Below are 72,089 nucleotides of genomic sequence, written 5' to 3' on the forward strand. Positions count from 1 at the left end.
TTAATGCTGATTATAATGCACATTGTTCTTGTCTGGATCATGCGTTTATTTTTTCAGTTCAATTTGAGACGACTTTTTCCCGCTCGTCACGATTCGTGGTTTGCGAATGTACATGTGAGAATATTTGCCAATTAAGGAGTTAACGAGTTGACTTAAGTTTCCTTTAGACCAATGTCAATATACCGAATTGAGCCTACAGCTAATGTATGATTTGTCCAAATCAAGTCGCGTAATGTGGAACATTGATTTTATTCCATCAGCAGACAAATGAGCGCAAAAACAAACAGTGCTAACAGCCCTCGCTATCTCCAGTAACATGGTAAACACGAATTCACCCGAGTAAATACACACGCTTTTATTCTGCTAAATTACTCGCCATAAACGAAGCTAAAGATTTTTTGTCAGCTCTCACTGAGTTTTCCAAGAGGTGCATGGACTTAATAAATGTCTGTCTATAACGGCAAGTGCAGTGGTTTTTGCATTATATGTCACATAGGAGAAAGGAAGAATTTAAATTTCTCTTAATGGGCAGTTTACCAAGATATTGTTTGTCTTTTTGTGGGTACTTGTTCAATCAGTAGCGTATAGAAAAGCGATATCCAATATACCTTGTTGTGTTTTAAAGACTGTGAAAATTTTGTGATGCAAGATACAGGTCTTTGATACGTATGATTCAGGCCAGTAAGCACCTATAAACAATAAAGATATTGCACAAAGGTAGACAAACAACAGAAAAGTTGCATCTTCAAAACATAGAGACCGTCCTGCTTTGATACGCCTATATTGCTGAATTATTTCCCATGAGTCATGTATACTTTAGCATATACGGTAACTTCATAGCGGAAAGTCTGCCAGAAACCTGCAGAAGGTCATGGGTTTTTCCATCATTTAAACGTTCTGAACAGTATATTTGGCTTGTATGTTTTGAAAGGTAATGCTTGCCATTCTCAGAAATAGTTGAAAAAGATTAACTTTGTGGTTAGAGAAGACCTAATGGGACCTACAGATACAATCCACGGGACATCGCCATTACCTGACAACACTCGTGACGTATACAGGCTGCAGCTGTACCAGCACAATCTGGCTTGTAGTCTTTAGAGTGAAAGATGCAGAACATTATGAAATTAATCAATGTTTAAGTACATTGTGATGTCAGTTTGCGAATGGATAGCCCAGTTTAAGTGAACCATGGATAAGAAGAGCAGCGGTTATGTATGACATTTTTCAGATTGGTAAGGAAGGGAAGTCACGTGACTAGACTGACATCTTACGTCTTTCCTAAACGGACCGGAGACTGTTCACATAACCATTGTGTTCTGTAGGCGACTTGATTAGCACTCCACGCCTGGTCTCCATTTGGGTGAGTAATGATCATTACACGCTATTTGTTACCTAAAGGGAAGGTTGTATTGCAAGGCATGTTTGTACCATTAGTACGACGAGGCTATACGTAAGCGAGCTTTGGCAGTCTGTCAGTGTAGCAACCACTGACGAATGAACATTAAATGTTCTTGATTATGTATTATAACGTCGATTGATGCTAAAGGACGGTTAATTCCCGTTCGGTCATGAACCTGTAATGTTAATCAGTAATCCTTTATTGTGGTAAATAAATCTCTAGTGCAGAAGCTATATTTAATGCTAAACCAAAGATACGAGCGGCATCTTCATCTTTCACCTGATTTCCAGAAGGAGAACTTCTTATCCATGCAGTCTTTCAAATCTTTAACTGAGGTGAAACGGCAATCCGTTCATGGCACAACTAAGGCGCGTTTATTTCAGACTGTAAATATAGAATGTAAATACAGCTAAACTCAGCTTGGTACATGGATGCATGACTCTCATTTTCGATGAAAATTCCAAAAATTGCAATTAATTCCCAATTAAATGGTGGACAATAATATAAAATCATAATAAATGGAAGGCCAGCGTTTCAATAAGAGTTCATCGGGGATGAAATTGTATCACGTGGAGCTATTTTCCGACCGTGTGTTTTAATGGTACCTTGTTTTCCAGACATTGCCCTTCTTGGAAGGTGTCATTTAGATGGAACATTACTGTTTTTGGTATGAGGGAAAGACAAAGTTTGCAGACTTATTTAAACTAACGGGATACCTATTTTTTATATATATTTGCAAATGAATATCCTTGTAAACATGTATGTTTGCATCTCTACTGGTTACTTGGGCACAGCATCAACGTTCAGAAGAGACATCAAAAGCACATATAAGCCCAGCCGCCGTATAAGTGAAATATTCTTGAGTACGGCGTAAAATATCAATGAAATAAATAAATCTAAAGTATACATAAAGTGCAATTTGTGGAATTGTTTATGACAGCTCTCAATCGGCACCTTGGCTGTGCTTTTATTTGTCCATTAACCGGGAGATTGGAAGATATGCGTGGACACAGATATTCGTATACCAGCCGTCAACCAAACTCGACGGTCCGGGCCAATAATCGCAAGGCCATTTCCCAAAAAGACTTTCAACACAAATTACCAAAGAACTAAGAATTTACATAAAATACAAATTTAGGACGGAATCGAGCAGAGAGAAGCAGTGAACGGTTTTCAATGATGTTGGAAAGGCGCATGGTATATTCTTGGCGAAATTGTGTACCATGTTAGAATATAAGTTGTTGACATTAAAATATGTATCTCGCTTGCGCTGATTGCAGCTATTCATATATCCAACGTGGCGATCTAATTTAACACAATGCATATAATGCCCCTATAGCCCTTTGTTAAAAGCCTCTGTTGACAGAGGCAAAAACAAGGATATTTTGATACCTCTGAGTGTGTCCAAGAAGCCCAAATTATGTTGAAACTGACATGTTTAAAACAAAATTACTTGCAAAAGTTGTTCGGTAAGTTCAAATGAATATTTGCTACCTATTAAGGCATTCATTTCTCATAATTTGAATATCTTGACATATTTTAGCCCATATTTAAAAGCTATATTTGAGTCTTCCTGAGTTTTGTCTTATTTATTTTTTAAGTGTTGTTGAAACGCTGTAAATGCCGATTTTTTAAGCTATGTGCAACCGCGGTCATTCTTTCAAAGTGCTCGGGGTAAACTATAAATATCTACAAACTGCTAAAATTTCCCACCCGAGGCGCAAAGACGGCAGAAACACTCCCGCAAATAATGAGAGCTGGGATATATAAAAATTCCCTGTAGGCCTGTACGGCATAGGCTTTGTATGAAGACTTTAAAACTGGCTACATCGGCCCATCAGTTCTTTGTTGTATGTAGGCTCATGGGCTTGAAATGGACTTGAATCAATATGTCTAACATTGACAGCTGCATGAAAAGATTAAAAAAAAATAACTAGTAATTATTCCGCTCAACGTGAAGCCGTTTTAATTTGACTCTTTACATGACTAGGCCTACATGTGCTATAGGAACGGATGTCAATCGATTTGATATATTTACTTGATTGTTGTTTTATGCCATATTCAAGAATATTTTATTTATACGATGGAGACCACCATATTGATGTGAGAAAACTGAGTGGAGGCAGGGGAAAACACATGATCCCACTTATAGCCGGAGAGGAAGCCAGTATGAGCTGGACTTGAAGTAAGTGGACCGCATTGGTGAGAAACCGCCTTGGCCACGGGACGCCCCCGATGAGCTCCTTGTGAAACTAACCTTAGGTCTGTAGACTTTCCTGTTATTTCCGGGCAGATTTCTGTAGGAATGAATGAATGATTAGGGCTTAACGACCGATTGGCAATTTTTCAGTCATATAGTCGGCGATGATAATCTCATTGAAAGATTCACGGTATGTAACATTGTACATACTATTCAAAGTCAGTTTGGTTAAGAAATCCCCAAAGTACAGATGCTTTAAAGTGAAAGACAGCACTTGACTAATATTTATGTCCATTGATAGAGTACCATTCAAAGTATCTTAAACAGTCATGAAATTTTTTTTTTTTTAGATTTAGTTCAATCCAGTAAAAGTTTAATGAAACTTTGTCCGGACACAACCTCACCACGCCTCCATTATCGAGAGTTAGGTGACGTCACGTTTACTCTAGCTCTCTAACGCCGAAAGTATCTTTCGTACAACAGTCTAATCAGTAGCTTATGCTGATAAAAGCTGTGGACTTCGGGGATGAAGGCCCAAGTCATAAATATAGTTTTCTCCGAAATTGAACATACTAGAAAAAATTTCTTTCACTATTTGAACTGTTGATACAGCAGGCCTACTAAATTTATATCATTTACAAGGAACTCCAGCGAAATTGCCTACCTGCAGATGCACGGCGGGGGTATTTCTGGTTCAGGTCGTGGCCTCTAGAGTGGTTGTGCCTGTGATTTTGACTCCTATTACATTTGTACAAGATTACAATAGGACTATTGTATAACTTGATTCATACTCAGTTCTGAAACAAATACAAATAAATCTGAGCACCACTGAGGCTGATCTAAGCATTCGACTGACTTTGGATTTTATGCTGAAGTTTTGTATTGGTGGTTTCTAAGATTAAAAAAAAAAGCATATCTTGTATGGGAGAGAAACGAAAGAACAAAATATAAATTTTTCAGTTGTAATAACTTCTAGAAAAGTTATATCATAAGATTTAATTAATTTTAAGCGTTGTCCAGTAAGATCTTCTCATTCGCATAAACCTCCAGCATCCCTAATGAATTTTGCACCGACTCTGATATTTGTTATTTAGAAACTGCTGGCTAAACAGTAAAATAAACGACAAAAGATGTACTTGGGGAGATGATCGCGGTTTGGGCGGAGACGGTATGCTACTGTCTGATATAATTTGTGATATCATCGTTGAATATTACACGGTTTGTATTAACTGATTTTACGTCTGTGGTGGTCCGTAAATGATACAAACCTGCCCCATAACACTTTGTGAAATGTGCCTTCGGCTGAACGCAACTAAATTGTTGTAAATGATCTCAAAATGATGTCTTATGCAGTGGTTCTGTGTTATCATATGTCATTTCATGGAGTGAATGGGCAAAAGCTTGACTATTTTGTTTATGTTTTAAACATGTAAATATGTTTTAGCCACGTGCTGTCTTGTCATTTAAATAGCTTCTTACTTTACAAAATCTGCCGAAGAAGGAAAAACAGGCATTTCTGACTTTATTCGGTGTTAGAAATTGTCGTTTGACTGAATTGTGATAGGATTTTAAAAGATGGAAAGAAAACTTGATTCATCAACTGATCAATCTCTTATAGAACTGGACGACAGTATATCTTCTTACAATATGATTACCCAAAGACACATCTACATGTATGTACTTTAGGCAGCCTTAGATTGAGATCTAAGAGCTGGGCAAATACTGTTTTCTTTCTGAGATGCTCTTAGTAATGCCCACCGGTAATGTAAACATTAACTACGTCTGGAAGGAGGGAAATATCTCCTTCTGTTCACTCTATACCAGGCAGACAGCATTTGACTGGGGTTATTCGATCAAAAGCTACCACAGCTCAGCCTGTACGGCCACAAACCTTTGCCGTATAATTCCTTCTGATTTAACGGAAATGGGGCTTTGGTATTGTTATTCCCATAGGTAATGTTGGCAGGTATCCGCATAAAGGACCTGGTGTGGTAATCGGTCCCAGTGAAAGAAACTGTTCACCTCTAGCAGCGAAACTGACTGTAGCTGTCAATGCCATTAAGGCTACTTCTTATTTTCAGTTCTATTTTATTCTTCTGTACCTGTTAAAAGGCTAGCATGCGACTTCTAAAGCTCCAAACATGCACTGAGGCCATGTATCATAAAATCGAAAACTGCAGCCGACCCCAGTGACACTGAAAGATTTTTTTTACATTAGACACTGTAGAATTATGAAAATCACTGCACCACAAATGTAACTTGTTAAAAACCTCTTGAGCAAGCAGTTATGAACCAATCAATTAAATAAATGTATAACAAACTAACTCTCAGCCTCATACGTCCGCTACACATAACATGTTAATGTTAATGATAGCCTCGTGCTCACAACCAGGATTCATGTATGATTTAGCTATAGAGGTCAAATGTTACATAATATCATATCTTAACCGTTCTAATTCAAGATCACGATCAAGATCATTACTCACACAAAAGAATGTTTCCAAGGACAAAAAAAAATGGATTGCCACGAAGATTCGAACTTTTCCTACTGGTGCAACCTCTTCTCTTCGTTAGTCTACTGTACTTATGGAGGACTCTGGAAGATTAACGGAGAAATACATATTTTAAACTTGCCAAAATATGATTTTTCATATGAAGACAAACATTAACCAAAAGAAACTTTGCTAAGACGTAGAAATGAAAGTTTCAGTAAAGATATTTTTCTGGTTAACGTTGATCTTCATAATGTAAATTAAAACCACAGCGTCTCGTTTGAACGAAAGTTTGTCGTTTTTGATCGAAAGTGCATTTTTAGTGGGTTATTACTAAGCAACCATCTCTTTTATGGCCATATTTGATTTATTGATTGATTGATTGATTGGTGTTTTACGCCGTACTCGAGAATATTTCACTTATACGACGGCGGCCGGCATTATGGTTGGTGGAAACCGGGCAGAGCCCTAGGGAAACCCACGACCATCCGCAGGTTGCTGACAAAGACCTTCCCACGTACGGCCGGAGAGGAAGCCAGCATGAGTTGAACTTGAACACACAGCGACCGCATTGGTGAGAGACTGTTTGGTCATTACGCTGCGCTAGCGTGGCTATATTTGACCAATATTTATGCTTCTGATTTTGAAGTTTACAGAATTGTGCTGGGATTTTGAAATTTGCACCTACTAATCGTACTTTTCTCGGGCTGATTCTTCGATATTTCGTAGCGGGTCCTGTGTTGTCTACAGGATCAATGAGACAAATTATACTTAATGCTCATTAATGTGCAACAGAACGGAGGAGGGTCGATTTATTGGCATGGCATGAGTAACAGACCGGAGGAGGGTCGATTTATTGGCATGGCATAAGTAACAGAACGGAGGAGGGTCGATTTATTGCCACGGCGGAAAACTCTTGACTGCTTTTCTTTACATGTCTCCGTTCTTGATTTCGTATAAACTTTCTTAGTTCTATGGCAGTTGTGTTTTTCCGTTTTCCTTTTTAATTTTGGTGAAGGAGAGGGGAGATTGGCCATACGATTGACTTGGAGCGTGCATTGTGGTTTTCATTGGAAGGTATACAAATATTACGATGTCATCACGCTAAGAGTTTTAGATTTTCTTTATTTGAGTTTTAACTGAGCATACATGGGGGACATAAATAAAACTGAATATCTTTATATTTTTCATTAGCCTACTTCGTGTCTCAAAATATTGTAATTGTGGGTCTTCTCCCTCCGTTTTATAAAGCCCATTTTTAATGAGACGTCTAAGTAATAGAAAGCAAGACACTGGTGTAACAGCAATTCTGCATCAAACCTACAAGCAGCACCTTCACCTTTTACTTAGTTTCCGGAGGAGAATTTCTCTTCATAACCACTTCATAATCTGTCTTGTCTTTCTCTGTACTGAAGGAGAAACAGCAAACCGTAAACAACAAACCGCACAGCACAGCGAAAACACAAATGATTGTAATAAATTCGCAGTTAAATCGTGGATAATAGTACTAGATCATAGTCAGTTGGCACCAACTATTTTTGATAAGAGTTTTATGGACGAAATCGTCACCCGTGGAAACAAATCTCGATTCTATGTTTTATGGCTTCAAACTGTTCAGACATTGTTATGCTGGAATGGTGTCAAGTAGGTAGAACTTAACCGCATTTGCTTGAGGTTACTGTGACAAAAAGATTTAACAATTCGACCCTAAATCATAGTGTCACTCTTTTCCTCAAACTAATTAATTAGGGTCGGAATTGGAAATAAATGCAGGTGACTGTATACTTCATCTAAATTTTAGCATTTTGAAAGTGACACACTTAACTGGATACTGACTTCATCTCAGAAAAGAAATGTTTAGGCATCACAAGTATGATTTTAAGGATTTTATGCGCTTCAGAAAATGCCTTTTAACATACCGATACCGAACTTAAATCGGTATCTTCCATAAGAATATCACACGAGTTGTTCCCAAAATATATGTTCCGGTATTTAATTTGATTATGTAATTAACACTGGAAGAGGTAAATGAAAGTCTTGGAAGCATAAAATAAATTAAAATCAATGGCAATTTTTACTAATCAAACAACTTGATATTTTATTTCACTAACAACTAACAGTAAACTATAGAGAAAGTGTATTAAAATTTTCTTTTCGACCGCCTACGCATCTGTTTCGTTACAAGAGCCCTCGGGTCATTTCGAATGCTTACGAAAACTACCGAAATGTAGGTCTACTCACGGCAAAGGCCATGTCACGTGATGGTTGTTTACATGCGGGTCCTTCTGAACGGCGCCATTTTCAGTTTACTAGCAGTGCTAACCGCTACCCGCTTCAAAGCTCGAGGTTCGTCCCCGCACCATTCAATTTAGGTTAGGCGCCGCTACAACTGCGCTCACCGTGAAGCAGAAACACTGGGGAAGCCCGCCACATAATCATATTTTCCTCACATTGCCGCTATACCTCACTAGGAACGAAATACCGGGAACTCGCCTACATGAACAGATCGCCGGCCACTATATTGTTACTAACATAACTCAACTTGCGTTGACTGTAGAGGATCCACCAACTCCAAAATCGACAAGGTACGCGTCTACTATCACAAGGAATTTGGCGATTCGTGAATTGTGATGATGACAACATGGTGGCTGGTGACGTCTTCAGGTGGGCGGGTGGGAGGTATTTCGTTCCTAGTGAGGTATAGCGGTGATGGGAGGAAAATATGATTAGATGACGGGCTTCCTCAATGTTTCTGCTTAACGTGGAGCGATGTTGGAGCAACGCCTGGCCTAAATTTAAAGGTGCAGGGGACGAACTTCGTGCTTTGAACCGTGTAGCATTTGCGACGATGATACATACGTGGTATCGTGCTATTCACGTGCTCTCCATATGATAAGATTCCTAAAGACGTTATCGTGCCACTTAAATGGATTTGTTCAGCCTTTCTGTTGAAACGTGCATCATCAGGACTTAAGGTCGAAGGAAAGCAGGTGGGCGATTTGTGTCGCACAAACTGAACATGCCGGTATACGTGTTAGTAGGTGAGTATCTGCAATATATTTAATAGTTTGACGTGAGAGTTGTGAGATCAGCACTGTCCATTGTTTGCAGTTGACTCTCTCCTCAGAAGCTCATCGTGACAAGCACTTTTCAATGAACTGACGTCATTCTTTGCCACATGATGCAGGCTACAACCCTAAACAATGAAAACTGCATGCTGAGGCTGTAGCTGTTTTGATTTATTTATTATTTATTTGATTGGTGTTTTACGCCGTACTCAAGAATATTTCACTTATAAGAAGGCGGCCAGCATTATGGTGGGTGGAAACCTGGCAGAGCCCGGGGGAAACCCACGGCTATCCGCAGGTTGCTGACAGACCTTCCCACGTACGGCCGGAGAGGAAGCCAACATGAGCTGGACTTGAACTCACGGCGATCGCATTGGCGAGAGACTCCTAGGTCATTACGCTGTGCTAGCGCGCTAACCAACTGAGCCACAGAGGCCCCTTAGCTGGCTTGAATTTCTGCATACAGCTAGGACTATCCAGTGTCTAGCATCACGCTAAAATGGTTTACTGTGTACGCGGTCTAAATTTATTGCAAAGTGGATTAAACAGAAATGATTATGGGGGCAGATCGAAACAGTAAAAGCAAATTAATTGGCAGAATTTTTAATAAATCAGCTACATAGCTGACAGATCAAAATCTCAGATGTTAGTGCTCGTCTGTCCTATGCTTGTTATGATCGATTGTCAGAAATGTTCTGACTTCCCCTGATAAATAATAAACATATATGAGAATTAAGATATTGAGTGACAATAGTCCCTGGCAAACATGTCAGGGCGTACATTTGTGACAAAAGCCTAGTCGAAATTAAATACCAACAGTCTGCATATGTTGAATGGTGCACTTACGACGTAACTAACAGTTCATTTTACTTTATATTCACATTCTGTAACCATAAATCTGAGTTAAACTTTGTCAAATGTCCTCTTTTTCGGTGCACGGACCTCCTGTCACAGCTGGAAAGTCGGGGATACGAAAGCGAGGCTCACGTACCTTGCCTCGTTGAAATGAGCCGCCGTATTTGGCCTCAATGGAAAAAAATGTTTTGCTTTTCACCGAACGCAAGTACCTCTATGTCGGATCTAACTACACAAAAACGGCCCTTTTTGAAGTAAGTAACTTTATGCGAAAGTGTCTAAAGGTAGAGAAAATTATTTTTCTTACCGAGGTCGGGCCTGTATGTCATAACCTAGGAGTGATTTCAGAATAAATCGTGAATAAGATGAGATCAGATTGACGTTGTTGTTGCGGCGATGTTTTTTTTTTAGAGAAATAAACTATAATTTGGTATGGGTTTGAGAGTGTTTACCTGGCTGAAAGGTATTACATATCCAGCGACAACATAGAAAAAGATCACGTGGCTAAGTACAGGCAGAGCCTTTGGCACCTGGCCTCAGATGCAGGTGGGGCTAGACCAGGTAGGTTGGATAAAGAAACATGTACATTTTAATGTACAGATGCTAGTGTTATGGGTTTCCACCCTGTGATGGCCACTTTTCTCTCTCCATAGTTCTTTTCTTTCTCCGCAGTTCTTGTATTACGCATATGCTAAAATAAAACATTTTTTGTGCATTTGAAAACACTGAATCAGGCTAGGATATGGCTAAATTAAGGTGCATCATGGCACCGCTGAAATTATGTTTTATGTGGCACTGACTATTTATTTCAAGAACTATTAAACTATGAAATCTTTATTTTTAAGGAGCCTATGTGCTTGTATTTTAAACCGATAATGCCACTTTTGTCCGCTACATATACAAGATTTGAACTCAGATGAATGGTAGCCAAAGCACTGGTGTATCTGTGTTCGGAATAAGAGATTATATCGAATATCGAGTGCAGTGGTAAGCATACACTTTGGCAATCATAAAGCGTAAACTTGTTGCTTTGATGAGTGGTGAAACTCTTGCTGAATTATATGTTTCATATATTATCATACAGATACATGAATTGCAGCTGTTTTCTGGAATTGATACTGATAGCCAGTGGTCTGTATCTATTCAGCTTGTTCAGAGGGTACATGAATGTGACAGTATACATAAAATGAACCTCCATGAGACTTGATCTCGCACAATTGCATCCCAGTTTACTTTGAAAGTTACTTTGTGTATATTTCCCAGGAGTAAAACATACATCGACAATTCGGCATCACGGACACTACTGTCAACCCCTCCGCCCTGAGACGGCAGCTGGGGATCAACCAACATCAGCGTGCCGTGCCAACTGCAGCTTGTCACTAATCGGGCTGTCATCGTTCGATTGGGCAATTCCTCGTAACTGTGGATTCTATGTTTATGTGGACAGACTCGCCTTTGGAAGCCCGAATATTCCATCCGTATTTGGATGCAATAAGAGACTATATATGTTTGTAATTTTTTGTATTCTTTCCTTGTATTATTTGGTTATTTTGATAAACTATATGCATTGAACTTATTCAAGCGTCCTCGTGTTTCTTTGTTTAATCTATTGCTGATCTGAGAATTGAACAAGCCAGTTATTTCTCATCTTTACTCTCTGATAGTGGTATCAGTACACGTGGAATACATTTATATTGATCTTTTTTGAAGAAAAATTGGCACCCTTCTTTGACAGAAAAATTGAAGAATCGATGAAATGAAGTAAACTGAGGAGCCTTGGGTAGTTGATGAGTTAAAAGCACACTCAACCAGGAAATTTGGTATGGTTGGCTCAGGATTCAAAGATGAGAGACAGAGTAAGTTTAAGAGAAGGAACTGGAGGAACACTGACAAAAAGGTATTCCAAAAAGTGTATGGAAACTATTACTAACATTCTTAACCACGGCATGAGAACACAAAATCTTAACACCTCTGCTCACTTTTTATTTTGGGGATATAGAAATCTGGTTGTCTATCTACATTTTGCTGTTTTGTCGTTAGAACCCAGCCGAGAGCTTCCACTCCCATTGTCATTTTGTAAACATATTCACAGTGATCACTTTTGCATTTTAAAAACAACCATGCTGGTTAAACTTACCATAAAAGTGAAAACACGTTAACAAAAGTCATGATTTATTAAAATTACATGTAATTTAGAATATTTGTGTTTTGTGCAAATGGTCAGTTCCATAATCTTCCAGGAAACCATATACAGAGATTAGAAGAGAAAGTACAATTAGTTGTTAGTTCTTCCAAAAATTATTAATATCAGATGACGTGCTATAACAATATCTTGCTTACATGTTACTGTGTATTAAGGCATTATTGCTCTTAAACCAAACAAAACAATTATTTGACATATGCGGAAAACAGGTTCAGAAGCAAAATAACTTCTTTTAACTGCCGAAAACGTGTAAACAGAAAACAATAGGTATGATGTAAAATAATCAGTTCCTACACAAATTTAAATAAATGCCCTTTTTGTTCTTCCAGACCACAGTACCACTGGTGTAGTATCTGGATTGAGGTATATACCATCAAACCACTGAGAAGTTATCACTGACATATCGCTACATAATCGACCTCCGTTCTTTAAGTTAAACATTAGAAACACCAGTCCATTCTTCAGGTGTTTGGAACAGCCACAGAGGCAAACAATTGTGCTACATGGTGAAGGTTGGAATTTGCGACTGTGTGTGTGCCTAAAGTGTCATGTTGACTGTTCTATCTCCGGGATGTTGAATATATTTTCTGCTTTTTTCAACAGCTTTAGGGTTTCTTCAGATTTGGAACTGGATTTATTCTCCAATTAATCAAATGGGCATTCTATGAAGCATTTATATATATATATATATGCTGATACATATATATATATATATATATATATATATATATATATATATATATATATATATATATATATATATATATATATATATATGCTGATACTCTCTCCAGTTTACTTCACATGACAAAAACACTGAAGAGTCCCTCAGTATGACCTGTAGCACCAATGAAATAAATGCATACAAACTGATGTATATTTAATGTATCATGGAACATAGGTGAGTGTGATTAGCATATGCAAATCTAATTTATTATACAAGTTCTGTCGCTTGTCGAACATTCATGAAAACTCCATTAATTCTGGCACTCAACCAGTCGACAACGTATCAGCCTAAAATTACAATTATCGAAGATGACGCCGTTTATTTTATCTGTGGTGCTCTTAGAAGTATCTACCGATAATAATATAAATATTAACCACGTTCGGACAGAAACATTTCCCACCGGTCTCTTTACACCAGTCAGACAGAAAATGAATGGGGTTATCCCCTTTAAAACATGCTCAATTTAGCCTTGACGTCCACAAAACTATGTGGTTTAACTCGGTCTGATTTAGTAGCAGTTAAATATGACGTTAGTATCGCCATACCAGTAGGCGTTGTTAGCTGATATCCGCCTTAACGTTTTGTCTACCAAATGAATGGGACAAAACTACCTGCTGTCTACTATACCTACTACAATCAGAAATGGAATGGATGAAGGGTCTATTGGCAGTACCAGCCGACACGGTGTATACAAGATTAGTTAAGTAATGAATTAAACAGACGTTGAGTATATTGCTCATGGCCTTTGTCCAAAGTAAATTTGGAAGATTCCATGAGAGCGCCATTGTACATATAAACCATTTGCTTGATCGGATTTGGGAACATCCCACTAATGATCCTTGTATTAATTATTAAAAACATGGAGCAGCTGGACTTTGTCGTTAACTACACAGAGCGAAGGCCAAGCCTTGAGCTCCCGGTAAGACACGATGTAATAATGGTGGTATATTTGAATTTACTTACAAAGTCTTCTTGACGAATTTCTGTTACTTATGCCAAGGGCGTACAGCATGATATATGAGTAAAAGCATTAGCTTTAAAACCGTGGACATCTATATATATATTAGCTGCTCTGTGCTCATCGCAGATGACGTAACCAGTGACTAAGAAATACAGCTATATATGAGATCATAAAAATAACACAACTCGTTCAGCTTTTATAATTTGAATAACTCTAGGTTAAATATATAGAGGTAACTAACGTCATGGAATACATTTTTTAATCTGCCCTCTGTTTAAGAAATATTGGCAGTCCTTTTTACTTTGTCTTTTTCTACATTGTCCCCTGAAACCTATACTTACGAGTAGAACGAAGTGTTCATGTTGATTTCCGTCTAACTTACATGTAACTGCGTTAGGCATATACTTCGTACTGAATGACAATATAATGTTTCTCTAAATACATCCCGTTTTTGGGAATAGTGACATCTGTTTAATTACTGGCTATAATTTTGTTCGACATTAACGCAGTGCCATTCAGGCATTATAATCATACATTTATTTGCTCATTTATTCACAAATTATGCTTTATTACGATAATTGCAAATTTCATTCGGAAAGGTGATACCTCATTGATAGAATTTTACATGTATAGTGTCGTTTGCTCGTAGGAATAGTCTGACATAAATCGTGTATAGTGTATTTGTTAATTAAACGGTTATGGGTAATCACTTCAAAAGAAACTTTCAACTGATAGCGTTTGAAAACAGTCTTCACCAAAGGCCTTCCTTTTTGTGTTCTCAAGCGTATCTCAGATGGAAAAAATGCACACTTCCATGATCTGTCAGATAAGCTTCATTATGAAACGCGTCCATGGGTCAGATACATTATGCCATTGCAACGTTACGTTCGTGTGACTTGCGTATAAGACGTTATGTTTTCAGTACTAGTTCCACGAACAACCGCAGGGTAAGTTGATTGTAAGGTTTTAAGATGTGAAATAATAGTAGTTACAATCAATTTACCTTACGATTACACTGTAAAACTGGAAATAATGGCTACGATATTCATCGACGAGCACTAAACACCTGTTTAACTTTTGCACTTTCCTACACTATTCAACATTTGTCTAACCTTCAGTAATGGTTATGTTCTAACAGTAAATTGTTCACTGAGTTTGCAAAGTAAACTTAAACATATTGTCTAGAAATTCTGTAACTCACACAAAATAATATCAGAGAGTGAGCCTGAATGCAGTTATGACTAGAATTTAGACAGAACAATGTTACACGTTTATTTGTTGCTCGATTTTACGCGAGCTGGAACTTGCTGTAACTGTAGCAAGGGAAATGGGCCCCGCAAGTTGTTCAGAAAACACAGGGGGTCTGAAGGAGGCTTCTTGTTAAACATGGTTTCTGTCGGACTCCTAAATGAATATTCATTGTTACCGCAGAAGGCCAGTGGCCTAAATATTCAACATATGAAACATTTGGTGTGAGTTGAAATGTTACCATTGGTTGATGCGTGCGGTTAGCACTGTAAGCCACTTACATGACGCCTCAAAGAAAGAAATTCTGACGAATAAAAACACAATAATAATAACAAGGCCGAGAGAAATCCACGACCATACGCAGTTTTTGGCAGACCTCCTCACAAACGGCCGGAACGGAAGCCAGCAGGATCTGGAGTTAAACTAACAGTAACCTCATTGAGTTGAGGATCCTAGACCATTGCGTCACGCTGGCACACTACATACCTCGGCCACGGAGGCCACAAATCTGACTTTAGGGGCTCGCCCTGCTACAAGAAAACACATTATGTGTACACACACCGAATGACTCTTCGCCATAACAGGTACTCCCCTTTGAAACTTCCCATTTGGATATATTATTTCAGTTCGAGGTAAAAGAACTTCTGCTTTCCTCTGAAAAAAACATTTTCTTTCAGCTGCATTTCTTCCGGTTATTTGTCAGTCTTTGAAAAACAGGCATTGAATCCATCAAAGCCATGTTAACGTTTCTTGTTTTCCTCTCTTGCCTTATTTCCCAACTGTCTTCGTCTTGAAAGACTTCCATTAGATGATTATTAGCTGTCTGATACTGTATTCTTTTTGTGTATTTCCCAGCTGATTTCCTGGTGGTCACGCCAATGCAAATCTACTAGACAAGGCTGCCGGAAAATTTAATAATGCTGGCAACCGTCCACTGGGAATACCTGTCGATGCCATCATGTAAATTCTGGGCATCTCGCAATTTTTAATGGACAGAACGTAACCTTAAAACGCATAATCATGCAACTGTCGCAAAGCTTTCGAAACAAAGTCAACATCCAGTTTATTAAAGGGAGCAAGGATGACATATAATTGGAAATCAGTTAACTGGTTAACAAACAATTTTACAGCTATTCGATTATTTCTCAGATATCCTATCAAAACCATGGGCGTGGAGGCCACGTATCCACATTTGGGATGGTGTTTTTTTCCCTGCTTCTCGCCATGAAAGCCAATTAGGGGAACATCTAATTATCACTTAGCGTTTCCCGACAACGCACACAGTAATCACCAAACCTGATCTAGAATGAGAACCGTTGATGTCTTTTTACGAAAAAAACGTCAGCTCGAATTATCAGCCGTGTGACCATCGAGCTGACGTTAATCACGACTTCCATACGGAAGCTGATTAAAAACTATCGTATCACAGGTTGCAAAGCTTTGCAGGTTTTCCCCCATAACAGTGTTTTTCAATTAAAATAAAACAAATCTTGATGAAAATAGTGGATTTGTCACAAAGGTAAATTTAAACATTTCATTAACCAATTGATCGAACTCATCAAAAGAAAAAATCGTTTGATTATACTTTTGTTTGTTATCTGTAATATAATGGCTTTCACACTCATCGACTGCCCGCAATTTTACAATTCTATAAACCATTATTAGCGAAGTAATTCGTTTGTAGTTGATTAATTAGCCCTTTTTCCTAAGAGGATTTAACGCTTATGGATAGAGTGTTATGAAATTTTGGGCTCATTTTTGGCTTTAAAGAAATTGAACCAAGGAGTTTAATATTCTACTATTATTTTAGAATAGCGAAAGCAATTACCCTTCACGAAATATCAGCCTTCTCTGGGCACGCTTTACCATTTAAATTCTGTATCAAAGTTCGTCAAACTTTATAATTTACAAAATTGATTTCTTTCAATTTTAGAATCATTTTCCTGCTACAAATAGTAGACCTACAGGCACGAATCTAACATTTTCTTAAAGGGAGGAAATATGAAATATACTTAACAATCTGAGAAAAATTGATTAAATCAGCGAATTCTTGCCAAATTCTCCTGCATAACCTATTTAACCTGGGATACCGTATCCATATTACATTTACAAGCTCATTTACGGCCCAATTACCTGGAATCCTCTCACTATCGCGGTCGCTGTGAGTTCATGTCCAGTTCATGGTGGCTTCCTCTCCGGTCATACCTGCGGATGGTCGTGGATTTTTGTTAGAAACGTGTAACAGTTTTGGTTACACGTTTGGGTACTTTGATAGCGGCCCAACAGGGATCCAATATGTACACCTCCCGAGATAAAGTTATATAAAGTTAACGAGCCCTGGATTCGAACGTATGTTCTTGGGCAAGAGTTATGTTGGTCTGAGCTTTGGTAGTCTGGACTTGTCTGCTAGACAAAAGCATTGATCTTACACTCTGTCCTATACCTGATCTATTGAAAATATAATTAAATATACTGTACACAGTTCTCCACAATTGGACTTTTTTGGCACCCTTTCCCGATAACTGGAGAAATCCAGGATGGAATCCATTTTCATGGCAGCTAACCTTGCGAGCGTGATTACTCTTGTGCGGTTGTAGAGTAAATGGGTTAGGTCAATGGTTCCCCCCATCCCCACTCGCCGATCAAAGCAGTGCTTCTATACACAGTAGTGACACTTAAGTGTAGAAGTCTTATTTCATTATACACCCATATTATCAGATCGGTACAATGGGTGCAGGTTATCCGTTATGTAGCACAATCTGGGTCAAGTTCCTGGAACACCGGAACTAACTTGCGTGGTGAGACCAGACGGTACGTGTATGTAGGTCACCCAAACCTTTGGTGGTCGTTATGATACTTCCGCCGAGATCGAAACGACGTCTTATAGCTCTTTTAAACTTTACTACGGCAACTGTCTGGGCTTATGAACATTTCAAACTGGCCTTCGACTAAAAACCATTCTTTGTGCCACATGAACGTTATGAAAATGAAGTTTCCAGTACCAAAGGACATCTATTGTATTTGCGGACTTAGTAGAAAGCGACAGTCGATCAAGTACCAGAGCAAATCGCTTACCTTATTGAGTAAGCAACCTGTACAACCACAAGTATACGGTTAGTGAATGAGTGCTTGGTGTTTAACGTCGTATAGAACAATTTTTCAGTCATATGACCGCGAAGGAGTATGCCGTGTGCCTCCTTGTTGCAGGACGGATTTCCACCGCTCTTTTCATCTCATGCTGCTTCACTGAGACGACTTACCGCAGACAAGTATAAAGAGAGTGGTATTTATTTGGTACAGGTAATTACATAATGGCTGTATATATAAAATTCTGTTTGTTCTCTAATTTTGGGTCTAAATCAGGACAGATCTGTCTACGTGTATATTCTGAGACTCATGTCGATAAATTATCAAAACTGGTATACATTTGAATAAATATATCCTATTTTGGTAAAACTTAACATAACTCAAAAGTCGTCAAGGTGCAGATTTTGAAAAGGAACTTGTAGATTTCCTGCCTCAAGGTTTAGCTCTGCTGTGGTGAATATGAGACATGGCTTCGGCTGTTCGTTCGTTCAAGACTTGTAAGTTGTATTCCACCAATACTTTAAGCACACAAGTTTGTCAGAGGTAGAGAAATGCGTCATTAACTTGCCATATGTCGGTGGTTTATCCCGAGCACTCCTGTTCTCAAAACTGATCATAAAACTGATCGCCATTGTACACAATAATTAAATAACATCAATAGATAAAATGTCACAATTTCTTACTCACATGCATCTGTGTTTGGCCGTGGGATTTCGTTCATCACAGTCATGGATAATGTGCAATCCAAGTATATTTTGTCTTGTGAAAAAATAAAAGGGGGCACAAAGACATTATTTTGGAACCGATCAAATTGCTCTACCACACATGAAGACGCCTCGCCTGGCTTCTTGTGCAACAGACTGTGTAAATGAAATGAGGTATTATCCAGAAGAACAGACGTGGTTATCCTTCAGCTAGCATATAATGACAGTTCACTTTGCCCACTTCTAAGAAGAATTAAGAATTCACGCCATTCTTTCCCAACGATATGACTTGTCGTCGTATTGTAATTATAAGTATCAGGAGCAGCTATCACGTGATCATTTTGTTCATGTTCACACGTACATAATTCGCTCTCTGCTATGCTCCAGATTAAACGTGGTTACGTGTCACATCAGTCTGATGTTGTGTGTGTGTGCGTGTTTTTACGGACTGCATGTACAATAGAGGGCTTCCTTTATCAAACTATATCGAAATGCATGAAAATTAGTGTAGGTAATCTTAGATCTACACTAACAGGTGTGTGCCTTCCCTGGGGAGCGCCTGAATCGATCCGGGATTTCGTTTTTTTTTTTTTTTTCGTCATTTGTACTTTGGTAGGTTATTTGTGCTTGGCTCAAGAACTTGCCATTTATTTCACTATCGTCAGCTTTATAGGTATAGGGGACTGCCAAATAAACAAGCCTTTCACAATGTATAAACCGACAATCTAAAGCGTATAACCTGCAAAAGTTCCAGCGGAACAATCGAGAAGTGGATTCGAACGCGCGACCTCATTAACAGTTGCATACACACAAAACTCTGGGAGACGAAGGTGTCATTACCGGAGCAAAGCGACAGAAATAAAATGGCTATACAAGTTACTAACAATCCTGAGTGCTTATATAAACTAATAAGTTAAGTTACCTCGAAAGTGTTATATAAGATGAAGATGGAGTAAGTAAGACTCGGATACGTACTATTCGTTCTCTTAACGTCAAAATGATTCTGAAGGTTGAAAAAGCTATAATGCCAACAGCTGTGTGAAATTTGGGATGTATATTGCTGATTTTGAAGGGTCGCACCTGCACTGACGAGAGTTATATTTTATGAAAGGTAATCATATAATAGCAAAAATACGACTGGATTGGTGCCGATCGATTTTTTGACCAAAAGTCACCGATACATGTAGTCTCTTTAAACGAAAAGATACCATAACAAATGTGATCTGTCAAATAAATTCATTCGCTGTACCATACAGGTAGATACTAATTGCAGTAACGATCACGCCGATTATTACCGTAAAAGCGTGAAAATCTTTTTCTTTTTTACTTACTACTTTACAGAATTAACATCAAAAAGGACACTTCAGATGAAAAAAGTTCTCTGTTGAATCAAGATATGACAAGACCAAGTATTTCTAACAGTGAAAAACGGAGACAAAGAAGCAGACATAACAGAAGTGTATAGGTGCCCTTTATTCGTGTAAAACTATGCAAGTCAGAAGAGAGATATTGCATAGGATAAAACTCTCATCCCGAATCATCAAATCATTCTCATCCGAGTTGTACACAATAGATGGACATCCATTTTGCGTCCGGATTTCAATATTTGTTCACCTTGCTTTATCTCCCGCGTCAAGGGAATGTCGTCTTAATGCACAGAATAATGTCGGGTTCCATCACAGATCGGAAATGTCACGCAATGGAATGATTTAGTACAGAAAAAAGTTTGTCTTCATCAACCACAGACAAATCATTCCATTAAAGCTGCTACATATATCATCGTGTATGGATACCTAGGGTAACACGACATCCATCACGACTATGTAAAGTGAATCTGTTGGGATGTCTGCCATACACAATATGTTGTGGTGGAACACTACGCTCGTATCTTTTCACGGTAACAACACCAACCAGACAAGAGTTTGGCGACACACTGACCCTTCATAATGGGCGTGATCCTTCAACATTTCCCGCGAACACAAGTCGGTCCCAAGCTGTGTAAAGCGCTGTGAGCTACCTCTTTGCTTTATACGAACACTACTATACCTGATTTATCCATCTGATTTGTGTTTTTTTTATTTGTTTATTTATTTATGATTTGTGTTTTACGCCGTACTGAAGTATATTTTACTTATACGATGGCAGCCAGCATTATGGTGGGAGGAAACCGGGCAGAGCCCGGCGGAAACCCAAGATCATCCACATGTTGCTGACAGACCTTCCCACGTACTACTGGATAGGAAGCCAGCATAAGCTGGACTTGAACTCACAGCGACTGCGTTAGTGAGAGGCTCCTGGGTCATTACGCTGCGCTAGTGCGCTAATCAACTGAGCCACGTAGACCCCCAAAGCTACCACACAGAAGCACTGACATATCACAGAAAAGAACAAATATAATTTAAGACGTACAGCATAGAGAGTAAAGCCAGGGAAGCGACGACAGTGTGATATCTGGAAAGTGATCACACGTAACTGGTGAAATACGACCTCTCGGCATTTTACCACAGACCGGGCTTTATTATGACTGTTCATGTAATAGTAGTGATTTACATTCACCTAAGGGACGCGTGTTAAGAGTGTTAAGCAGAATTAGGTTAAAAAATGCAGTTATATTAATTACAATTTATTAGACATAATTGGTCCAGAAATACTCAAAACAAGCTGTGTTGCCATCAAAGGCTGTGTTGTCAAAAGCCTACACTGCTGGGACTGACTTGTTCAAGGCGGGAAATTCTCAACCCATGACGCATTGTCACACAAATGTAGTGAAGAGACTGAGTACTTATAAGAGGGCTAAATTCAGAAGGTCTTGTACATAAGCAATACTATGACCTGCAGAGAATACCGTAAAGATGATAAATCCATCGCATCAGTGGCGGTGACGCGACAATAGAAAAGATAACAAAATGCACCTTTATAGTGTGTATACCCTGCTTTGTAGACCAGCATCTTCGTACCGTCTTGAAAATGGCCACACACACGCTTCCAGTAAAATGGGACAAACGATGGATAAATAATCCGCCTGAAACCAGCACTTTGCCAAGTTTATCATAGTTGAGGCTTTTCTCTAAGTATGGACACTTTCTAATTGTTACTGCAGTTTCGAATCCAACATTCGAAGTCAAACTCTGCAGTGGCTGTATTTCTTGTCGTTGGAGTGCAATGTCATAGATGTGTACATTCTACAGGTAGAGTGCGAAATCTTGACCGTCAGCAAGGCTTTACGACAATGTTTCGCTCTGAAATTAAAGCGATTCTACAGAAGCTTCACTTGTTCCTGAATCCTTGTTATTCTTAGAATTTAATATGGTTCATACATTTCCTGGAAATTTCACTGTTAGTTCATCCTTAGCCTGCACCGTGTCATAAGCGGTCACCTGAGATCTCGGAGTCGCGAGATTGCCGACCACGTGATCGCCTGGCCATGAATCGCTCTGGCGGGAAATATCATGAAACAGCTTCTCTGAAGTTCAGCTGCAAGTGATGCACAGGATTTCTCTATAAATTTAACCAAAATATAGCTCTGTAGATCACGGCACCGAATATCAAGAACCCCAAACAACCCTGGATAAAGCAATTAACAACGCTGTTAATAGGAAGCGGATGTTGGTAGAGAAGTCCAACCGCGCAGGCGCCCTGTTACTCTTTGAATTTGTGTTCTCCTTCGCTGAACCTTAAGGAAAAACAATAGTAGAATTTTGTTTTTTATCTTTGCATTCATGATGAAGCGTTATCGGAAATTCTTGTCAGAAATGCTTCGTGCAAAAATGTGGCTTAAGCATTAAGCAAAGCAAGCCTTTCTCAATACAGGGTAACTAAAACTTCGATTGAAACTCTTCGACCGACATTTCGAAATTTTATAACGTACTTGACTCTTTTTAGGTTCTCTAATAATACAGATTGTACCACAAGTAATTAAAGAATCGAACGCCTTTTGAAAGAGCAAACAAGTGACACTTACCACCCCTTTTCTTGTTAATACTTTGTGCTGCAAAAGAAAATATAGCATTAATGTCAATGTTGACCTCAGTAAACAGAATTTACCCTTGTAGTCGTCGTTGTAAAAAAGAATATCTCATCATTGTAAACAAAACTTGATAAGGAAAGAAATTACGTCATCATTGTAATAATGGCATAATAAAATACTGAACTATTGAGTCAGAAATGAAGATTTCGTTTTGGGGAGTTACAATACTTGTGTATTAGGTGAAACTTATCAGTGGATCTACCGTGTTTCTTTCTAAACTGGCCTATTAGCAACATCTGCTGTTACTTTACGTCTAGAAAAAGATGGTTACATGTGTGACTGCGTTTATCTACATGTATATCTATGCTTGGTTTACATAGTGCTTAAAAGGTTTCCAGTCATATGACGACGAGGAGTTGTTAGGTGTGTGTGTACATACACTGTGTCATCTTATGGCAGGGCGAGTCCATGCCGTCAAAGTGGTGCCGCCACTGAAGTATCAAGCCCAAGACATCAGAAATGACACCCCACCCAGTCATATTGTACTAACACCGGGTCAACTAATACCATATTTAAAGTCTATGTTATGACCCGACCTGGGTTTGATCCCGGGTGTCCCGCCGAGAGGCGGAAATGTGCACAAATGTAGACGTGGATGCTGACAGAAAAGACAAATCACAGACCAAACAATATTAGCTCATATGCAAAACGATGCCAACGATGGCAAATGCCAAATTCTCTTCATTTTGCCAGACTCTGTTTGTGTTGAATACAAAAATATAAGCTTCTGCATAGCAAGCTAAGTTTCTTATCGATTAACCCGTATTCATTAATGTATTCAAGATGTTTTCACTGATATCACTGAAGTCAGGTTTATGGGTGGAGAAAACCAGAATGCTTGGAATAAATCACCACACTCATTCACTTCAAACCGAAGCTGAACAAACGAGAGTTTGCTTCGAACACACGACCACAATGGTAAAGGTTCATCTGGTGGCTGCGCGCCAGCGCTGTAACCGTCTGAGTCGTCCATCCAGTTTTGACGATTAACTCACGAAAACGATTAAAAGCTCAAGTAAAAGTGAATGAAAACAGATAGTTTACTTACTATTGAGAACACTGACATACATCCTGGCAACTTCCACATCAGTATTTCGACACAAATAAGTGCCAGAATCTTCTATTTTACTATGCTCTATTTCTAAATAGCTTGTAAATGTGTTTGTCCCCGTCACTTCAAACTTGGATATAGATATCTTGTTTGCGAAGTTTGGTGTCATTTTATCGCCATCTTTAAACCAGTCCAAAGCTTGTAAAGATTTGCTCCCTCCGGTGACGTTACACTGCAATTTGATTGGCTGGCCAACGTCAACAACTTCTGTACCGCTGATTTGTATGGCTGGAAAAGAAACATTTAAATAGTGAGGTTGTTGGAAAGACAATGTCCAAAGCGTTGAGACTCATCCATGTGTTTGTCCTTTTTCCCCATTGCTAGTTATCATTTCAATACCGGCTACTTACTCACAGTACTAAAATAGTTGTACAAAGAACATAATACGTAAGATCAGAGCAGCGACGACAGTGTGAAAGTTGACAAATGGTCAGCAAGAAAACCTGAAACACAGCCTCTTAATTTACCTCAGTTGGGGATTTATTGTGACTGTAAATTCCCATAGCACTATGGCTTGAGCATAGTTTGGTAAGAAAAGAAACGTCACGATCTTACTTGTAATTTATTAGACGTCACTGGTTGAGAATTATCAGTCAATTTTGGCCATTTTAGACAACATTATTGGCATTTCAGCCAAAGCCGAAACAGCAGGAACTGGGTTTTGATCACCCGACTTCATCGTAGGGGCTTGCTGGTCGCAGCCAGCCAACCCATATATCTGTTGAGATATCACTTACCGCATTTCAAAAAATGCGCTGATTACTGCTTCACTATAGCCATCTGAGCAAGAGAGGCTCCTGACAGCAGATTGCAAATAAGTGTTTTTTGACTGATCAGCCAAATTAGCAGCGCGTCATTTAAACACCAACGGCATCATTTGTAATATATAAATGTGATTTCTGATGAATCAGTTTAATTACTTACACGGCTTTATCTGACTCGGAGAATCTGAAAGTAAAAGAATGAATGATGCGATTACATACAGGAACGATATGTGAGATCATCGCAGAAAATTGAACTCTATCATCCGTGTAAGATAAATCTAGGCCTACGCGCTGATGTGAACGCTTTTTGTATTTATTTACTCTGCTGTAAATGGGATGAAAATATAAACAATAAATCTCAAATTTCAACGAAAACATTAAAATCTAGCGCTATCCAGAGTGCAAAACGGTATGTAAAAACATGTCAATATTTTGCCTTTCCCGGAAAGCTTTCTTTTCCATGCTGAAAATCAATACCTGCATCATTAAAGTTCAACTCACAGGCAGAATAGAAATTGACAACATCGTTTCCATTCCAAAAGAAAAAGCGGACATAGTAAAGCAGAAAGGATAGGCACTGGGAGACAACTGGTACAAAGGCACAGACTATCTCAAATACGGTGACAGCATGACAGGTTATAATGTACAACAGGGAGCAAGAATCTACAAAATAGAGGGCTTTTCATGATGTTCTCTTGCAGCATTATTACTTACGGCTGGGTCCAAGCTTCTTATCTCCAGTAGCTCTGCGTTTCGCTCTGATGATTTATCAGTCATGTCTTATTGTAAACTATCCCATGTCTCTGTCCGATTTCTTCCCACCTTAATGCTCGCGCGCCGAATAAGTGAGTACGGCTTTAAACACCAATAAAATAAATAAGCAAATAAGCCAAAAGGCTGTCAGTTACGGCCTTTTGTCAGGAGGTTTGTCAGATATGTGCATCTGCCACAAGCAACGGTTTCCCCAAAACCCTTGCAATAGAAATTTATTTACATATTTAATGAGTTTCATGCCGAACTGAAGAATATTTTACTCGGTTCTTGTGCCTTTGAGTCGGGAAAACCAGACACAGCCATGCGAAAAACACGGTATCTGATAGCTACAGCTATCTGATTCGTTCAGTCATTCGTCAATCGTTTTTGATTGTTTTTAACGCCTTCCTAAAGACTATTTAACTTATACCAGTCAGTTTTATAGGTGGTGGAAACAAAAGTGGCCAGTGTAAACCACCAACCTTTGGTAAGTTACTGACGAGCTGCATGCCGCACGTGACATACAGACATGCGTACAATATCTGTGGAAGACAACTGGCCATCAACAAGCCGAAGGCTGCGTAAAGAGCCATGCCAGGAGAGTCTTCCTGCACGAATTGTCACCAAGGCCCAACAAGCAGTGAGAGTGGGCGAATCTACAAAATCCGTGTTCATGCAAAGGTCGGGATTGGACTCGCACCCCGTGTGTCATAGTGTCTGAAAGGCACGTGTCTCCATCCACCAGACAACGGCTCTCTCCCAGATACTGACAAAATGCACTATATTTTTCGAGACAGGTTTCTTATATCCCTCATAATACTCGGTGTTTTCCGAGCATTTAATCATTTATTATTGTAAGGCTGAACTAAAAGACGCTGTCAGCACATGCTATTTATTCACTAGATTGGTGTTTTACGCCGTACTCAAGAGTATTTCATTTATACGATTGTGGCCATCATTATGGTTGGAGAAAATCCGCCAAAGCCCGGGGGAAACCCACGACCATCCTCAGCTTCCTGGCAGACCTTCCAACGTACGGTCGGAGAGGAAGCCATCAAGAGTTGGACTTCAACTCACCGCGACCGCATTGGTGTGAGACTCCTGGGTGATTGCGCCTGGCTGGTGTGCTAACACCTCGACCAGGCAGGTCCAGGTCAGTGTGTGGCAAGGAATTCAAAATGATAACGGCATCATTGCGTGATATGGGAACTACTGATGCATGCACTAAAAATCTGAAAAAAAAATGCAAGATATACCTGCACATATGCCAATATATCGCAAGCCAATTCTTTGCCATAGTGCAAGGAAATTTTATGTATGATATCTCAGTATTTTACCAACTCAACATGGAATTGAATGTCTATCACAGGAATAAATAAGTTACCTCTTGGCGGGGAAAGTTAGTCCCCGTAAGTAAGTTTTCATAGTATTGCGATAGTTTTAATGCTTGGCGAAAACGCTAATCACATGGCGGACAATGAGATGACAAGCTTGGTACAACACAACATATTAAACATTCAGTTAGAAAAGAGTGAGGAAAGAAGGAAAAACATACACGCATTCGTAAATAAACAAAACCAAACTTTTCTTCGAGGGTGTTGGAATATTAAGCACAGGTCTGCCAATGATAGCATGATTGTCGTAGTTTAACATGAAGTTTATAGAGGGAAATGGGTCGTTCCACATGCAGGGACACTTCAAGCTGTAAGAGGCAAGAGACCGTTGGAAACTGACCTGGAGCTGGCTAGAGAAAGACAGATGGAGTAGTCCGCAGTCTGGGCTTTGTGCCAAGAAGTACAAACACTTGAAGGAAGTGAATTATTCTGCTGTTATTATTCATCATCTTGAGGTGTAGTATTTTAAGATTTTGTCCAGACTGAGACGTAGAAATATCCGTGGAAGTCTTCGATTTCATTCTATTGTCCTGCAAATTGGTTCTTAGGACAAATGTAAAAAATATAGTGATATTTTGTTTTTACAAAAAATTGCATGTAAATGGCCTTACTCTTTCAAATAAACTCTTGATGAAGCCGAACAAATTTCCCATCAGTTATGAAATATGAGGTACACTGGCAAAAAAAATATTAGAGCTACGGGAATCCTTTTTTGAGCAAATATATCCAGAGACATGCGACTTCAGCTGAGTCTTTCCCTTATACAGCCGTGGTCAGCTTCCTGTTCGCTGGCAGGGAACAATGATCAGGGAAACAAATCTACCTTCATGATATGAGTCAGGGTCATCCTTAGTACCTGCATAAAAGTGTGATGAATGATTGGTCAAAATGAGAAATCAAAGAAAAAAGAAAATCCCCAGACGTCTGTCAACCAAAAGGCATACATTTCATCCATATTCGTGAAACCACATCCAGGGTAAATACACTAATGGCTAGAAATCCGATTCAGCTTACCAAAAATAAAGGCACTAGGTACGGTACAAATAAGTGCAGCATTTAATTCAAACTCTACACATACGAATTACAAAGTGCAAACACTGACGTCTAGATTAGCCTACAGTAAGCGAAATATCATTTATTCATAGCATGGAACTACGCTCAGATTTCGCCAAAAAAGTCATGCAGCATGCACCACCTTTGTGGTATTGGAGGATATATCCGGTCAAACGGATTAATGCATAAATAATATAGGTTGTCCCCAGCCGTGGAGACTAATGTCGAAATTGCGCCCTGGCTTCTGGAAAATCCCCAGCGGAAAGGATAGCACTTGTAATATAAACTGATAGAAATGATTATACGTGCATAATTCAGCATGATGCCGTTGAATTATAATGAATATTACATGCCTTTAACAGCTTCCTATGGCAAAGGTCAGTGTTTGCAATTCAAATCAAAGCGTGACATCCACGTAAAGTTTGACCCAGTAAGAATGTGGTATATGATCTGGGTGCTTCGGGAATAGCTATTGACAATTAGACGCCAAAACCGTGCTAATATCTGACTTGGAAATGGTGGTCAGTAAAGATATCACTTAAGCAGACGACTGTATCAGCTCACGAATGGATTTAAAGAGTACTGATAACAGTTCTGTTGAATCCTGAATACTCTGACCATCAGTCTGGCTGTTTAAGGCCATCATGGAAGCTCGAGAATGGCTACTTTAATAGCGAAGAGTTCAGTTGCAACAGCCTCATAAGTTAACTCCTAAACCCTGATGGTAGCAGAGCCGTCATGGCCACTATTCCCCACAACAAAAGGCCAATACTGTTATGGGCATTTCTCCGGGGAAGTATTGATGGTATAATGGGGATAAGAGGACGTAGTGGAATATCGTTATCACAAAGGTAATGGGACGCATCCGGCAGTGACCAGCCAGCCGAGCTCTAGTCCAACATCCACACACATCGGGCTGATGGTATATTAGCCCGGGATGAGGCCCGCAGAAGCGATTAACACGTTATGGGGAACTTGCCAGCGAGGCTTGCACAGTAGCTGATGAATGTGATTTGAAAGTATACTCACCGTTTACACGCAACATGATGAGTTTAATGAGGTTGCTTTTTGAACTGATCTGACATTCGTAAACTCCTGCATGTCGAGGCTTCACGTTTTTAATATGGAGTTTCCAATGGCTTCGGCTCTTGTCATGGGTTACACTCAGGCGAGGGTTTTCTATGTATGGTACCAGGCCGATGGTCAGAGGATTGGGTTCAGAGGCCTTCCGCCAGACAACCTGCGTGGCAAGACAGAAAACAATTAAATTCTGGAAGACTTTCAATAGGTGCTTGGCGACTTACTCAAGAATTTCTCACTTGTTTAAAAAATCTCAATCGAACCAACAGGAGTTGGATTCGAGCCTGCGACCTCACTTGTCACCGACCGATCCACGGCGGAGAGAAGAATTTTTTTACCGGTACAAGATATTTCTTAAATCTGTACAACAGATCAGTAAAGTCTGGCATAAAATCGATAGCGTGAAGAGAAATACAAGGGTGTTTATATCTTCATTGTTATCGCCATATGAAGTTTTTAAGGGCCTGGCCTTGGGTTAAGGCCCTTGAACAATGAGATTGCGTGTTCGAATCTAGCTGTCGCTGTTTCAACTGCGGCTTTGTCAGGAGGTTTGCCCAGTATCTCAGCATGGTGGTAATCATCAATCAGTTATGCATCCATACATTCAGTAAAAGGCGCTGAATAACCAACCCACTAAGCAACACTAAGCCGAGATATCTACAGCTGTAACGTAATCCTACAGTACAATGTGTTATATTTTACATGGAGACATTGAAAAATGCGATGGGTGATATCATATATTCGTCATTATGTTGTCGCAAAAGTTTTATGATCCAAATAGCACGTTTGAATATACTTTTTGACGAAATTCTAATGAAAGTGAAAGTCAAGAATTTATTCCAGAGATGTTCCGTCACGAGACTAATAATTGTATCACGGAGACCTTTCGAACTTACAGCCGTATCTAAAAAAAAGCTGCATAAAAAATTCAAATAAGTTGTTATATAATTGTCTATGTCAATGTCTACATATTTTTAAATTTGGAAAAACCGCTTTCATAAATTTCAAACCTGGCGATTGTTTGAAACAACAAAGTATTATTTTTATTATTCACCGGCATACATTTGATGTCGAGAGAGATGATTTCAAAGTCAAACAGATTAAAATTAAAACCAAAAAACGTGACATTGTCTATGTTATATGTTTGGTGCTATGAATATATGGTGCGTATTGTCTATGTGGCTTTCCCGTAAACATTCATTTCACTCCATCAACCTTTGTGCCAAGCCCACCGTGTTGCTTCTGCTCGACCCTACGCCTCGTAGACCCTCATGACAAACTTGGCCGGACTGTAATTTCCGATGAACTGAATTAATCGAATTATAGACTGTATCGGATGAGCTTCAGACAGATAGCATTGTTTGTAATCAGGTAGGAATTCCTGTATATGTTTCACTTATTATTCCTCGACGATAAGACATCCACAATTGTAGGCGTGCCCTGGAAGAGCAAGGAAATTGAATTCGTCCTGTCATTGATATCTAGCTCCTTTATCCAGTTGCAAATCGCTTTGTCTCAATCGATCACAGCCATTGTTTATCCTCAAACATAATCTATGTTTTTAACAAATGCCTTTTGCTGGAATTCTGGGTCGCTTATCGGGGGAACAAGTGCTAGGGCAGTGTTATACGAGTCGCTCCATTCAGGCAAGAAATCTCTTTTCCGAGCCTAATCTCCACAAGGTCAAAAGCAATTAATTGAAACTATCATTGTGCCTTGAGCATTGTGCGTCGGTAGCACCGCACCGGCGTCTGAACTCCCTTGCCAAACTGTCAGTTTTCCGGACCGGAATCGATGTCTGTCTTCCGCACGCTGCCACAGTCGTGTATATACGCAAGCTACGCTGCCATCCTATCATACCAGGCCATCTCAGTGCTCATTTGTATTCTCTTGTCAGGACAAGACATCAATTCAAACCACAATAAACGAGTGTGTTGTGCAAAGGTGGAAGCGCAAAACGTAAATCAAGTTCATAACGCGTCGAGGACAAGAAGAATCCGTCCTATCCGGTCAAGTACCAATTTCAAGAGAATTGGACACAGGTCTCATTTTCTCGTCCTGCAAAAGATCATCCCAAGTCAGTGTAGACAAGTGTCAGCGAGCAACTGTAGCTAAGAGAGCTCTGGTTGTCAAGAGAGCTGGTTATGGATGAAGAAAAGGTAAAGAAGCTGAGATCTGTTTTAAGGAATGTAAGCCTCTTGGAGGATGCACAGATAACTTGGTCTTACGTGATGGAAATCGGTTTTGTTGAATACAAACGGTATATAGCGATATTTACCGGTACTGCGTCTCCTAATCTCAATCTTTCACTGAGAACATTCGGTGAGAACAGAGGAACCGCGCAGACTGTATTAACTTTATTTAACATCATCATGAAATTAATGGCTAAGCGGAAACTTATCACACCTTTAAAAAAGTTTAAAATAACACAAAGAACAATAACAACATACCAGTAACACTGTACCGAACTGCGTGTAAATTATCTAGCCCGTAGGCAATGTAGTAACGCCAGTGTCACCGAAATGTTGACTTTTTCAATGAAAGGTGACTGTAATTTCAATATAAATGAATACTAAATGATGCTTGAGAAAGATTTCTTGATAAAATGGGAATCCGATCACAGACATGCGACAAGCCCACCTGAGGCGCAAATTGGCATAAAGTCTTCTTGTTTTTTGTCCCACCGCAGCTCTGGCAGTTCTGATAGCTGTTTTGGAGGTCAAGAAAGGTAATCATCTACCTTCTCAACAAATCACTGATGTACAACTAAATGGTGTATTCTCCATACCAGTTTTATTTCTCCTATGTTTTCGCTGTCAGTTTTCTGGCAATGATTTCACCAAAAAATAATGATCTGCCAAGAAAGCGCCAGAAAGCATCTTACATCTGATATATAATATAATGTCAGTTTCTCCTAACGCTATTGGTTATCTTGCCAGACTGTCTCGTTCATCTTCTCATGATAGTGCGTTTCACTTCACAGGAAGAGCTAATACATGTGATTACGAGTTATAAAGTTGCGACTACCGAGTGGCTTCCCTTTGTAAGGAATACCTTGACATAGCGCAAGTAAAATGGCTACAAACGTTAGCAAAAATTCTATGAAATAGTTGTGCAAGATGGTTGCTGTAAAATGTGACATACGTGTTCTCTCAACGGTTTTCAATTTGGCTAGCTGGTGTTTTCCCGCCTTTAACGATATGCAACCACGTAGATCAATCTGTTGTAAATCGCTCATATAAGGCTTTTAATCTGCTGTTGTAATATTACTCCGCGGGATTCGAGCATATGAACATCTATAACGGGGCTAATTGCAATATGTAGAAAACCCAGTTAAGTGCAAAGAAAGCATTAAAATAAAGTATATATAAGATGCAAGACATTTAAATGCTGTCCTGGAAAATAGTTTTATTTATGCTTTTAGAAGTTTTCCAACAAAGTAAAATAGTTTTAAAACAATAGATTCTGCGGTGGTGTGTAGTGACCCGGAGGTATTAGTGACCTCACATTCATACTTTTGTGTTTGAAAGTGTTTGCTATAAGGCTAATTCAACGAATACATAGATGTATCTGTGTATTCACAGATGTATATGCATTTTCAATAACGAAATCAAGCCGCATGTGGGTGTTAAGGGGAAAAAACCTGATGTGACGTCACCGGTCCCAATATTGTCAGAGAAGGCCACCATAGGATCCGAAGTATCAAAAGTATTCTACTAGGTTGAAAAAAACTTCTATAGAAAAAACCCTGTTTTTACTGACAGTGTTCTTTCACCTAACATATACTTTACGCTTTCTCTGGCTTTAATCTTGATTTTACTCACCACTCTGGCGCCGAGGTTTTCTATAGAACACTGAAGGATAGCCTCCTCTCCTTTTGTGAAAGTCACGTTAACTGGGGAAGGAAGGAAGCGAGGGGTCGGCAGAGAGTTGTCGCGAATTCGACGAGCTGAAAACACAAGGAGTAAAAAAGTCAATTAGCTCAACACTTGTCAACGACAGCAAATAGTGCGTCGATAATCAAAAAGGTTTTGTCAGGGAAACAGTTCATTTACCGGATTCAAGGTTTAACACACTGTCAAAAATCCGTGCGCTGGAAATGTGAAAATTTGATAAGCAGCACCGAGGACGGACAGGAACCAGGGAAGGCACGTGTCCGTTCTATTTCCGGCCTGGTTGTTATGGGAGTAGGGGTAATAACATGCAGGATGCCTCAGAAAATATATGTAAGCTAACAGAAAGAAATGTCTTGTTCACCAGTTTTTATCAAGATTAAGCTGCACTGTGAACAGTATTTATTTACTTATTTATTTGTTTAATATTTGCTTATTTATTTGACTGTTGCTTAACGCCATATTCAAAAATGGTTTACTGGGGGAGTGGGAACTGGGGGAGTGGGGAGTGGGAACTGGGGGAGAGGAGACTGTTGGAGGGGGGACTGGGGGAGAGCGGACTGGGGGAATGCCGAGAGTAACCCACCGACCTGACGAACAGATATGGTGGACGGAAAGTGGTCTTCAACGAATTTTTTACAGTGTAGGCCCACACGAGTGTCGTCTACGGCTTATAGTCACGGCTTATTGTCAACAGCGCAGGCCCACACGAGTGTCGTCTATGGCTTATTGTCAACAAGGCTCCCACAAGCAGTGAGAGCGAAGGAATCAACAAATTACCCTGTATTAGTAGGCTATTCACTCCATGACTGTTTCCCTTGCAAGCAGAGAAACCATGCGTATGTGAGAATTGAGTTCACTAACATTGCATATCGATGTGAATTCTCATCCAACCTCACAAAATAATATTGTTATCACAACGACAATCTCTGCGTTGTCCCTATTAAGGCCAGCGAACACCCCCTCGCCCCCCCCCCCCCCTCCCCAACAAACACAATTTTTTAAGTTCATGGGACATGTCCAATAAAACTTGAATAAACACGTTAGAACACTTTATCAAATATCTTGATGCCAGCTTCCATCGGGTATTTTTGGTACCAATAACAGTCACATATTTTGTATCATACCATGAACCCAAACATTACACGACCCAGACAAATTCAGCCGATGTGACCTAATATGTAAGATACGTAATACAATTCTAAAGCATACATTGATGCATGGATACACTAATTACCCATGGGGATAAACCTCATCATTTTCAAGATTAGATCTACGACATTGTGTAACACGTCATGTGCAAATATACCCTATATGATTTTTTCCATTTCTCATGTGATGATGTATGAAAATATGTTTACCTGTATTGTGTTAGTTCACTGTAAGCTTTATTGCGCAGAATACTTCGAGGTGTAGAAATCACCAAGAGGTTGACATACTCAGAACAAGACTCAGAACAGCTAGTTTGTTTTACATCAGTCTTAAGCTCGGCATACATGCAAGGACGCATCGGAATTGAATGTGATACGTCAGCAATCAGGGGACTCTGTGTTGAGCTCCTCCCGCCACAATGCTAACCGCCGTCGTATATGTGAGAAAATCTTCAGTATGGCGTAAAACACCAATCAATCAAATAAATAAATACTCGTCAGGAATCAGTGGTGATTTTTGGCCTTCCACTTCGCCGTACAGGTATTCATAAAGATTCGGAATACCAGAGGCCAGTGCATTTGTGGAGTGGCGTTGTTTTCCCGTTTATAAATGAAGGAACAGCAAAATACCGTTAATGTGTGATGACATATTGTTGTTTTGGTTCATCTGATACCATATGTCCTCACATTATTCGCTTTATTACGGCTGTATTAACATGTTATGTTTAGCAGAAGACCCAGTAAACATCACAGAAGTAGATCCTATTTGTTCAGTGTTCTCTTATTGAGAGCACTGCACTGGTAAAATACTGAGTTGTAGAGCAGACCCTGATTCTGTTGCACTGACCAGATATTCATTAAGTGTCACCGGTTGACGTGCATTTACCAAACAAACAATTTAAACGTGCATGAAATAGGCTAGTTTATTAACATCACTTTGGTAATTCTACGACACACATAAACATTATCTCTCTCACTGTCCTCCCGTAGAAGCCCAGTATAATGTGCTCGGGCTCTACGTCTCCGGAGAAGAGTTCATCACTTCCGTGTCACCTTGCATGTTTGTTTATTCATGGAAACTACACATTGTAAAATAAGAGTTTTTATAAGAAGTTTTCGCTTCCATGACGGCGGTGAGGCTTGTGGGTGGAGGGAATTGGAGTGCCTCGAGTAAATCACCGACATTTGCCAGGTATCCCGACGTAATAGCTCAGTGATAAAAATGTCCAGTTCTCGCGATCTATGCATGATGGGTTCAGTGCTTTGAACAGCCTTAACTGACTTTGTTTTTTATTTCCCGGTAGTGTTATGAATCACATGCAATTGACCTGGTTGACACATTGGCCTTTACTTACGCATGTCTCGCAAAACCATTGGTAATCGCCGAATGCAGTGAAAATGGTGATAGCGATAATTATTTGTTAATTATTTGTTAATAGAGTGTCTTCATGATACGGGATCGTTATGGCATTCATTGGGAGTCCATGCTGAAATTCCGCTTAACCCGGGGTTATGGGCCTGGTATTCATCGTGTTGAATTAGAACGCGACGTTGGATATATGAACAGTCACAATCAAAGCGCAGCAGAAATACATATTTTGATTGTCAACAATTTAAAAACTAGAATGGCACACGCTTTGGATGCTGATTTTATTCATTCACTTGGAACATTCTGTTCCATTGTCATTAAACTGTTGACTGTTTCTTATTGCACGATTCCGTCCTAATTTCGTATTTTGTATATACTTAGTTCCTTGTACGACGTATTGGCAGTTGGCCTTTCGGTTATTTACCTGTAAGGTCCATTTTAGTCGACCCTGGGTACACGAATGCCCTGTTTCGACGCATTCATCCAGAAGCCATTGACCTGGCTAACAGAACACTGTAGTCGAGCGGGTGCAAATAAGGAGTAAGATAGAAACGTATAAGGAATGTTCACGCACCTCAACTGTGCTTATGTTAAGACAACAGTGAGTTTACAATTCTAGTTAGATGGCATCACAGCGTGCCAAAAGTGTCTACAGCACATTTGTCAACTGAAAGTGCGATTAAAACATATGCATCTATGCGTCGAAGCAGACATTCGCATAGAAGCTGTCAACCAGGACTGATGTCCTTTGTGCACAATCGCAACGGCAATTCCCAAAGCGAAGTTTAACATTAAGCATCAAAGACATAAGAAAGTATATAACGTGTCAAATTAGGACGAAATCATGCAAAGAGAAGCAATCAACAGTTTTCAATGATGATGAAAAGACGCAAAGAACGTTGTGGGTGATTAAGTAAAAGTGTTCAAATCGTGTACCATGCTAGTATATGTTGTCGATAATAAAATAGATATCTCAGTTGCGATTTGATTGCAACTGTTCGTATATCCAACGTGGCAATCGAACTCAACACCATAATGACGTCTCCCCTAGTCCCGTAATAAGCGGAATTAGACGCCATCATGAAGCAGCGCGCCAGAGATTCTGGGAGCTTTGTCCATACTTAACTGTAAGAGAATTATACTCATTGTAAAGAAAGTTAGGAAATTTAGAGCATAATTTATCCTGAAACAATCTGTGAATATAACAGCGACCGTAAACACAAAATGATTTTAGTCGCAAATAAACATATATGGTTATACCAGCGGTATTTTGATAGATAACCCCATATACACTGTGTTCCCTTTTGCCTCAAACCTATGAGGTGGAGCACATTGGTAAGTCCGTGTATTAATATAAATATTAAATTTCTAGTGTCTAAACATTTGTTTATTTCTTTGACTGGTATTTCACGTCGTACTCAGAAATATTTCAGTTATACGACGGCAGCCAGTATAATGGTGGGAGAAATCCGAAGGAAACCCACGACCATCCGCAGGTTGCTGATTATACCAAGGCTTAGGGGATTATCGTCGGTAGATGTCATGTATTTTTCCGATGACTCATATACACCTGATTGCAGGCCAAGATGCACGGTCCTGTATGTGTTCAACTATGTCTACTTGCACATTTTAAGCTGTGCATGGTCGTGGGTTTCCCTTGGACTGAGACAGTCTGTACAGCGTACGGCGTAAAATACCAATTAAAGCATTGATTAATTAATTAATTAAAGATAAGCATTTTGTTCTTGCTGCAATCTGGCTCGCTATTGGGGTAATAAGACTAAAATAGTTCCTTGGCTGCATTTCTCTAATACACCTGATCCACTTTAGGCTAAACCTTCTGTCCGTGGTAAATTGCGATTTCTGGTATCATAATTTAGGCCATGTAGCTTAAGGATCATCTCTTGAATTCATCTAGATAAGTAAGTGCTGTTTATATATAGTGTAACTGAAACATCGATAACGAAACATAAGTGAAGAGGAAAGTGAAAGTAAAGCAGCGACAAATGCATTGTACGGAAACAGAACAACTAGGGGAATGACGTGTTTACATGTAAGGAAAGATATGCGGGAAAACTATCGTCCATGGTTGTCTGTTCACTGTTACTTTACTGCGGCCTAGGATTAAAGACCAGCTATTATGCTGCTTATTGCTTAACGCAATGCTCAGGAATTTTCACCTATACAATGGCGGCCAGGTGTACAGCGGAGGAAATCGGAATGTCTCGAGTAAAGAATGAACCCTTAGCAAGTTTACTGATTATAGAAGGCAAGCAGTCTCAAGTGAACGTCATGTAAGACCAAACAGGAGGACGCTGCCGGTAGCTTCTTGTCACCAAGATCCTATGGGTCTATGCGTCGAAACAGACATTTCGTATACCAGCCGTCAACAAGTAAGTATGTTCCGGGTCAATAATTACAAGTTGAACTCCCTAAACGACGCACGGCACAAACCATCAAAGAACCTAAGGAAAGTATATAAAGTGCAAAAGTACGAGGGAATGATGCAAAGAGAAGCAGTCTGTTTTCAGCGATGTAGGGAAGACGCAATGTATGTTATAGGAGTGTTGGTCGATTCGGTACCGATACTCGAAAGACAGTGACTCTAAAAAATGACTGCTTCCACTATTATAAATAAATTATAATAACTAGGTATTATTATAATATAAATTATAATAAATAAGGTAAACATTATCTATTCTCCTGTGTACATCCCAGAGACGGACAGATTTTGGGTGCGGTGGTCGGCATAGCGCTTGATGTGTCAAAACATGTAAATCCGTATTCATCACTCAGTAATAAATTAAAGTTAATTCAGAGTACTCCAGTTGATGTCTTCTGGCACGTAGCCTACTAAGTCTTGGTCATCGCGCACCGTCATTACAACTATCAACTCATCCAAAGATTTATTGTACTCATAAGCCTGAGAATAATGGCGTTTTTGGATGTCCATTGGACTATCGAAGCTATGGGCTATTGACTGGTCAGTTGTCGCCCTAGATCTGGCGGGACTAATTGATCCGAGGTATAGATGTAGACAGCAGAGAATGACGGGAGGTTTGGCTGTCATTAATAAGTCAGGGAATATGGGTAACAGACTGACTGTAATTAGCTAGTCATCATATCGCGACCGAACAACTGTACGCGAACGTCACCAAAGTGGCCTTACCGTCGGCCATAGACGACGAGTCCGTGTGATTGTAAATGTGTCAGTGATGTTCAGCCAGACATGCTAGTGCTAACGAGCGAGATATTACTCCGCGGGGAATTGTAAACATGCGTATAAGATTAAACTAAAGGACACAGGGCTTGGATCAAACCGCGTGTTTCGGGGCTATCAAATAACTCTTCTGGCACAGTAATACGATCTTTGTGTTCGTGAAACACTTCAAAATTTTTGTAGGCCAGCCATGAACACATGAGTCCCAATTGGCTGCTCTTTTTTTTTACCCCACCGTTAACAGGCGATCATTCACACCGACTGTCAAAAGACTCCAGGGATAGGCGCAATTAAGTAATTGGTCGGCCAGTTGGTCGTATCAGTTATCCATATTGAACATTTTACCATGTCAATAAACTCCACCCCATGGCTGATATTGGTGCCTGACGATCTTTGGCGAGATCAATATTCCGGGCTTGTCTAGACCCCACCAACATGTCAACCGGATCGACGGTCGGAAATCACACCTCCGTAACATGTTCTGGCTGCTGCGCAACATCAATGGAAAGCCAAACTTCAAAGGGGCCACGGTGGCAATTTGCAGTTTATGTGCAATCGGAAAGAGCGTTTTCAATTCAGTCAGCATTGGCTTGGAGGGATTTTAGCTTAATCCATGGAACATAATACCTGTCTTGATTGTAAATGCCTTCTTAATTGGTTACCATGATTCGACATCATACGGAGCATTAGGCAATATTTATTCTTTGTTAAATAATATCCTTTGATTCTTTTTTAAGTTTTCGAAGTTAGAAAATCGACGTTTTTTTTTTCAAAAGAGATTTTGTGTGGCTTTATATCTCATTTTGGACAATTTAAGATCTTTAATGGCTGCTGGATTGGATAGAGACGGACAAAATTGGAATATTAGAATGCAAGAACAAATCGAATGTATTAACGAAAAAACCTGTATATGACCGGTTTACATTACCGAAAATGGCTATCGATGTAACATAACTTTGATTGAGTTGAAGTTTCCTGAAGAAGTTTTCATCGGACTGCAGGCGCTTTGTTTGCGATCTTCATTAAAAAGAGTTTGTTGGGATATAAAGGACCTTTGCAAGGCCATAAATTTACGCGTCTTAATTTACTTTCAACTTGATAAGTACACCGAACCCAACAGCGTAGCTGTCCTGCAATTAAATATTAGATTAACTCTTTACATTATCTTTCGCATCACCCAATTTATCTTTAAAGGAAAAACACATTTCCCTGCAGTTCCCATAGATCTAAGCTACAACGCAATATGTGCAGCTGTTTTCTCATCCCAGAGAAAGTCACTTGCTCGAACTTACATGTATGTCACAAAGAAGTGGTTTTAAATCTCGCTTGTACTAATCAAGAAAGGACAAATAGCTGTGTAAATCATTCGGTGTAAAAGTGTCTCTAAAGCGGTTGTACTTCCTGTTGCATCCGCCAAACTGACATTACAGACCCGTGCGTTTTACTCCCTGTGCATGGGATCAGGGTTTTATTGTTGGTTCTCGTAAAACGTTAAATACCAGTCGAGTTGACAATGAATACACACCGAAGCCCAGTAAATTACACTTGTTTTATATTTCTTTACAGGTATAAATCAATACTACCACTGAAGGGAAAAGATTTAATTGCCTGTCTAATGAAAACTGGGTCCTTTGTTTGGGTCGACTTCCATTTAATTTGTATCCACGTTAGAGTGCATACAAGGTACAGTTCTATTATGAAGTTAGCACACTTTGGAGAATTATTTCTACTTGATAGTGGGTAGAAACGATTGATTATACTGTGAAGTGTGCGCAAAATGTTTGAGGCAAATAATTGATAGTAGTCAAAGCGGTGCAGTGTTTTCCACTGAATAGTCATCGATGCTTTTCCATTCTTCAGGTAGAGTGCGCATGGGAATGCAATAGCTTTAATAGCTATATTCGAGACTCTGATCCTTATCGACGTTCTATCCCATCTCCCCCACCCCCATTTGTACATGCTGGCCGCTTCATGTCCATTGAGCACGACCTATCTTTTCTTTAACTTCCTGGCTGTTGAAATCATGCTACCATAAAATATCCGTTCATTGAACGGTCAAATCCATGTATAGCTAAATCAAGGTAGGGAATTGAATCGAAATTTTGGCAATCTTTTTTTGGCTGTTAGTTGTTGACCTATAAATGTGTTCCATAGCCTTACCTTTGAGATATATTGTAGGAGATGAATATGTGTCATGCGGGCTGCATTAGAATGTATGCCTCGAAACAGACATTCGTACACCAGCCGTCTACCAAGATGGACGTTCCGGGTGAACCTAATTGCAAGGCTAATTCTCCAAACGACGTTTAACACAAACTACCAATGCACTAAGAATATACAGTACAAAAATAGGATTGAATCATGGAGAGAGAAGCAGTCAACAGTTTTCATTGCTGTTGAAAAGACGCAAGCTATGTTCTGGACCAACGATTTGCGCCAAAAATGGCTCTCAACTGGTTGAGCGATTGCAAGAAAACCACAGTTATTTATCTGTTGTTTTTTCTCCGTTTCTTTTTATATTGCTACGTTATGGCTCAGGGGATCAAGTCTCATGTTTTGTTTAAAGAGCATATTGTTAGGACATTTATTAATTGTTTCCCATATCCTGAATGAATGAATGCGTGTTGTGTAAAACTGGTCTGTTATATTGCCCGACCTGTGAACTGCATCTATCCATCATCCAGCCCAGGGCTGACAGGGAAGGCAGGTGGACTAAAGGGAAGCTGGTGTGGGTTGCCTACATTCGTTGCATCCACGAGTCTAGACGTCACCTGACTGTTATTTCATTACTCCGGGCCTAAGAGACGTAAGGTGTGATCATTTTCAAAGTTGTGAAGTTCAAAGCCTGGTAGTTCCATGAGGTATTTAGAACCAGGTCGTTTTCACATCTCAGCTGAAAATCATCAGTGGTGGTTTCAGACAATTTGTGACATATAGTAAGTAGTAGATAGTTCAAACCTATCGATCAGCATTACCAACAAGTAATCTTAGCACAGGTTCGTACCTATCTCTTCAATCGCATCTTCCCCTCAATAGACTTTTTGTCAATTTAACGCACTTCGTTTTTTTTTGTACCTTCAATCGTGATATTACGCTGATGTCTGAGGTTTTAATGCGTTACTTAGTTTGCATGTCACGATACAAAACGAAGTATAAGATCATGATACCCATGTAATACGCTTGTCCAGAGAATGTCCTTAGACTATGATGTTTGCGTGAAAACGGAGTGTGTTTAACGTCGTGATGTAAATGTTTGACATTTGACTGCAACTGTGTTGAGGCCAAAGCCCGACCAGACCTAAACCATGGGGCCGATTCCACAAAGCCAGTTTTGGCTTTAGTGAAAAAATGAATTTTAGAGCTTATAAATGAAAAATGATTTTAGAGCTTATTTTCAAGCCTTGTAAATTAAAATTCTGGCCACCCCATCAATGTTATCTTAAGACGAATGTGTGAAAATTTCAACTTCCATAACCAAAAACTAAACATTGTGACAACGTTTTAAAGGCAAGAAACTATATAAATCGGGAAGTAAAACTGACTATAGCTGTGAGTGACAGTTGCTGACACACAAGTAAGGCTAGTTCTCTTTTTAGTTCCGTTTAACTTTTCTTTTCCTGTTATATGTCAAGCGTACCACTTATAAAGCTCCAAACATGCCCTGAAACAATATATGGGTCATAAAATCGAAAATGATAACCTTCTCCAGTCACACTGAAATATGTTCCCCTTTTATGCAATAGACACTGTAGAGTGGGAAAAATCACTGTACTACAAATGTAACTTTCTATAAAATTACTGAGCACAAAGTTATGTAATCAGTTAAGTACATATATAATAAATGTTATATGCCTTATGCCTTATGTACATGTACTTCAGCTAAGCATAACTTGTTAATAATAACGATAGCTAGAGAACCACGTTCTCTCAATCAGGATTCACGTATGATTTCGCTATAGTAATACCATAGCTTAACAATTATCTATTCTAATTCACGATAACACAAACTTAATCCAAAACAGCCTATATCTTTTCTCACATAAAGAGTATGTTGCGAAAGGAAATTAGAGCCACAAAAATTGGAACTCCTCCTCGAGGTGCAACCTGTTCTCCATAGTGACTGCGTTAGTTCATTGTATTGTGACGGATACCTGACAGACTATAGCAGAAGTACGGATTTCAAACTTGCAAAAAGTAGCAAAACTGATCACATTATAAAGTTTATTTTTTACAGATGAAGACAAACGTTAACCAAAACGAAACTTTGACAACACGTAGAAACACAAATATTTTTCTAGTAACCGTTGATCTTCATACTGTAAATTAAAGACACAGTGCCTCGTTTGAACAAAAAAATTGGCTTTTTTCATTGAGAGGGCGTTTTCGGTTGTTACTAAGCAACCATCTCTTTTGTGGTCACATAACTGCTATGGGTGATTCGACCAAGGTTTGCATTTCTGACTTGAAAATTTACAGAATTGTGCTGGGGTTTTCAAATTTGCACTTTCTTATCATACCTCTGTTGGGCCGATTCTCCGCCTTATCGTACCCGGTCCTTTTTGACTTAAGTTAGAAACGTATGTGTGGAATTGGCCCCACAGGTTGTGATCGATGTATATATGAGACCGGCGTGGAATGTTATACAGTGGAGCGTGAAGTCGTTGCGTGAGCAGGGCGTAGAGGCCAAAATGACCTAACTGCGAAACAGTAAGACGATGGTCAAACGGGAATCTTTTTAAAATTGACCACGAGGTTATTAGGGCTGTTATTCTAACATACTCTCATCGAAGGTGGCAACTTCACACGGCTTACAAGAGTAAAGCGGTATTTAGCCACCGTAGTTCACACCTCAAGTCTTCGATGAATCTCCGAATGGTCTTTGTGTGTTCTCTTCCATTCTTTCTGAGCGAATCAAACTCGCTGGATTTTAAATTACTTTATCCTCACGTTGCGGGGAAAACGCTAGGCGCGAAGACTGAGAATGTCTCCCGAGATTCCTGTGGTCCCTATGTAGTTACCGTTAGATCTTTATCGGCAGCAACCACGAAGTCGCCAACACGGAAGCAAGCAGTTATCCTTACTGAAAGTAAAATTGCGCAAAGGCAAAAATAGAAGCACTTTCAGAATGATCAAATAGGTTCGAATTAACGAAGCACTAGAAAGGGGTTATGAAGGAAGCGAGTCAATTGACACGATAAATTAAATGTTATTCACAGCAAAATCGATGGAGACAAAAACCAAGCTCACTGAAATCGATAAGCAATCTATAGCACACTGTCATGTGATGTAATCGGGCCTCAAACGAGGAACGCCCTGAGATCCACTCAAGAGAAACTAAATCCTCGCTAACAATTTGCAATCTCAAATGTGTATCGCCAAACTATTCAAGGTCTTCTACACATGAATGTATTTATTCGTGTTTATATCCAGTTCCAAACTAATAATAAATAAATAAATAAATAAATAAATATATAATAAAAACGAACCACATGAATTCTAAACTGATTGTATAAGCCCATCTTACGACCGTTATGCTTCCTTTCTCTTTTCGCTTTTATAAAGCTGACAAGTTTTCCTTGAGCAAAAGTAGACAGGTGGCAATAGGATAGGTTAACTCTGGCCTGGGCACAAACACCTATATACGTCAATCCAGAATCCATAAATATGCCATAGACTAAGGTTTTAAGGATACACTTGTGACATATACTTTATAGTTCCTGTAGACAAATAATAGAGTGTACCTTGAGTTCACCTAGTAAGGTCTGATGGCCACTGTTGCACCACGCAAGTTAAATGGACGTAAAGTAATTAAAACTGTCGCTTTCCCGTCTACAGACCGCGTGTCTAATTGATCTGCAAATAGTTTCTGGGTGTCTAGGGGACAGATAGCCAAAATAAGAACGTAAATTGCGCCCACTAGAGTATTCTAGCTCGTGTACGAATTCGTTGAGAACCGAAGTGTCTTGGGCCTCAGTCTGTATAAAATAGGTAATTTCATTCAAGTTGCGGCTTTCATTACTACCGTCGCTGTTGGGCGTCCTTCTAGCCGGTCATGGACGACAAGACGTGGTCAACCCTTTCAACGTTACGGCTTTCCAACATCGATTAGATGCTTCAAGACAAACCGTTCAATGGCAATATTTTCCTTTTCGTTTAAACTAGCCTTGGCAAATAATCGAAAAATAATTCTTTTACACAGGAACAGTAACGAAAGGAATTCCCTTGCGTGCAGAAATTACAATCATTGCAGTCCGTAAAATGTTTCAGACATTGGTAAAGATTAATATCTGGATGAAGACATGGCAATTTAATGGTATATACCTGATTATTTGTTAAATGACTTCAGTTTTAAGAATGAATGAACGAATGTTTATGACTTAAAATCCCCTTCAGCATTATTGCGGTCATACCAAGGCTTTTAAGGAAGTGGCTACTGGCCAACAACCATACTTGGATATGAGATGTGTGGCTAAAAACAACTACGTAGCCTTTTCGAGGCATTATCATAGTGAAAATTATATTAATTTATTTATCCGATTGGTGTTTTACGCCATTTTCAAGAATATTTCACTTAATCGTATCTATTTTTTCTGATGTGTTTATAGCATAAGCATTTGCTTTGCTAAGAGCCGAGGCGCACCGTCCCGTCAACACAGCATCCGGTTTAAATCCCAAATTCGGAAGAGAATACCAGATTGGCACTGCCTAGGTTGATGGTCGAAATACGGAGAGGAGACCAGTTACTGGTTGGCCCGCTTTCACACATCCCTTATAAGAAGTGACGTATCCAATGTCTTCGGTAAATGTTCCAGTGAGGCTTCACTCTTAACAAATGTCAACAGTATTCTGTCGTTGTAATTGATGAACTTACCTAAGAGTGCATTTGAAGTAAAAATGCCATGGAATCAACAATTTTACATTTGCACGGCGCAAACCTGTTCAAAGCAAGAATTGTCTTCATGTGTGTTTAACCCATATAATAAATTACCACAGAATCTGGCCTTTGCCAAGGATGATAACGTTATAGATTGGCAGAAGTTACATGTTCATAAGAAATAAGGTTTGAAATAAAATTCACAAAATTAATTATTTCTTGCACTGAACTTTGTCTGATATATGGATCGTTGTTGGTTTGTAAAGAACTAAATTCTGAGATGAAATTGTATTTTGTGATTGTAAATGTGCTATCATGAACTATATTTATAATGAACGTTCCTGGTGATAATGATAATAGCATTAATTTACACAGTGTAACTCAAATAACCCCTAAAATGTACCTCAAATGTACCTAAATAATACAATGTGAGCATAACGCCCTAAAAACTGAACGGGAAGTTATCGTTTTTTGCATGTACCTAGAGTAATATCTCCCGAGAACTAAATTTCGGAGTCTGATCAAATCGACTACTGTTGGGGGTTTCAAAGTGACAGATATATATACAAAGAGGATGAAATAACTGATAAATGGGATTGAAGAGGTTGTGTAAAAAAAATTTGTGTGGTGTCAAATACTTACATACATTTTCCGTGTAAGGATATAAGGGAACACTTACGTTAAAGGCAAGATAGAACAAAACGGGAGAGAGGATAAATATATTTCACAAAATTCACAAATCTATTTACACCATCGCCCGTATCATCACTATATTATTATCTGAAAATATGGAGATAAATGAAAGAATACCTAAGAAAGATTCGTTTGGGTTCACTAAGTGTGGATTTGCCCTGGGATCTCTTGTCTCCACTGTTAGCCAGTCAATGATATTTCTCTTCTGGGGCTTCCGTGGCTCAGTTGATTAGCGCGCTAGCCCAGCGTAATGACCCAGTAGTCTCTCACCAATGCGGTCGCTGTGAGTTCAAGTCCAGCTCATGCTGGTTTCCTCTTCGGCCGTATGTGGGAAGCTCTACGAGCAACCTGCGGATGGTCGTGGGTTTCCCCCGGGCTCTGCCCGGTTTCCTCCCACCATAATGATGGCCGCCGTCGGAAGTGAAATATTCTTAAGTACGGCATAAAACACCAATCAAATAAATAAATATTTCTGTTCCCTTGTAACAGTATAAAAACAAGCACATAGCGTCCATTAAACGGATGTGCGCCTTGATGAGTTTTAAATCATACATTTCTAAATGATGGAGTTACATGAGTTGTGAAATAAAGCGTAGGCGAAATAAGTCGAAAAGTAAACATTTCCGTTTTGAAAGAATGGTACCTCGAAGTAATACGTGCAAAGGACAGCACAGTGCTGGATGGAATAAAACAGAAATGGCTGTGTTGGTAGGCGTTGGTAACCTACTTATATTTACCGTTATATATCTCCAACCTAGTCTGTGTAGCGTTATTGTTCAAAACGATAGGCAATAACGAATGGAAGCCTTAAAACCACAAGTGTTATGTTGGATAACTTTACAGCCACAGTAACTGATCTTCCGTCCAAATGATGTCTTTTGCTTGGACGTAGGAAATGCCTAAATTGTGAATTATACTAGATTACTGCTTGTTGGGTACGCCACACACCGTGTCGATAATGCTAACACAGTGCAATGTATTTCCTGAGCTCTCCAGAAATTCGTATCTGTAGTACATGTGTCTGTATACAAAGTATACAAGAGGAACGAGCCAGCATATAGGTACTGCGATGTATCATCCGGTATCAGATAGAGGCACTTATATCTTCCGATCGATATACACAACCTGTGAATTCTTGAATAACATTGCATCAAGTCTTAGATAGAATCCCTGTAGATAGGGTCTTACCATATCTACATACCGTATTCCCCCCATCTTTGAAGCTAGACGTACGAATTCATACGTGTCATAAACATATCCTCCTTGATAGCCGTCCAACAGTAGAAAACTCGCAGATCTAATTTCGTTACGAAATGCGCTACAGCCTCTTTGGCAGGCACACTTTACCGCCGGGAACCAGCAAAACAATTTCCAGCATTATGTTGTCAGCTGTGTCCGTGTACAGAATAAATAAAAGAGCGACTGGAAGAGTTCTGACAGTGTGCCGTGAGGAAGCGGAATATTCCAGTTCTGAGGTTCGAGCGACCATTTACATAGAAATAACTATCAGAAAACCTTTCTATTTGGGTACGAGAGTAAATGTCTTGGGGAGAAACCTACCTCGTTTTTCCAGTCGAGACACAGGAAACGTTCGCCAAAGAAGGCATCGGGATTTATGCGTTCTCCAGGAGACCTTTTTTCCTTTCGGTTTCTGAATAATGTGTGTATTTGGCAGTGGAAAACTGCAGCTCAATCTAATGTTTCCGGGAAAAAAAACTGTCGTTTTAACACATTACCGCAGAGCATGCGATATAGGCAGTGATGGCGCTTTGCCAAGAGGGCAATAGACACGTGTGCTCATTGCCTTATACAATCTAACCGCAGCCCATATTGTGTGGGTAACAGCTGGCTCTGCATGGCGCAATTGCAATAAGATGGGTTGTAAAAGTGAATATAAGGTAAAGACGGGCTGCCTGGAACAAAACAACTCAAGTGTTTTCTTGTTTACGACATTTTGCCAGTAGTAGGCGACTTGGAAAATGGGATGGTTTCTGATTGAGGTCCGGTTAAATTGCCTTGTTTTACACGCATTGTGGTTATAATGCATCACGTGCTGTAGAAGAACAGTTTAAATCTACCCGATAAAGGAATTGTCAGGCCTCTAATATATGTCTTACAGTTTCCTTGTCCACCTGTCTTTTTACAAGTTTAGCACAATGCGCTACATAGATGATTTATCTGCCTTAATCTCGATTTTTTTTCAGGTAAAAACAAACAGTTACCAACTGAAACTCCTTCGACTTTCAAAAGTTGTAAAATATGTCAGAACGTGTCAAATGACCTACCGCTTCCCTGTTTGAGCACAGAGAAAAGAGCGATATATACAATAAAATTGTATAAATAAATATACACTTACCGATGAATGGTTCTAACTACATACTTGATTGAATGGTTAAAACGGCTCATTTGTATGATATTGTGAATACTGAGTGAAATACTGATAGTGAAATGTTAAAGTTTGACGACCGCAATTTGCTTACGTTTTGGTTGGGGCGGCCATTGAAGTACCTTTTCTCTCGCAATGGTGACTTCGGTCCATTCTGAATTGTACGTTGACCTCTTGTAATGCAGTATGAGCTATACGTCACCAGTTTGACGTAAAACGTCATCACAAAGACAGGAATGAACAATAAACTACACAGCGTGGACCTGACTAACTTTTTATTTGAACATTTGGGCTATACGGAGTGCACTGACACGTATACGGTTAAACAGCAATATTCTCTACGGGTTGAGGCCTCCGTGGTTGAGGCGGTTAGCGTATCAAGGCGGCGCAATGACTCATACAGGAGCCTCTCACCAATGTAGACGTTGTGAGTCTAGCTCATGCTATCTTCCTCTCCCGCTGCACGTGGGAAAGTCTGTCACAACCTGCAGGTGGTCGTCGGTTCCCTCAAGGCTGTGCCGGTTTCTTCCCACCATGACCGTCACTCTTGAGTACAGCGTAAAACACCAATTAAGTAAATCAAGTGAAGGCTTTACTGGTTATCTGTAATCCGATACCAATTATTATACTGTTCATATCGCTTGATTTAAACTCATGTAGTTTTATTTCTCTTTTTTATGTTTTCTGGTTTAAAATACTTGCATAAGATTGCACAAAATAGGCGTGACTATTGCAAAAGGAATGCATCTTTTAGCAATTATGCCAGAAAATTTTTAATTTGAGACGATTATTATTTGGATCTTGATTACACCACTTGAGAAAGTTCTTGTTAGATTAAAAACGATTTTTTTTTACAAACGAATGCTGTAGAATTATTGAAAGTTAATTGTGAATCCTAACGTATTCTGTTACAGCCCTTTGAGACCTGTAATTCTTTATCCGTAGTTACAATAATGGAAATGATTATAGATGACCGTGTACATCGCCAGGGACCAGAGAATCCTCAGACGTACGATCAGGGAAAAACCCCTCCCGTGGAGCCGGAAATCTTGGCCGATAAACATCCATCTCGGATGATGAAGTCAAGGGCAAAACCTACCCAGTGGCCAGAAACATAAAGAACAGCAGGGGCAGCTTAAACAATCGTAGTTACACGCCTCTGGGTAGAGCGACGATGGAATTAAAACGATTTCAAAGTAGCCGAGAGCGTGTATTGGCCATAGGTTGCTGACTAGAGATACAGGAAGGGCAGCTGTGTCAGATGAAGCATCAAGGCAGTTAGACAGCGAAATAATTTCCAATTCCGTTTATTCACCGTGTTTACTGGAGACACATGTCCGCCAAGAGACTTCAAAATGGCTATAAAAAGTAATATATGTTATGCTGTGTCTGTTTCGAACGATCACATTCCATGCGCTTAAATGAAGAAGAAAAAAACCCGCTGTATTCTGCATTTTATTTCATTTATCATTAATCATTTATTTAACGAGATTGTAGACTCAGCCACAGTTAGCCAGGCACCTGGCAATCAGCCTGAAGTAAAGCTGCAATTAAACCAGGTAGAACTGGTTATGAACATCATGGAGGAGGCATAAAATCCCCTCGGCCAGTAAGGCCCCACGTGGCTCAATGGTTGCTTGAAATACTATTACATTTAGCTTAAGTGACGTTTCCTTACGGGAGAACAAGACGAGGCAAAAAGTGGAACGGCAGTTAACTGTGCGGAAGGAATGAAACCAAACGAGACATTTCCTGGCGATGTGGCGTGAAAGACACCAATCTAGTGGCGATGGTAGTTTGACCCCGTTGTTAATAGCTCCGGGCCAACATACCCTGTTTGTTGCAGAGACAATATTTCCCTGTTGGCCTGACAAAAGCTTCTCTCTTTTTACATCACGGTCAAGACAATAAGTTCTCAATGGGAGAGCATTAATGCCATTTTATCATCTAAAGTCGATTCTAATGTAGCCGTTAGCTATGCTTCTCCACAAACGACGCGTTTAATTAAAGGCGGTTTTGGAGAGAAGCCTTGGGCTTGTTCGTCATTGACCACAGTCATGTTATGTGTAACAAGTAGTCCATGACCAGAATAAGAAACATAAATCCAAAACGCTTTGCTGGACGAGGCAATCTCTCAGCACGACGCAAAGGCACACTTAGTTAATACACACATCAAATCAAGGCGCTGTCGTTGGGACTGCAGTTTGTTTACCGTAACATTCGCGATGGCCCGTCTTTTATTTCTGTTCTACGCTGAGTGTTATGACATAGCCTTTCACTTCGGTAAATCTTTTACGACAATTGTCGAAATGTTTGGCCGGGGATCTGGAGGCGACATGGCGGTGCCATGAACAATTTATCACCGCTATTCCCGCTCCAAGTCATCGTGATACCACAACTCCGTGTCGTTAATAATGTATCTCAATCAAGAGTAAAGGCTGAGTATCTATGCACAAGTTGACATGATGTTGTACGTATTTCACTTCACACTCGCCCTGGGCTCTTCACGTTGAAAATAACTGTCCGCTTAGATATATATCTGCTACAAGCTGTTTTGGTATTTATTCTCTTCTAAAACATACGTGCAAAAGAGGTGTAATTTGTCAAAACCTTTTTCACATTCAAATAAACTTTTTAATCTGTAATAAACGTATACTGTAAATTGTTAATGTCCATTTTTTTGTTCATAGTTCATACATTTTCCATTTTTGTACAGATGTGAAAATATCTGATAATAAAAAATGATTTCTGCATATGTACAAAAGATATCCACATATACATAAAGAATATACACCAATCTTTTAAACATACGCGAGCAAGCCTTTTGCACATATGTAAAACTAGACAATAAACAGCTTGCCATGCAAGTTCATACGTACATTGATTTGTTGCTCACGATGTGACTGAAGCTTTTCGTTTATGTGGCAACAATTATGTCCATGTACATGTACAAGAAGCCGTATTAATTAGTTAACAAACTACATAATGGAACACTTAAGAACTTTAGCCAACAAGTGGCAAGGAACTGAACAGTTACATTGTAGACCATACTATTGTGTGAAAATATAGCGCATTTAGCATGTGATAGGAACCAACGTCCGAAAGCAAACGTTTCAAAATGTTTAAAATAATTACAATCTCTTGACGTGATTTATTCATTCATTCCAAGAATATTCGACTGACAGGATGTTGGCCAGCTTTCTGGTGTGAGGAAACCGAGCTCTGAAATCCACGACTATTCACAGGTTACTGCCCTATCGTATTGAAATGACTTGGGAATGAATGATTATGGCTTAACACCACATCTTGAAATGATTTAAAAATCTTTTATACAGCAAAACGGATATTTATTTGACAACTCAGAAAGAAAATTCTGATATTAAATTTCACAAAAAACATGCACACAAATTCCTAAACAAAGAGTAATAATCATAGAGCCTAAGATTTGGTTTCAATTAAAGCTGCTATCCGTTTTCAGTAAATAAATGCTAACGGCTTATCGCCACATCGGTAATATTTCAACAATGTCACGATGACGATTTCATTGACATCACGAAGATTTATTTGATGTTCCTGACACATTCACATCAAAGTTCCTGATTATCAACCTTCTTAACACAGGATGTCAGCGATGGACCACGTTTACATGAAGCATCTACAATAGCCATTACTGTATCATTCCTGACAAACAACTGTAGTATTTCAGTGAAAGACAAACACATGAATAATCCAGATGATGCAAAATGTATTCAGATTATAAATACAAGTTAGCATGTACATTCATGCTTGTTGCCAAGCATGCCGGAGCCGTAAACTCGTACATTTCGAACCGGTACATTTACTGAGTGTAAATTGCATAAGACACGCCAAGGTGCTCTTAAGTCACTAGGGTTAGCTTTTTTTCCGTCCAAGAATGTTTTTTTTTTCATTTTCATGGCGAAAAATCCATCACTCTTTCAAAGTATGTCATAAGGGTTAACTTTCATCTGACAAAAACATTAAAAGTGATGTGCTGAAAACCTCTGTATGTTCTGTACGCCATTTTCCTATATTTCTACTTTCCTCATTTCCGTGATGTTTTAGAAACTAGATTGTGGGCTCCCATGACAAGAAAATATTGTAAACCGACCAATCTTGCAAGTGGACTTTATTATTGGACCAATCGTGATCCATATTACAGTGTCGGGGATGGTGAATGCTCAGACGAAAATCAGCTAACTGTATTGACAACAATACATTCGTCAGGACATCCTCATCTCCATGAATCATATAGACTGCAAACTGATTTAAACAGCCTGCGTGGCCGAGGTAGTTAGAGTGTCAGGACAATGAGTCAGGTGGCTCTCACGAATGTGGTCACTGTAAGTTCAAGTCCAGCTCATGCTGGCTTACTCTCTGGCCGTACGTAAGGTCCGCCAGCAACCTGTGGATGGTCGTGGGAAACCCATTCTGGCCACCGTCGTACAAGTGAAATATTCTTGAGTTCGGGGTAAACACCAATAAAATACATGGACAGCTGGGTTTAGAGTGATGGGATTGGGCACTTAGAGTAAAATAATCAAAAAGTTTTAGGATTTGTAATCTGTTTGATATAAGTAAATAACAATCTTTTGCCATTTACCAAAATGCTGCAAAAGACGCCGTTTTTGATGGAGATGAGCTAAATGAATTGAGTTCCATGCAGTGTCTTGAGCAATGAACCGGGGGGGGGGATATGGCAAGTGACCGCTGGACCTGTTATGTTGTACCGCGAAGATTGGAGTGTCACTGACTTCAGCGATTCTGGCAGCCGTAAAAGGCCACAAACCATCGGCCAGACAATAGCTAAGTGTCTTGAAGTAGCCATCTGAGAGACGTTATCCAGCTGGGATAAGGGATAGCCTTCAGAGACTTCCGGTAAACCGGTATCAACACTTCGGACTCTGTACTTCCGGCCATTGTATGCAAGCTCCAGTATGGCAGTGAACCAACATCAAAGTGAAGTATAGGAAAACTATTAGGAAGTTGACAGAAGGGACTGGGTATTGGAATGATTGTAGGGCCAGAGATCTAGAGAAAGGGTGTGAGAAATCGATCAAGGGTCAGTCTTTAGATGTGATATTATAAGGAAGCAACCCTTGTGACCCAGATATTCTGCAGAGTTAGAACACAGTTATTCTATTGACTAAGACTCCAGAAATTCAAACTCCAAAAATAAACCACAGCGACTCGTTCCAAATCTGTGTTTTTCATTCCTCGAGGAAAGTTGTTTACACACGTTGAATAACTTAATTCCGTTTCTCCGTCGACAACACAAAGGAAAATAATGGGTTCGTACTACTCAATCTGGCCTCAAAATTCCAATTACCACAGAAAAATGGTTGGACTGCATTCAAAACACAGGTCGGGTGTGGTTAGAATGAGAACTCACCATGAATCATCTATTCAGAGAAGAACGGACATTCGATCTAGGTCCAAAAAATATAATCGCCAACATTTCGCTCAAAGCGATTCTAAGAGACTTCTTAACTCACGCCAAGGGGGTTCTGACATAAGTTACCCTACTTTTTCTTCCATGAGCATAATTTTAACACCAAGTATTTTCCTGTAAATAGTCATTTCGCTTGAATGGGAAAGGCGTCAAAAAGTATAAATCTTCTTTAATTCGGGTATAGCCAGTGCAGCCAGGCTTAATTCTAGTCAGCCCATGTTTCGTTCTGTAATTAGCGCAAAATTATATCTTCTTTCTCTGAAGCATGAAACTTCCTGTTAAGCAACGCGTTTTGTTTGAATGCAAAAAATCACGATTACCTTCATGTCGACGGGTTGGTATGAATTGCGATTCTTTGGTGGTTTACTGAATCTGTACATATGAACTATCTAGTCTAGGCTATTTCTACAACAATGCTTTAAGAGACCTGAAATACTGTGGCCCTGATATTTCGGACAATATAACGAAAGACTCGCAGCGTCGAGAGTAAAATCTGTGCAGCGAGGACTGCGTGCTAGATGCTGTAACCGGTGAAATTCGGCCTCTTCTGAATTTACCTCAGGATTTTACTCTAACTGTTCACGTAAATGCCTAAACATTTTTATTAACCTAAAATATGTTCCCTATATTACAAACTTTCAGAATGGCTCCAAAATTTATCTACTCGTGATATGGTGTTGATTAAATATAGTTTATGTTCATAACACAACGGCATTATACTGACAATAAACATGTTAAGAGTATGTTTTGCTTTAAATAAATAATAGGCCTGATAAAAAACTTAATATCACTCCAAGAGTGAATGTAATTTTAATCCATTTCGATCCCATTTATACTAAAACATGAAAGTAACCATAGTATGATTTATTTATATTTTTATTTCATTGGTGTTTTACGCCGTACTCAAGAATATTTCACTTATACGACGGCGGCCAGCATTATGGTAGGAGGAAACCGGGCAGAGCCCGGGGAAATCCCACGACGATCCTCAGATTGCTGGCAGACCTTCCCACTTACGGCCGCAGAGAAAGCCAGCATGAGCTGGACTTTAACTCACAGTGACCACATTGGTGAGAGGTTCCTGGGTCATTACGTTGCGCTAGCGCGCTAACCAACTGAGCCACAAAGACCCAAACCATAGTATGAATAGGGCTATACAGTGTAACATGTTGAGATTCAAAACAACGGGTTTTAAACAGAAACAAAGCCCGTTTGATGTTCATTTCTGGTGAAAGACGTTCAGTCAGCATCACTTTTGACCTTCTAGGCACGATTAACTCTGAAGAGAGCGATGAAAACGTCTGTTAGTTTCAAAAAGAGTATCGTTTGAAGTCAAAATATTATTTAGAAACAAAACTCTTTTGATGTCCTTTTCTAGAGAAGGACTTTTGTTGCTTGCTCTACAACGTTTTACCTCGTGGGCACTACTATCTTTGAAGACGAACAGGTCACCGTGATCTGCTATCTGGGGTTTTAAAGCGGCGTCTAGTTCCGCAACCTCACGGGTTTCGTATCCCTTTACGTTTCCAAAACCTCCAACAAACAGAGCCTGGTAAAGCCGACTCAAACACACTCTAGAATATTAACCACCGGTTTCATGCGTAGCTATAGATTTTTATAATTCATCCGGGACTAACCCGCGGCGGAATCTAATGATGCAATTCATCTAATAGACACATTCTTCTGCGGGTGCCCTTGTGGCGAGCAGTCAGAAGTGGCGGTGCTTTAGCGTTTGCTCCGTGCTTTGAAGGGTCGGGAAAGACTCTTATTGACGTGCCGAAACACTGAGCACTGACTTTGAAAACATTCTACTGTATTAGCTGGCAGAAGTAATGATCTTAGCAGACTGCTTAAATACAGGTCGAATTTTGGCCATAACCCGATTTTTTTGTGACGGGTCTTTAGCTTCGGATCGAAGAAATGTTTCGCACTTTTGAACAGGCACACTGGCTTTCCAGCAGTCCGCCACTTATAACCACTGTATACAGCCGTCATCAATTTTTCACGGATGGCAGTTCAAATCTGGCTCTGTTCTGGCTCAATCGCCTCACCGCGAGCACTAGGTTCTGGCGTTAAACGACCATATTAGGGCCATGCACTGGGCTTGAAGAAATTGTTTTTCTGCTTTTTAAATTTTTTTTTATCTGTATACCGTAATTAATTTAAGGGCAAATCCTTCTATAGTATTCCATTTACTCACAAAAAAGTACCATATACATGTATACTATACCAATGCCCACATCAGAATGGTTAAATAATATCAGTTCATCATACACGGGGTCATCATATTTCACTTATCCTTATATATAGGCATTTACCTTCCCACAATGCAGTTAATACCCGCAATAAAGCTGTCACCTTCTACTTGCCCACAGTAACAGTGGAATGCTCTATTTGCCAAACAAACATTCTCTTTTACCGACCATTATGCGCCATACATGTGTACATCCAACTTGGCTACATAAACGGCAGTATGTTTTGTTGGTAAAGAAACCATGCGCTGTACTCTGGTTACCTACAGTGCATGTATCAAGTTCTGCCGGCTTACAGCTCAAACATGCACCATATTCAGCACGTTTCTACTAAGACCATGTTCTACAACCCACAATTCGGTTACCATAATTGTTATAACTGTTCTGAATGCCTGTGTTACATTTCAAGTGCATCAAATATATACGTTAAGACCATGTTCTCGCTTCATTCTACCAGGCCACAATTAAAGTGTGATCTTATACCTGTCCACAATACAGGCGTAATGTCCCACCTGTCCACAATACAGGCGTAATGTTCCATCTGTCCACAATACAGGCATAATGTTCCACCTGTCCACAATACAGGTGTAATGTTCCAAATGTCCACGGTATGTCACGGGCAATATTCCACCGCCTTGCAATACAGGTGTTGTATTCTATATATGCCGACAATCTAAGCGTCGTGTTCCACATCCTTGCAACACAGGCGTCGCTGGGGCCTCTGTGGCCTAATGTATAATGTGCTGGCGCAGCACAATGACCCAAGGAACCTCTTGAGAATGCGGTTGCTCCGAATCCAGCTTAACTGGCTTCCTTTCCAGCTGCAGGTGGAAAAGTCTTCCAGCAACGTGCGGATGGTCGTGGGATTTCTCGCTGACAGTTGTCGTATAAGTGAAATATTCTTGAATACAGCGTAAAACAGCAATCAAATAAATTAATAAAATACAGACGTCATATACCACGAGCTCACAATGCCGTGGTTCTATTCCATCACACCACACAGGCAATACAGGCGTGATACCCGTCCAAAATACATGCGTGATATTCCACTTCCACATCGCACGAACAGTATCATGGTTGACCTTTTCTACAGCACACGAGTCACTCTTAACTTGTCCATAATGCATCCTTCAAGATTATTCCAGATGAGAGACTGTGTGAGAGTGTCTTAATAATGTCATCACCTGCTACTTCTTGAGCTAGGTTCGGGCCTTAGGAATGAAGAAATAAGGGAGCTGGGAAACACGTTGGTGGCAGGAGAGATTGAGCTCTTGTTGTATCCATCAAGGAAGTTTTCAGTGTAACAATTAGATTTCTGAACAACATCTTATCTTATTATGTTCTCGCTGGCATCAGTACAGTACATTATGTGTTTGCTCCACCTCGGCAGCACCTGGTCAAAGCTCTTTCATTTGGTTTTTTTCGGGCAGCATATCTGATGCCTGTGGAATTTGAGACAGTATTTTGTTCTAGGTTTTTTTTTTCAAATCGAAACACATTCTTTGGATTTCGTAACGCCTAGATGGAAAAAATTTTTAACAATGAAATGTAACTGGCCACAAAATAGTTGCTATGACCCCTAATAAGTGTACTTCACAGCGACGTGTCAATGGGCATGAATTCAAATTGTATCGAATTGAAATTCCAGAGAGCCGCAGCTAATACTTAATAAAACTGTTATCACTGAATTGTCAATCATACGAAGAGGACGCGCTGTATGCTTCAAATACTTGCGAAATGCATCTAAGCCCACATTTAATTTTAGCTTCAACACATTTCTTTCAAACGAAAAGACCATGTCTTAAGTACTCAGCTAAACTGACTAAAGCTAGGCCCAGAGGTATATATTGTATACGGAACACCGGTGTATTTAATTGGGGGGCGACTAAATTTTACTTACACCTGGAAAAACAGAAGATTAACTGAGGTCTGTCAGCTCAAACATAAGTCTTTGTCTTCCTTTGCAATACAGCAACACATATCGGTCAGAAAAGGGTATACCTACATCACAAAGACACATTGTAAAGTAAACTCCAGTGTAGACATATTTGACAGCTCCAATGGCCTAATGGTTAGATCGTCCGCCTCGAATCAAGCCCGGGTCGGGTCATACCATTCCAAATTCTCAGCACTAAGATGTAAGAGCAAGGAAACATGACTAGTTGGCACGAAGTCAGTCTAATGGGACTGGGTGAGGTGTCATGTCTGGTGTCTTCTGCATGATACTTCAGTGGCGGCAGCACTTTAGTGGCATGGACTCGCCCTGTCACAAGAAGACACAATACATGTACACACACTTAATGACTACTTGTCGCCATATGACTGAAAAATTGTCAAGTACGACGTTAAACCCCAAGCTTACATACATACTAGATAGGCTTTTTTTAAACTTTCTGTTAGGTTATAACAGTTGACATGATTTTTCTCTTCGTCCGTTATTAAGGATTCTTTGGTGTCCAATACGTTTAGCGGTGATTTTGTTTTTATATCTTTTGAACTTAATATCGTCATTTCTTGTCCCAGGTGGTATAAATACACATGCACAAGAGAATGTATAATTCAACGTTGCAGTGAAAAAGTAAAGTGCTTTTGGGTTTCTTCGTGGGCGCATGTAAAGGAGGCTGGAGTGTATCCGAGATCATAACATCGTTGTGAATGGCTTTGTGAAGGACAATATTCTGCTTTAAGTTCGCACGCGATGTGCTGGTATTGTTGCACAAGCGTTAAGTACTACGTTAAACTTCATTAAGTCAGTCATGTAACAAGATAGATCAAGTGCTCTGATCAAATAATCTGATCAAACAGTTTTGAAATAAATTGGGTATCTTTGACACAAACCATGCCGTACCACGCATCTCAATAAATGTTTTAACCTGAAATGTTTTTTTCTATATTTAGGGAAAACTCACGTAAAAACTAGTTTCACATTCTCTGAATGTTATATGTTTGGGGTCTCTTGCTGAAATAATTATTTAATCTAAGTTGATTAGCCTCACAAAAAAAAAACCACATGTGTGCCATTTATACAAATGAATGTGAAATAAAAGAATATTTCTTTTTATATTTTGATCCTTTTTATGTCCTTCTCAAGAATATTTCATCTGAGTTAATGGGGACAAGTTAATCGGTGGGTGAAATAGAAAAGGGAATAAGACAAACATCATGCATGTGAGTTCAAATAACAGCTGAATAACCTGATCTGAGACGAAGGCGTCGAAATAATAATACGCACTATAAACATGCGATTGCCTGCGGGGTATACTGTGTGAAAGCATCCTTAAACCAACAACGTTTCCAAGAACAATTTACCGTTATCTTGAATGCCATATTCTTAAAAACCGCTCGAGTAGCCAACCATGGCGTCGTTTAATTACAGACGACCGTTCTCTTTTATCCGATCGGCTAACATTGACCTCATAACATAAACAACCGAGTTTTATTTAAGCAGTGAGTTTGATTTACGGCGCCGATTTCTGATGGAGATTAAGTTGGTTGTGTCAATGAGTGTTGCAGGGAACAACGAGACTAGGGGTAGAAGATAGACAAGGCCTTCTGGACGCGGGGTATCGGGGTATCGGCTGAATGTCGACTGGTATAATGTAACATTAATCGGTTACGGTCTGTATGGGTGATAGGAGGCGAGGCCTCTGGCGAGTTAGGAGCCAACTGTTAATCTTTATGGGCCTTCTAATAGAGCGCCAGAGACTTACAGCGAGGTTTGGGTGAATATCTCATTCCGTTCTGTCTGATTCTGCATAGGTACCAACAGCTAGTTACCGAAGCCTTCCCGCTCAGTGCCCAAATAAACCGTTGACATTTAAACGGATTAATTACCTTTACCCACTGCAGATTATGAAAGAAAAACAGCGGTAAAATGTTACCGTAGTCATTCCTGTAGGATTTTCACCACATTTAACAGCATTCGCACATTATGGGGAAGGAAATTACCAAAATGTAATTTTGCCCAAGCAGTTGCAATAATGTCCGGTAATGTTTTACTCAGCTTTGTATAATCAATAAAGTCGAAGAATGGAATTTTCTGTCAACCACTGTGACCTGTTTGCGCTACAAAATGCATTTTAACGCTCAAATGCTGTTAGCATGTAGGTTGTATCAATTTAAGTAAACGTTAACGGATTTCCTTTTTTTTCTTTCTTTTTTATTGTGGCTTAGTTGGGGAGCCTGTCTCAATAAACGATTCAGGACAAATTGGTTTTCGAATTGCTGTGACGAGTCAGGCAATACCACTGCAGTGGTATTGTGTTTTACATCTGCGTGGGCAGAAAAAAAGCTTTTATCCGCACGCTTTTATAACACCCAGAATTCTCACTGCCGTGATCTATGAAATTTTGATTTTTGTTTAACGCCATAAACAAGAATTTTTCATTTATACGACGGAGGCCACTTTTACAGGTAGAAGAAACCGGAGCGTCCGGTGCAAACTTCTGACGGTTGGCAAGTTATACTGGTGAACTTTTCCACGTGTAATATATGTTATGTTGGTTAAAAGCCAGCGAACTGTATGTAAGGCTACACGAGAGAGCACCCTTGACCACTTAGTGCTACTATAGCCCGCAGAACAATAGAATGCAGGGGATCTTGCAAATTCCCATGTCTCATGTGCCCTTGCATTTGAAAAGCAAGCACCTGAACCAATTGGCTACGACAGCTCCGAACTATTTTTGAGCATGACTTTGATGCAGTGTTCGTCAGAATAAACCTTGTTCAGACCAATGGCTTAAATACAAACAGTATTTGAGTTGAAGGACTGCATAACCAATGCGATAATTACAAATATGTAATAAGGCCTAAAATCCGTACAAATGGATATTGTGAAATAATCGCTGATAATGTAACTCCAGGTGGAACAGACGATGAAAAACATGCTCCTTGGTGTAACTTTGGTGTATTAATTCCTCTTTTTAATGGCACGGTATTTTTTTCTGTCACAAATCTCAATCAGCCTAAAATATTAGATTTGTTTTTAGTTTTCAAAACTTAATTAATAATTAATTTAATTATTGAAAATGCCGGCAGATGATTCCCATCTTCTACTTCATTTATCAGTCTTACCGAACTTCATATTTGTTCACTTAAAGCCTAAACATGACGATTTGACTAGAGTTGTTAAAGATTCATACCACAGACAATCTAAACGTGAGTGATCGTAGTTACCTGAAAAAAAAACCCAGCTTGCTGAAGAACGGTGGTTTACCCCGTACTCAAGAATATTTCCCTTATACGACGGCGACCAGTGGGAGGAAACCTGGTACAACTCAGGGGAAACCCACGACCATCCGCAGGTTGGTGGAAGATTTTTCCAAATAGGGCCAAAGAGTAAACCATCATGAGCTGGACTTGAACGCAGAGCTACCGCATTGGTGAGAGGCTCCTGGGTATGGCGTTAAGCAACACCCACACACATAAATTTAACAGAACCCAATTGAAATTTTGCCTCTGAAACGAAATTATGAATAGTTTTGAATTATGAATATTGAACTTTATTTATGGAAAGTATCCACCCTTTGCTGCACTATTCATTTATATTCCACAACGCCCTAATGGTTCTAATTCACATGAATGAAACATGCACCAATGCACTTAGGTATCTATTATAATACGATACCGATTCACAAATGTCTACTATTGTCATAGTAACACGTCCTTGATGGTTACATGTCAGTGTCCCATACATAATGCATATTTATTGTGATAATGATCGCTGTCTTATTCATAGCACATATGTCCTGCGTGTACTAAACGGACTGGGATATTGATTCAGGAAGTTACATTCTATCGCCAATAATCTTGAAAAAAGGATGACTTCACCTGGATTTTGCCTGTTCAGTTGTACTTTTTTTTCTTCGTTTTTATAATATTAATGATAATTAATATTCCAAAACTGCAATGCTCCATTCACAAAACATCACATCTATGAATGAGATTTTGATGAGGACCAAACCAGCTCACATCCCCCAGACTCTTAAAACATCAGACCAGGATTGTTATGGCATAGATCGATTTTCCCGGACAAAGGCCATTCCTGGCAGGCCGACAGGTGTTTTCTTCTTGGCGGCAAACAAAACTAACTTTACGATTGGGCTGTGCTCATAACTTATGCCACAATACACAGCTACTTTACAGTTGGCGTGAGCACAAGAAACGTTCATTATTCAGAACGATGGAAGACAGTGCACAAACCCACAGACGACAAACAACACACCTTGCGTGCAATATGCCGTAGGATGTGTATGCAGTGAGCTTGTTCACAAAACAGCTTGTACCTGTATTCATCATTGGCGAGGAGAATTTTCAATGATTTTTGTTTATGAGAATGCCGGATATACCAATGTCTCATCAATGAAAACGGACAAAAGTTGTCGGTCTGCGTATGGAAATATGTAGAACACATTAGAAAGAATTCTGATGTAAAATCCGTTTTTTCATCAGCATCATTGAACTAAAACTCGTACATTTGAGAGTCTATCGCTTGGTGACATTTACTTTGACAATTTAATCCCGTCCAAATTAGAAATTAAACTATGTATAATGATATATTTCTAGCTAAGCATCTCAGTATATGTAACTGCATACTATGAACATAAGAACTTCTGCTGTCATTATTTTTATTTATTAAATTATTTGATGTGTGTTTATTATTAATGCCTGGAACACACCGCTGCACTCAAGTATACATGACAAACTCCCTAACTTAATGCTGCAGCAATATGGCAGTGCCTAATTCAAACAAAAATTTTGCCGTCACGGAATACAATGTCCCCCTGGATTTTTAATTCAGCAGTCGCTTTTACGTCATCAATAAGATACATCATAAGTATGGCATACCATACTAGTCAATGGCGTTGATGTCGTTTATACCTATAGAGGGTTTCCAAGCTTCAGAGTTAATTATACTGGTGAAGTGGAGATTAATTATCCGAGATAATCAAGGAAATGAGTACATACCTGTCACACGGAAAATCATCGGCAAATGGAACAGGAGTAGCACAAATCGGAGGTAGATGCCGCAAAGAATTGTCATGATCTTGGAGCGGTAATTCCAACGTTTTCGGCCATTCAGTTCCACTCATACACACGTACCTTAGCGGTTGTCCACGACTGGGCAACTATTCCTTTATGGGGATTCCCCTCATCGAGACACTGTCTTTCTAATCCGGACTCAGGAGTAGATTCACTTTTACCATAGATTGATCTCAGAAATACCGGGCTTAATTAGTCCGCCATTTCCGACTAGCAATTCCGTGGAAACAGCCGTAAATGCATGGCTAGGATAAACCAGCATGAAGGCAGGACATTTCAGGTTGAGGTGAAAAAGTTGACCAACTCCGCAAACGACTTTTCACGTCGACGGCCTGGCGTTGTCTGGGTGTGTGGATCGGCCTGGGGAAGCACTCCGGGGCGAGACTGCATGCCGTGTCGTCAGTTCATCATTGCTGATGGACGCCGTCACTGAAAACATTACCACACACGCACATCGGGATAATTGACGGAACGACCTTCCCGCTTAGATTAATGAAAATTAATGCCGTCCCCTGGATGGAATTTACACTTGCCGCGTAAATCAATCTTTAGGCAAGAGTCATCTATAATGACAATAATAATCACATAAGCCGAAATAACCAATAGAGTATTAGTACGTTCTGTGAGGCCAGCACTGTTACAGTAGACTAGCTTTAAGTTGTCCAGTGGTTGGAATCGCACAGCTGTCCGTACAAGTTTGAGATCCACAACAAAAGCGTCCACGGATTTGCACTGTATGCAACCCACCGATCAACGATAAAGACTCCAGTCAACCAAGTCCGGTGTTTTATAAAACTTCGCACAAACAGCACGCGCGTTGAGGAGCAAGCGATCTATCAGCAGCACGCCTTTTAGTCGATACCATCTGGAATGACTGCTAGGGCAGAAGGACAACGATTTTCCCTGCAAGCGCTGCGTGACTGGAAATGGATGGAGTTGTGTGTTGGACTTCATATCGGGCAGGTCCAAATTCGGTAAAAATAGGGAGGGTCGCGCCTGAAAGATTACTGGGAGGCCCTTATCAAAGAGAGGTGAAGATTACCGTCGTTTCTGGTGAGAAATTGGAAGTCCCTAGGTTCTAACCTTGTCACGACATACTCCAAAAGTTTTCAGGCAATGTAGCACCAGTCTGTGATGTATCGAAATGAGAAATAAAAAAAGCAAAAAAAAAAAAAGAAAAAAAAAACAGGAAAACAACGACGAGGCATTTTTCCTGGCAGGATCTATTTAGATTTGCGATAGACTAGAAGAAAAAAAAATGCCGTAACCTTGCCAAAATATTCAAACCACGTTCTCGAAATGCTGTTTCTCGAGGAACAGGTTTGAAGGCAAATCAAAACCAGCGTCAAAGATGACTGTTAAGCCGAGAGATCCATTTCGCTGTTGTTGCCGTCATTAATCATATCCCGATATTGAAATAAAATAGGCTAGACATCTAATTGGTTCTCATCGGAGGTATAGTTACAGCAGTCCCCGGAGCTAATGTTCGTACAATTCAATAACATCAGCAACAGCCGGTGTGGTCACATAAGTAGCTCTCCACAGGAGGGCTGGGGGAGAAAGGCTTTTGGTGCTGTGTGACGGGAACGGCTCCGCTCCTTTACATCCCACTCAAGTGCTTCCTTACATCGATCTTGTGTTATCTGACATCGGCGGTCCGAGGTTAGACAACGATAAATTGACACTGAGTCAACTGGTGGTCAACTCATTCATTTTTACACGTCACGCTGCAAAATCTGTTTACTTTTATTCACCAAAACCCTGCTTTGCTTGAGTATCTGCCAGATAAAATATATCGCCCAACTATATATCATATGCATATCAATAATACTAAGGTTTAGATCGTGATACTTTTGCGCAAACTGCTTGGTGCGTTGAAATCGCCGCATCATCGAAATAGTGTATATATTCGGTGGATGAAGACTAGAGTGAACCAAAAGGTTGAGAGATTCTCTGGAGCACACAAAGATTGTCAGTTGGTCGGCGTTGGTATACGAAAATTACATGCGCATATTTACCTATATTTGCTGCGGAGACTTTAACGCCTGTTCGTATTGCAATTGGATTGGCTCCTGGAAAACCTAGTAGTATCCTATAAACCCAGTCAGGCTATAGCTGTCCAAGTGCAGCTTCCTGTTTGGTGTACGAGATGACAAGGGAGTCTTTTTCGCCTGCTGTTTTGCTCCGAAGGCTCGCTTGTATTCATGAGCTTTGAGGCAAAGAAACCCCGGATTCTTTCCCGCACTTAGCTCTGTTCGTGTAACCGTCTCAATTAGCCCCAACTTCTAATTGCAATGTGTGACCCGGCATCATTGATTTATTAGCTCTGCCAGTTGAATCCTCTTCGGACCAATAAGTAGTTGAGGTAACGAGTGTGTCATTTATAAGAATCAGGCCTTCAAATCTGCTGACCACAATGCCCGGGAATTTCCTCTTAACTAAGCAGCTATAAACTCAGCTCAATGACCAACAGAGCCATACCGTCAACTGTGATAAGGAAAGCTTTCATCTCACACCGGATAGATTCAGAACTAAGCGCCTGTCAGCGTGCGGTATCGACCAGAACACTGCCGAACTATTCCTTCCCAGTCAGATCAACATTATGAGAGGTTAGACTTTGAATAGACAACGGGAATTAAGATCTTCTGACAAAATGAACTTAGCCGTAGAATTTGACCATGGGCAGATCCGACTGTTTGTGTGTGTTTGCGTGGGTTGCTGAAACACATATAAATGTTGAAACTGCTAAAACTTATCGGACTATATCCGTGGGAATGTCATTTAATTCCGTGATGTCTCTATGTAAGGGTGGAGTCATGCATGGTTTTATCTTGCGGTGGACTGGCCACCTAGGAACAACTATATAGCCCATATGCAAGAGTAATGGATATTAAATATGACAGCTATTGCGAGTTATCATCAACGAGGACACCACGGGGGACCGTATGCCGCGACACTCTCCGCTGAACATGAGCTCTATCATTCCCCGTGGAATTTCTGATTCACTGAACAAATGTCCGCCTTTTCTATTTGTCTGGAATCAAATTTTAAGCACATTTCAAGAACCTCTCCGAGAAGAATAACGGCACTTAAGATTAATCAAACAAAAATAAATAAGAAGAGTAAATGACGGTTTATTTTCAACAGGGCGTGTGACGAACTCGCGTTATCTTCATCACTCAGAAACAACTGAAGGCCAGATGAGAAATAAGATACAAGTTAAAGGCCGAATGAGGAAAAAATGAAAATCTGAAATGCATTAGAAGAATAAATAACTTGATAAATCGATCAGTCAATCGAGCAAAAAATCAATGATATAGTGAATGGATGAATTAATCAATTAAACGATCAATCAATTAACAGTCATTCCATCAATCAGTACAGATGAAGCAATCCGTGATTTCCCCTACCTATGTCAACAGATTAAAACCACAATCCTCTTATATTTAATCCATGTCACATAAAAAAAAATTCGTCAGTAACTTGCCAAAGGTTGGGTGGTTTATTCTGGGTGTTTCGACCGGATGAAATTGAAAAACTTGAACATTAAAACACCAGTCATTGAATAAATCTGGCAAGGGTCTGCTTACATATTTGCATAAACATGCTGAGTTAATTGACTTAGATAAAAACATTCCGTATACCTTGTTGATGAAATCCAAGTCACTTTACTCTCCGATTTTACCTGTTTGCAGTCGTTTTAAAGATACAGAACGGCCGTGGCAGAGTAGTTATATGTAGTCCGCCACATAAACAAAAGACAAGGGTTTAATCCAGTCAGGTCACGTTAGAGACTTTAAAATTAGCAACATTCGTTACCTGACATAGGCTGATAGGCCAACCACTAGTCTGTCTGGTGTCAGTAGGATGCATTGGATGAGGCGTCGGGTCTTGTGTCTCGGCATGGTCTTCCGCAAAACCATTCATAAAAAGTTTCAACAGTCACCTGAAGGCAAAAGTGTCATTTGAACTTAAATACCACAAAAATAAGCAATGTGACGAGGGTTTAAATTTTTATTAAATCAGAAATGCTTTAGTGGAATTGGCCGTTTAACTACATGCGATGGCATATTAATGGAATATAAAAACACAAGGGGGTATTATTCTAACTGCTCGTGTAAATTCTTAAGCAACTCATACACACAGTAGCGCCATTGGGGCATCAGCATTAGGTTAAAAAATACATTGATGATACTAGACGTCACTGGTCTAAAATTATTCAATTGCTGTGGAAGATAAAGAGGTGCCACAGGAATATAACAGGAATGGTGAAAATAATGTTCTACCTCGGTGGAATTAGCAGTGAACTACTTTACCAGTCCATGAATTACATACTCTAAATCACTGGATTGCTACGTCTAAAACGGGAAAAGAGGGGCATTGCAGTAAATGGAGGCATGAAAAAAAAAAACACAAATGTAAAAAAGGGTATAATAATAGAACAAAACTATATTAAATCGTTAACCGTATTTAACTCTTTCATCAGTCTCTCCTGCAGCTACTCATAAAAGGTGTTATATCCACTGCAACAAGCTCATGACGCGCTAATTAACTTACTGGCCTTAATCTGTGTAAACACAGCATGTGCTCAATCATTGATTCATCAGAAAGGTGTTATATGGATGGTAAATTAATTAGCGGTTGACGTCGATGAACACAATAACCATATATGTGCACACTGACTGCGTTGGTCACGCCGGGTAATGCTCGCTACTTAGCTCCTGCAGATCTGTTGTGACGTGTTAGGGGACCTGCAAGACTTGAGAGTACATGACTCTCATTTGGCTGATATTTTGGATTTTTTGTGGATGTTTTGCTACAACTAAACTAAAACTTTTAAAATGTGAGTTGTTTTGTATGTGTTTATGTTTTCAAGATTCACATTTTCATTTTAAAATGTACTTCATATTTTGCCGAGAGCTATATTAAAGCAGGAACAGTTTGTAATGTAAAATCAGGATCTGACTGAAAGTCCGGATTCTGTAAACTTAGGATTGGTTTTGGTTGAAGGCCGTGGATTAATTAAATCCAATGGCAATAAAGACGACTACATTTTTCGGAATCCATGAGCCCCATTTCTGACCAACAATTAGATTAAAAATATTCACGCTATTTGACAAAACAATATTTTTTTATAAATGTGTTGATTTTGCGTGTGTTGATGATGTTTTCATACAAAGCCAATTAAAAGCCAAATAATATTACAAATGTCTTTTTATAAAAAGGGGAAACAAAATAAAATAGTCAAATATAAAATAATATAAATATTTTTCTTATTTTAACACAAAAATGGTTTTTGATACAATCTGAGCTGGCCTCTCAATCACATGACAAAAACAGTGGTCTGCTTGTCACTTGACATTGAGGCTTAATTACAAACTATAGTCACAAATCGTTTGTTGATCCAATGTACTGGCACGTCACATCTGTCCGGCATATGCGCAGACGTATCAGAAGTCGACCTCACTGATGCCATCAATCTATGCCCTGGGATATTAATAAAGCCACAGACGCCTAGCAGATCACAGTGTTCGACCGAGGACAATGTGCTAGTCTGTAGAATTAAAGCGGATGGATTTATTGTTTGGGTGTCATCCTTCATATCTATTTATAGGCTCGCATTAGGGCACATGATTGGCCCGATTGGAGTTTGATGTCCTCGGATTTAGTTTTGTAGCAAACCACATCTGAGAATTTCACTCAAATTGAAGAAAATGACGAATGGACGAGCATTTGATTGAAAACCGTTATTCTTTATAGTCTGGCTACTGGAATAAATGAAACCTGGTTTGTGCCTTCGCCTATTGAGATCGCGCCGTGCGTTCTCAGTTCTTTATGTTAACTCTGCGTCTTATGTTTGGCTACACTCTTTGTGAATTTGTCTCTCGTTTGTCTCCACAGGCCACAGGTGTGAATTTAAAGGATCGTGGTGTCCTGTTTTCAGTATTATAAAATACTATAGCCGTGGTTATTATAAGCTGCAGAACCAGCCCATGTCACGGCGTTAAACTGTTTTGTTGTTTTCGGTATCACGAGGATAGGAGATTCGAATGAAGCGGCAAAACCTTTGCGCTCTAAAGAATACACAAAGAAATAAAATTAAACAAATTTTAAAAAGTGTGACAGTTAGTTTTCATGCGTTTATATCATCGTTTTTGATAGCGGGGAGATTTGCCAGGCAAAACCTTATAGTCAAGTACTCATGGACACCTCATGGACAACATTTGTCTATTTATAGATCATATATACCCGAAGGACGCCATGACCAGATATATGGAGATTTATTCAGTGTCGGGAAAGTCGACAGGGCCTAAAACCTTGGTGAGAGAGGAAATCTTTCCTGGAATACAAATTTTGACCCTGACAACGAAACCTGAAAAATCTCATTGGTTCTGTGTCCAAATTGACACCTGGTATTATAACTTGACCATCAGTTGACGGGAAATCAATGGGATCGTATCCTTGGGATTAGGAAACCAGGAGTGCAATTGATTCACCCTCTCCCTCTCATCTGGCCGAAGAATAAGACACAACTGACCATCCTCTCAAGGTTACCTGTACTAATGGGTTAAGGCTGCTGGTTAGCACACCGCCAAACACGTCAGTCAACAGCGACCGTATAGAACGCCCACATTCAAGCCTCTGTCATGTGGTGTTCAAACGGCAAGTCACAACTGGTGACGACTTCCAGAATCAACAAAACTCCTTTATTTCATCGGGACAATATGCCTGGTCTAATAGTTAGCTCACTGTCTATTTGTATCATACAGGCAACGCGGTTATGGAATTAGGTAAAATCGAGCGAAGTTGGGACTCCACTGCTAGCACTGTATATAGCTGAGATTCTCACCATGATATCCATGCAACACTGCTGAAGTGGTGGTCAGCCATTAACATTCATTCATTTATTCACATGCCTGGCCTGGCTCAAGTAATTTATTTTTGTGTACAAACTTAAGATAAACCTTGTAAAAGTAAAAAACCTCGTTTTTACTCTTCTTAAGCATTTCCAGCCATTTCTTTCAATACCAAGTCATTTAACTCCTCTATCAAGATAAACATGTCAGATTACAATTTCAAACTTTTGAACTCAAAATATACATGCGGCTTTCCATAATCCCAAACAAAATGCACCATTTTTGCTGTTTTATTGGTGCTTAGCAGTGCCACTGGTAATCGATTTCATCCAGCATTACAAGATCAACAAAATGTCAGCACTCCTGGCTCCAACCCGAAAAAAGGCACTGAACGAGTCACGAGCGTATTTGCCTGACTGAACCATATGATTAAGGCACGTGACTTTCTCTTAAGCATGTGTAATCCAAAGCATCTGCTTTCGTTGCCTGTCACTCCCAAGTGAGCAAAGAAAACTGAAGGAAAGAAGTTTGCTCATGTATGAACTGGCAAGAAGTTTGAACATGTTGCTATTTATCTCTAGGACAAAATGCTAATCTTTGGCCCCATGATTGCCAATGAGATAGCTACAATGGGATAGGTACAATAGGCAGGCAATTATCTTATAAATAAGCTAAAACGATACCTTATTTGTCATTAGTTATACAAAACTTAAAGGTAATAACCAATCAATCAATCAATCAGTAAATCAACAGAAAACAAAACAAATCGATGACTAACAGAGTTAAACTTTGGTTTCTAACGTTGCTCCCGGCGTGTTTTTACACATCATCCCAATTATTTTCATTTGCATTTTGTATTTGCATAAGTGATGGACACTTCGTATTCATATCGTCGTACACGTAGTTTCCCATCTGCTGTTTAAATTAACCTTTTGTGACAGGCTTTTTTCAGCCATTAGTTAATGGGATTTAAGAACGTATAGCTTTAGTAACGAAATTGGACATGTGCCACGGGCAATAAAGGCGGATTTTGGAATCGTTTAATTCGTAATCCGGACCTCGGGCTCTTCTACATGCGATGGAGGAACTGGTCCCAGTTTGATTGAACTGTTTGCTAATATTTCTTAAATACTTGATGGCTAAAGCTGCTTTTATTGCGAGGAGAAATGCGTTAACTGGCAGCATTGCCCAAGGCATCTAGTGCGTTGTGAAACTTTCGGGGAAGCTAGGGGATAGCTCGGCAGAACTGGGAATCTACCACAAAGAACACAAATTTGATGGCTTAATTTGGGAAATGGGTAAGATAGATGGACCAAATATTTACCCACAGATGCCCATCTCCTGACACTGCTAGATTTTCAAAAGCAGCCAAGTCGGCGGAAATTAAATCGGCGATCCAAATCGTTGCTTACGTCTGTTTTTTTCCCCAGAAGCATCGGAGAAAAACTGATCCGTCGATTTACGCAAACCCCCAAGGTATCATATCGTACCGGTGACTTCTCTGGTCGCAGATTCCTTAAATTGCAAAGCTCGTCCCGTTGGAAATGTCTCAGTCTTTGAGTTCGGAGTACCGAGAAGTGAAGACTCAACTCCCGTGATACATGTACACCGTCTGTTGATACCTCTTGACAAGTTCATCCTCCATGGCTGGTTTATCAGGGACAACACTAGAAAATATTAAGCTCAGTGAAGATAGGACAAGATTCCAACATAACATTCAACTTCATGTTTGCAGATGAACGAGCTACATTCCGCGA

General features: G+C 39.7%; 1 protein-coding gene across 1 annotated transcript; it reads right to left on the reverse strand.

Annotated features, from left to right (window-relative positions):
- Positions 1-22,489: 22,489 nt before the first annotated feature.
- Positions 22,490-34,278, reverse strand: LOC135473248 (MAM domain-containing glycosylphosphatidylinositol anchor protein 1-like). Its single transcript, XM_064753094.1, has 8 exons — positions 34,257-34,278; positions 33,499-33,609; positions 32,951-33,075; positions 29,076-29,286; positions 25,007-25,030; positions 24,020-24,310; positions 22,906-22,932; positions 22,490-22,617 (listed from the first exon to the last, which is right to left on the reverse strand). The coding sequence occupies exons 1-8, from the start codon at positions 34,276-34,278 to the stop codon at positions 22,490-22,492; spliced, it is 939 nt and encodes a 312-aa protein (XP_064609164.1).
- Positions 34,279-72,089: the final 37,811 nt, after the last annotated feature.

The sequence above is a fragment of the Liolophura sinensis genome, chromosome 8, assembly GCF_032854445.1.
Source record: "Liolophura sinensis isolate JHLJ2023 chromosome 8, CUHK_Ljap_v2, whole genome shotgun sequence".
Taxonomy (NCBI): domain Eukaryota; kingdom Metazoa; phylum Mollusca; class Polyplacophora; order Chitonida; family Chitonidae; genus Liolophura; species Liolophura sinensis.

Bases quoted from the DNA above. Each gene is read 5' to 3' on its own strand.
- LOC135473248 (XM_064753094.1), bottom strand. From the start codon at position 34,278: ATGATGAGGTTTATCCCCATGG. The intron at 33,076-33,498 runs GTAAACCATTTT...TTGTGTTTTCAG, and splicing joins CCCCAGTTCCCACTCCCCCA to CTCGTCGAATTCGCGACAAC. The intron at 25,031-29,075 runs GTGAGTATACTT...TTTTACTTTCAG, and splicing joins CATCATGTTGCGTGTAAACG to ATTCTCCGAGTCAGATAAAG.